This window comes from Hypanus sabinus, unplaced genomic scaffold (genome assembly GCF_030144855.1).
Source record: "Hypanus sabinus isolate sHypSab1 unplaced genomic scaffold, sHypSab1.hap1 scaffold_316, whole genome shotgun sequence".
NCBI lineage: Eukaryota > Metazoa > Chordata > Chondrichthyes > Myliobatiformes > Dasyatidae > Hypanus > Hypanus sabinus.
The window spans coordinates 358,225-430,313 of record NW_026781227.1 but is presented as its reverse complement, the minus strand read 5'-3'; the positions used below and the strand labels follow the sequence as shown (position 1 = coordinate 430,313).

The 72,089-nt window shown below is 45.1% G+C and overlaps 1 protein-coding gene across 3 annotated transcripts; it reads right to left on the bottom strand.

Moving 5' to 3' along the window:
* Positions 1-11,482: 11,482 nt before the first annotated feature.
* On the bottom strand, positions 11,483-48,223 carry LOC132388393 (NACHT, LRR and PYD domains-containing protein 3-like). 3 transcript variants are annotated; one of them, XM_059960743.1, is made up of 14 exons: positions 48,199-48,223; positions 44,776-44,942; positions 39,677-39,736; positions 37,916-37,979; positions 35,630-35,715; positions 33,391-33,678; positions 32,655-32,821; positions 21,983-22,154; positions 21,809-21,874; positions 15,375-17,112; positions 13,032-13,118; positions 12,700-12,870; positions 12,377-12,544; positions 11,483-12,215 (listed from the first exon to the last, which is right to left on the bottom strand). In XM_059960743.1, the coding sequence occupies exons 5-14, from the start codon at positions 35,637-35,639 to the stop codon at positions 12,056-12,058; spliced, it is 3,027 nt and encodes a 1,008-aa protein (XP_059816726.1). In that variant the 5' UTR covers positions 35,640-35,715; positions 37,916-37,979; positions 39,677-39,736; positions 44,776-44,942; positions 48,199-48,223; the 3' UTR covers positions 11,483-12,055. The 3 variants fall into 3 exon arrangements, with proteins under 3 accessions (XP_059816726.1, XP_059816728.1, XP_059816727.1); XM_059960745.1 differs by having other exon boundaries at positions 35,630-35,712; XM_059960744.1 differs by lacking the exon at positions 39,677-39,736.
* Between the last annotated feature and the right edge of the window lie 23,866 nt (positions 48,224-72,089).

Sequence of the window (72,089 nt, the reverse complement as noted above, 5' to 3'; positions counted from 1 at the left end):
TCATCCATTCATAATTAGCAATGATAAACTGAGCAGCCCAGAAGACATTCTTCGGAATTTCTATCACTCTCCACTCTGCTGTTCCCGGACTCTGATCCATTCCGGAACCAGCAAACCTTCCTTCTGCAGCGTGCTCTCTCTGTCCCGCTGTGTGGATCGGCGAATCACTGTGAGTGCCGGAGCGGCTGTTCAGAGAGAGCTCAGTGATTCAGATGCTTATTAATAGGAGAGGGAAACTCCCTTGTGACGCTGAAACCCTCCGTGGAAATGACGATATCGGCATTTAATGAAATGACACAAGCAGTTAACCCTTTTTGCATAGTACCTGAGTAGCAGGTGTGGGGAGGTGTTGTCAAATAATATCGATGTATGAAGTTTTAAATGTTCACAATTTATTTATAAAATATTCAGTAGATTTCTTAAAAAAACTGAGAGTAAAATTCGAAGATAAGGTTAGAACAAAACGTGCAGATTCTATCATTAAGCTCATTTAAAGAAAAGCGCTATATGTTTCAAAAGCTGACTTTTGAATATTGTGATCGAAAAGCAGGCTGGCATGAGTACATAGAACATAGAACGTACACAGTATTTGGCTTAAAGAGAGAGAAAGTGAGAGCGAGAGAGGGACAGAAGCGGAAGAGCCGGGGGAGGAGAGAGAGAGAGAGAGACTGAGAGAGACAGTCAGAGAGAGACAGTAAGAGACTGACAGAGGGAGGGAGAGAAGGAGAGAGGTGAAAGTGAGAGAGAGAGACAGAGAGCGAGAGATAAAGAGAGAGAGAGAGAGAGAGAGAGAGAGAGAGAGAGAGAGAGAGAGAGAGAGAGAGAGAGCGAGCGAGCGAGCGAAGAGCATTATTATTCCTTGCCGTCCGTCTTTCTGCTCCTTTTCAAGTGTTTCATGGCCAATTTTCATATCATCATAATACAGTAGAATGTCCATGAAACATATGGGGGAGAGTTTCTGAATTGCAAAACCTTTTGCATTGGGACAGTTCCACTTTTTTGACCTCAGGAGTCCGTGTCCCGTGGCACAAACTGACCACTTTCTTGGTTCCAGTGAAGAACCATGAATTAATCTGTGTCTTGACATGTCCTTCGCTCTCCGCGGAGCGTTGCAGTACCGGACGCAAATAGATATTCTCATGATCAAAATCACGTTTATTAACACCGGCATGTGCCGTGAAATTTGTTAACTTAGCAGCAGCAGGTCAAAGCAAACCATAACATAGCAAAAGTAGATAAATAAGTAAACTAATTACATTGGGTGTAGAGTGAATTTAAAAAACTTGCAAAACAGAAATAATACATGATAAAAATGTGAGATAGTAAGCACCTGCTCAATGTCCATTTAGGAATCGGATGACAGAAGGGAAGAAGCTGTTCCTGAATCGCTGAGTGTGTGCTTCAGGCTCCGGTACCTCCTCCCTGATGGTAGCAATGGGAAGAAGGTATGCCCTGGGTTATAGGGGTCCTAAATAATGGACGGTGACACTTTCCAAGATGATGTCCGGGGAAGTTTAGAGGCTATTACCCAAGATGGAGCTGCCTAAACTTCCGACACTCTGCAGCTTCTTTCGGTCCTGTGCAGTAGCACCGCATTCCACCCCACCCCCCAACAACCCTCCATACCAAATCTCTTCAAACTAAAAATGATGTATAGTCTCTGTCTTGTCGTCTTAATTGCTGCATCGATATGTTGGCACCAGGTTAGGTCCTCAGATAAACAGACACCCAGGAACTTGAAACTAGTCCTCTCTCCACTTCTGATCCCTCTGTGAGGATCGGTATCTGATCCTATGTGTCGCCGTTCCTGAAGTCCACAATCAGCTCTTTCGTCTTACTGACGTTGAGTGCCAGGTTGTTGCTGAGACGTCACTCCACTAGTTGGTATATCCGTTCCTGTGCGCCCTCTCGTCTCCATCTCGTATTCGACCAACAATGGTTGTATCATCAGTAAAGTTATAGATGGTATATGAGCCATGTCTAACCACACAGTCATGGGTGTACAGAGAGTAGAGCAGTGGGCTGATCACACAGCCCAGAGGTGCACCAAAGTTGATCTTCAGCGTGGAGGAGACATTTTCACCATTCCGCGCAGGTTTTCGTCTTCCAGTTAGGAAGTCGAGGATCCAATTGCAGACGGAGGCACAGAGGCCCGGGTTCTGTAACTTCTTAATCAGGATTGCGGAATGATGGTGTGAATGCTGAGCTATTGTCACCAAACAGCATCCTGCACAGGTGTTTGTATTGTCCAGGTGGTCTAAAGCCGTATGAAGAGACATTAGGATTGCATCTGACGTTGACCTGTTGTGGCGATAGGCAAATTGCAGTGGGTCCAGGTCCTTGCTGAGGCAGGAGTTTTCCCTAGTCATAAGCAACCTCTCAAAGCATTTCATCGCTGTCGATGTGAGTGCTACCGGGCGATAGTCATTAAGGAAGCTCACATTATTCTTCTTAGGCCCTGGTATATTTGTTGTTGTTGGTTTTTTGAAGCAGTGGGAAATTCCACCCGTAGCAGTGAGAGTTTGAAAATTTCTTTGACAACGCCCACCAGTTGGTTGACACAGATTTTCACAACTTACCAGGAATTCCATCAAACCTATCACCTTGCGAGGTTTCACTGTCTTTAAAGTCAGCCTAATATCCGCCTCTGAGACGAAGATCACAGAGTCACCGCGTCCAGCAGGGATCTTCACAACTGTAGTTATATTCTCCCTTTCAATGCGATCATAGAAGGCGTTGGGTATATTTGGCAGTGAAATGTCGCAGCCATTCATACTTCTGGGTTTCGCTTTGTAGGAAGTCATGTCTTGCAGACCGTGACGGAGTTGTCGTAATCCGATGTCGCCTCCAACCCCGTTCGAAGTTGTCGCTTCGCCCTCCGCAAATCATACCTGGTTTTCTGGTACAGACCCTGGTCGCCAGATTTTAATGCCACAGATCTAGACTTCAGTAGACGACGTACTCTCTGGTTCATACACGGCCTTTGGTTTGGTAATGTACAGTAAATCTTAGTAGGCACACAGTCATCCACACAGGTTTTAATGAAGTCGCCAACAAATGTACCATACTCATCCAGTTAGGAAGATGAATTGCTGGATACAGTCCAGCCCACCGATTCAAAGCAGTCCTCTAGGCGCTCCTGCGCTTCCCTGGACCAAACGTTCTTGGTCCTCACTACTGGTGCTGCTGTCCTCAGTCTCGGTCTAGACTCAGGGAGCAGAAGTACAGCCAGGTGATGAGACTTCCCGAAGTGAGGGAGTGGAACCGCACGGTAGATGGTGGTGTAAGAGTGGCCCAGTGTGTGGTTTCCTCTGGTACTGCAAGCGATCTGTTGATGGTAATTGCTTGGTGATTTTTTTCAGGCTGGCCTGGTTAACATCCCCCAAATCGCTGGTGAAGGCGTTAGGGGGCGCTGTTTCGTGCATGTTGATCCCATTTCTTCTTCCTTATGCCACCGAAAGTCGGGTTCCCACCCATGAAGTTTCTGACTGAAATGTCTGTTCTCTCTCCTCTCTCTGACAACCTGAAAAGTAGTGGAGTTACGGTCATTGGTCGCGAACTAATTCCCAACTGACACAGGAGCGACGTGAAACGTCTCGTCCCCTCACAAGTGATCGACTGTAACGGTCTGACTTTCAGTATCATCTTCATTTCACTTCTCAAACCGGTTCCGGAGGCACATAACACATTTGACCCGATCTACATTGGTGGCACTTCGGCAGTCTCGGGCAATATTTGGGAGGAATTCTTCAAGTATTACTACTACTTCTATTATTATGCTATTATAGCGATTATTACTCGTATACCTATCTCCGAATTCCACACGTATTCTCACCTCTACTTCCTCCTCACGACTGGGTGTCCCGGTGTGCTGTCCCAGGTATTATGGATTGACATTCCCGCGATAATGGATCGCTCGTCACGTTATTGTAGTCCTCTGAATCTAAAACAGGACGCAGATGGTATTTATAGTAATCTATGGCACCTTTTATGAGTTTGCCGTTTAGAGCAACGTTTTGGTGAATGATGTTTACCACGTGATTGTGTCCGTGTCAGTAACCAGATGATAAGCTCGGGCACGGGAGGTTGGTCTGGAAGGTTCAGTCGCTCGGCATTCACGATGAGGTAGTAAATGGGATCAGACATCGGCTTTGTAGTGGAAGCCGGAGAGTGGAGGGAGATTGTCGCATTTCTGACTGGAGGCCTGTGACTCCTACAGTGCCGCAGGGAACAGTGCTGGGTACGTTTATGTTTCTCGTCTATATCACCCATCTGAATGATAATGTGGTTTACTGGAACTCTGCGGATTACAGCCTGATTGGAGGTGTAGTGGACAGCGAGGAAGGCTGTAATGACTTACAGCGGGATCCGCACCAGCTGGAAAAATGAGCTGAAAATGGCTGAAGGAATTTAACGCAGACAAATGCGAGGTGTTGCTCTTCGGTAGAACTGACCAGGGGAGGTTGAACGGTCGGGCGCCGAGGAGTGCGGTAGAACAAAGGGAGCTGGGAATACAGGTCCAGAATCTGTTGAAAGTGGCATCACAGGTAGATAGGGTCGTAACGAAAGCTTTGGGCACAACTAGTCATCATGTTTCAAAGAGTTAAGTACAGGAGATGGGATGTCACGCTGAAGTAGTATGATACAGTTTTGAGGAAATTTACAAGGATGTTGCCGGGTCTGCAGTTCATTCTATTCCATTGATTAACAGTTTCTTCTGTCGTGATACATTCTTCATTTTACATATTTACACTACACGCTGCATCCGCAAAGGAAACAGCATTATGAAGGTCCCCATGCACCGCTCATACGATCTCTTGTCCCTTCTGCCGTCTGGGAAAAGGCTCCGAAGCATTCGGGCTCACACGACCAGACTATGTAACAGTTTATTCCCCCAAGCTATCAGACTCAGTACCCGAAGCTTAGACTGACACCTTGCCCTACTATCCAGTTTATAATTTATTGTAATGGCGGTACTGTTTTTGTGCACTTAATGCAGTCCAGTGTAGGTCTGTAGTCTAGTATAGCTTTCTCTGTGTTTTTCTCTTTATTACGTAGTTCAGTCTAGTTTTTTGTACTGTGTCATGTAAACCATGGTCCTGAAAAACGTTGTACCAGCAGTTATGGTCGAAATGGCTAAAAATTTGACTAGACTTGGCTTGATTTTCATCATTCTGCTTTCATTTCATTTCAATTTCGTGTACTTCATATCAGAATAGTTTGATTCCCGTATTTGTCTGCCTGTCTGACTGTCCCTCTCTTTCTATTTTCTCACTGCCTCTAAATCTTTCTGCATAACAACCCTTCTCTCTCCTCGCACTTCCTTCTGTGCGAAATTCTGGGGTTTGGGATGGAGAGAAAGGGACTGCGGCAAAAGAGTAGAAAGAGAAAGAGGGCGAGGGAGAGATGAGAGATTGAGAGAGAGAGAGAGAGAGAGAGAGAGAGAGAGAGAGAGAGAGAGAGAGAGAGAGAGAGAGAGAGAGAGAGAGAGAGAGAGAGAGAGAGAGAGAGAGAGACGGGAGAGAGAGAGCTCTGGGTTAGCGAGTCTGGAGCGGGTCTAAGAGTCTGAGGCAGACAGACGGGGTGAGGAGAGATCGCAGAAGGACCCTGGAGAAAGAAAACCCAGCCTAATTACCATCAGCAGATATATTTCATTGATTCTATGATGGTTATGATTTTATGTTGTTTTTTGTATGCCTGCAATAAAATGGCATGTTCGGCTCAGCTTTGTGGGCCGAAGGGCCTGTATTGAGCTGTAGGTTTTCTACATTTCTGTGTTCTATGTTTCCAAACTGAATCTCAGAGCTGTTTCTGGTGACATAGATGTGCTTGCATAATAAATTTGCTTTTAACTTTGACAGAGAGAGTTGGAGAGAGGGAGGCTGGGAGAGAGAATCTGGGAGGGCGGATAGTGAAACGGTGAGAAAGGCCATTGAGGGAGAGGGAGAGACCAGGTTGGGAGAGACCTGGAGGAGAGGGAGATAAGTCATAGATGCGAGAGCAGCCGGGGCGTGATGCGTGGGGGAGGGTAGAGAGACAGGGGGCCTAGACAGTGTAGGAAGAGACCGGTGGGAGCAAGAGAGCGGGAGGGGATGAAGAGAGTGATGGGGACGGGCTAAGTAGGAAATAAAGGGCAGTGAGGGGTGGAAGGAGGAGGATAGGGTGGGGAGAGAGTTGGGGGAATAGATGTAGAGAGAATAGGGAACAGAGAAAGGAATGTGGGAGAGGGAGGCTGAGGGGGTGGGGAATGGAAGATGGTAGGGTGATAATCATTTTATTCATCTCGTCTTGTCTCCACACCTTTTCTTTCTCCCCTCTCCTACTCAATCTGATTCCTTCCTCTCATACCCCATCCACAGAGAATAGTGGTGATCCACGCTAACCAGCCCGCATCACCGGTCCTCGCCTCCATCTCCAGCGAGCCAACGCCCACTCCTGCCTTAGACGGGACTCAGTGACGTCACGTTCTCCAGTCTACGTGACAGTCTGAGGGATTCGGGCCGAACCACCTGAGGACGTGTTGAAAAATTATCGAAGCGGGAATCTGGAGACGCTGGTGGTGAGGTCAGGTGATATCTGTTCCATCCTCTTCCTCCCCATGGTGCCTCATAGTTACAGCACCCTTGTTATGAGTCGGCTTCTCCCATCTTCGCCATCCCGCCACTCCTGAAACACTCCGCTCTCTATTCCGTCGCTCTACCCTCTGTTACAGTCCATCTCACCCTGGCTGACGGTCATTTTGTGATGGTTACCATTTGCAACCGTTCTCCCAGCATCGTAGAATGGGTCACACACATTTCCACACCTTCCCTGTTTATTCAAGCTCAACTGCCCATCCTTCCTCGCCTTTCCCTCGGTGCCCGCTGTCACATCTCTCCATTTAACTTTCTACAGACATGTCACCACCCATCCTTCCTCCACTATTGAAAAAGTCACTCACCCACCCTTCCCAACCTGTTCCTCACCTCCCTGTCCAATCAGATCACTCCCTCCCGTCCCATTACATCCTCTCCCTCCCCATCCCATTACATCCCGTCCCCCCATGACCCATCACTTCCCGTCTCTCCCCGTCCGCCACCGCATCCCCCCCCCCACCTTTCCGGCAGCTTCATCCCGTCCTTATCTTCTCCATGTCGGCCTCCAGTTTGTGACAGGAATTTCCGCCCCTCCCTTTTCCGTCCCCTATTGAGTCAGTGACTTCGCCACGCTCACCGTCTCATCAGTCCACTCCTCGCCCCATCACTCCTCTTCCTCCCAAACCCCTCACCTTCCTCACGAAAACCCTCACGTATATGTGTATGTGTGAATATCTGAGAAATATAGTTCATTCAATGACAAAATTATTAGAATTAAAAATATACACAATACCCAGGACTGTTCGAAACATAAATTAAAATACTGTTATTACAATCAATAACACACTTGATCCCGGGATTGTATCCATGGACACCGCATGATCCTTCGCCATAGATTCTGAGTGTGACAGTGGCCATTGTAAGTCAGTGTCTCACTCCATCCCTGGCGGCCACATTAACCAAGGATTCGCCCATTTTAAATCAGCGCGTCCCTCCCTCTCTTGTGCTCACTTCTACCAAAGCCGTCACTCCCTCCCCAGCGGCCATTTCAAGTGAAGCGTCGGCAATTTGAAGTCAACGTGTACCTCACTCCTTCTCTGCCGCGCTCTTTATCCAAGGCGTCGCACCCTGCTTGGTCCCGTTTCAACCCGGCCGAACGGGGTCTCCTACAGTCAATACATCTCACCCATTTGCTCAACAAAACTAACGATGGTGGCGGTCATTTTCAATCGGCCATTCACGCCCTCCCTACACGGCGCTCACTTTAAATAAGGTATCACTAACACTAAACTGCTTCGTCAGACAGCTGAAGCGAAGCAGTGGCCATTTCATATCAATGCGTCACTTTCTCACATTTTATCATTTTACATCGACCCATTATTCCCTCTCTCTTCTCAATGTGCAACTGTCTCCATTTCGGTTATTTTACCCGGTGCGTTCTTCCCTCCCTGTGGGCCATTTGAAGTCTGTCCATCACTCTCTCCCTGTTGGCCATTGTTACAAAGAAATCAGGGGCTTTTTCAGGTCGGGCCGCCACTCCTTCCGACTTGTCACTTTCTGGGGTCCATTTTCTCACGGTGCATCCCTCCCTCCCTCCCTGGAGACCATTTTCAATTCGCACGTCACTCGCCTGGTGGCAATATCATGTTGATGCGTCACTCTGTCCCGGTAGTAATTTTATTTTCTGGATTTAATTCAGAATCCTATTTTTTAGTCAGCAGGTAACTCCCTCCCTGGAGATAATTTTCACCCAGTGCTTCATCCCCACCCTGTTGGTCATTTTAACTCCGCCTGTCACTCCCACTTTCTTGTCAGTGTATCACTCCCTCCCTGCCGGCCCTGAGAAACGTGGTGACCCCGGCCATCTTAATTCCGCCCATCGCCCCCTCCCTGGCGCCCATTGTCACTCAGCCCATCACTTTCTGCCCGGACACCATTTCAGTCAACCGTTCACACGCTCTCTAATGACCATTCTAAATCCTTCTGTCGCTCCCTCCCTATTCACCATTTTCAGTCAGGAGCCCCTCGCAGGACAGACACTCTCGACCACCCTCCACTCGATTGCGCGGACTGTTTATCACAAATAATAAATATATCCCAAACGATAGAGACCGATCCGACATCCTCATCTCCGGATCCTGTGCGTCATCACTCCGAGTGTCGTGTAGAGAGGAGGATACAGACACCAGGAAACGTGTGCGGTATTATTCCCGGTGTCGATACAGAGAACCGACACCGTGCACGGTAAAATTTTCCGTGTGGAGATAGAGGTCGGGAACCGTGCCTGGCAAAATTTCCAGTTTGGGATATGGAGACCGGGAACCGTGCCCTGTATAAGTTCGTGTGTGCCACCTGGACACCGGGAACCAGGCGTAATGAATGACCCCGTGTTGGGACACTGAAACCATAAACCTCTCTCTCATGCACCCCACCCCATTTGCAGGAAGACCTGCCGAAGGTCCTTCCTTTCGATCGTATCCGCAGTCTCCGCCAGAAGTGAGAACCTCGTCAGTTTTACAAAGTCGTCAACATCCTCACGACCCTCGACTTTCCTTGTAATAAATAAACCATCGGCGTTCTCGTCAAATTCCCTAAACGCAGCTCTGAGTTCTGTCAAACACGGAATTCAGGAGTGCCCGGAATTTCCAGGTTCAAGAGACACGTTGGAAATGAACTGGAAGGGGTGCCATTGGGAGGCAGATGGTGGCAGTGAATAGGAAGGGGTGGAGCCCAGTTGAGATGTTCGGACGATGGAAACGAATGGGTAGGGGTGCGTCCCGTTAGGAATGCGGATGGTTTGAGTGAATGGGAAGGGGTGTGTGCGGAGGGAGATTTACTCTGCGTCTGACCCCGGTTTGTGTGATGGGACGGTATAGAGGGAGATTCACTCTTTGTGTGACAACGGAATTGTGTGATGGGACGGTGTGGAGGGAGATTCACTCTGTGTCTGACACTGGGAGTGTGTGATGGGACGGTGTGGAGGGAGATTCACTCTGTGTCTGACCCCGGTATTTCATCCCCAGTCCCTCTCGTACTACGGAGTTTAGTGGTGTCACGTCTGATGTTACAGTCGATTTTAACTGTCTCCCGGGGGGTTGGGCCGAGAGGGTGTCAGTTAGCCAGGAAGGGGTTTTGGTGGAGATGAGATCCTGGGCATCCGACCCCCCTCAGCCTAGAGCTGAGACGCGACTGTGTCAGTGTGAGGAGTTCCGACCCCCGTTGCAGTGCAGAGAACTGCAGCAGAAAACTCAGATAAAACTGGCACTTTTAAGAAGTTTAAAAGTGGATAACTGTCCTGGTCCTGACAGAATATTCCCCAGGACCTTGGGGGAAGTTTGTGTAGAAATAGCAGGAGCCCTGACGGAGATTTTTCAGATGTCATTAGAAACGGGGATTGTGCCGGAGGATTGGCGTATTGCTCATGTGGTTCCATTGTTTAAAAAGGGTTCTAGAAGTAAGCCTAGCAATTATAGACCTGTCAGTTTGACATCAGTGGTGGGTAAATTAATGGAAAATATTCTTAGAGATAGTATTTATAATTATCTGGATAGACAGGATCTGATTAGGAGTAGCCAGCATGGATTTGTGCGTGGAAGGTCATGTTTGACAAACCTTATTGAATTTTTTGAAGACGTTACGAGGAATGATGACGAGGGTAATGCAGTGGATGTAGTCTGTATGGACTTCAGCAAGGCCTTTGCAAAGTTCCACATGGAAGGTTAGTTAAGAAGGTTCAGTCGTTAGGTATTAATGCTGGAGTAATAAAATGGATTCAACAGTGGCTAGATGGGAGATGCCAGAGAGCAGTGGTGGATAATTGTTTATCAGGATGGAGGCCGGTGACTAGCGGGGTTCCTCAGGGATCTGTTTTGGGCCCAGTGTTGTTTGTAATATACATAAATGATCTGGATGATGGGGTGGTAAATTGGATTAGTAAGTAGGCCGATGATACCAAGGTAGGAGGTGTTGTGGAAAATGAGATGGGTTTTCAAAGCTTGCAGGGAGATTTATGCCGGTTAGAAGTATGGGCTGAACGTTGGCAGATGGAGTTTAATGCTGAGAAGTGTGAGGTTCTACATTTTGGCATGAATAATCCAAATAGAACATACAGGGTAAATGGTAGGGCATTGAGGAATGCAGTGGAACAGCGATATCTTGGAATAACAGTGCATAGTTCCCTGAAGGTGGAGTCAAATGCAGATAGGGTGGTGAAGAAGGTTTTTGGAACGCTGGCCTTTATAAATCAAAGCATTGAGTACAGAAGTTGGGATGTAATGTTAAAATTGTACAAGACATTGGTAAAGCCAAATTTGGAATATTGTGTACAGTTCTGTTCACCGAATTATAGGAAAGATATCAATAAATTAGAGAGAGTGCAGAAACGATTTACTACGATGTTACCTGGGTTTCAGCACTTAAGTTACAGAGAAAGGTTGAACAAGTTAGGTCTCTATTCATTGGAGCGTAGAAGGCTGAGGGGGGATTTGATCGAGGTATTTAAAATTTTGAGAGGGATAGATAGATTTGACGTGAATAGGCTGTTTCCATTGAGAGTAGGGGAGATTCAAACGAGAAGACATGATTTGACAGTTAGGGGGCAAAAGTTTAAGGGAAACACGAGGGGGTATTTCTTTACTCAGAGAGTGATAGCTGTGTGGAATGAGCTTCCTGTAGAAGTAGTAGAGGCCAGTTCAGTTGTGTCATTTAAGGTAAAATTGGATAGATATATGGACAGGAAAGGAGTGGAGGGTTATGGGCTGAGAGCGGGTAGGTGGGACTAGGTGAGTTAAAGAGTTTGGCACGGACTAGGAGGGCCGAGATGGCCCGTTTCCGTGCTGTGATTGTTTCATGGTTATATGGTTATAAAACTCAATCCGACACCAAGACAGGAAGTTACAGCAGTTTATTGATTTCATGATGACAAATGCAAATTAAACAGTGTATGAGCTTCTGACGTGCGGGAATAAATAAGCTGTTCCCGATTCATTCACGGTCACACACAATTAACTGTTCGGAGACAAGGAGTGACAGGTTAAATATTCAGATACGTCTTTCACCGTCACTCTGTATCGGGGAACCGATGATAATAAAATCACACTTTCGGGCCGTATTCGAGATCGCTGCAGATCCAGGGTCACTGCCGAGGTATTTGTCAATTTAACATCATTATATCTGCCAGACTGTGAATACACCGTCCTCAGCAAAGGGAGTAAAGGGATTCTCTCCCGGGATAATCCCACCCCGGGACACCGGTGTCCCGGACTGAGCCCCGGATCACGGGCTCTTCCTGTCTGTGTAATTCCGCCGGGTCTCACGTGGGGGAGTCTCGAACCCGCACATCCGGCGGAAGCTGCGCCGCCGAACAGCAGGCGGAAATACGGGATGGCTTCCGATGTCACTGAGCTGGAGACTGGAATCGGTTCCATTAAAACCGTTGGGAATTAACCCCGGCGCCCGGCCATTACAGGTAAAGGCGGGAGTTAAAGGGGAGGGGGAATTAAAGGGGAGTGCGGGGAATCGGCCAAAATGTCCCCATCCCGCGGGCGCGGATGTTCACAGTCCACTCTCAGTCCCGGTCTGGGTTCCTGCAGAGATCTCAGTTCCGTCTCCCCGGTCCGACTGAACCGATTCTCCCCCAGCCTGAAACAGATGGAAGAATAAAGATGAAATAAACAGATTACACGACAAAGTCAGTAACAGGGGACTGGGGTTAATGTTTCAACACTCACAGACAAATATCACCAAAAAACCCGCGGATCCGCTGATATTTTATCCCATTGAACATTAACACAAACACTCACCAGATCCGCTCCAGTCTCGGGAGGGTCAGTATGAGGCGGCGCAGAGCGGGGACAGATCGGTCTGTCAGCGAGTTGAATACCAGGTCCAGCTCCGTCAGGGATGGGTATGTTCTGAGAGCGGAGACGAGATCCTCGGCACCAGAATCTGTGAGACCGACACACCACAGCCTGGAGATGAGAGAGAGAGAGGGTGAAGGACACAGAGAGACAGGAGACGGTGCAAATCCTCAGTATTTATCAGTAACACAATTACTGATCACATTAATGTTCAGTGTCAAACACCCAGTGACTGTAAACACAATCTCCCACAGTCTGGTACTTACCGCAGTGTCTGTATTTTACACACCGGGTTCCTCAGAGCCGCAGACACCAGTTTAACTCCTGAATCTCCCAGTTCATTATGACTCAGGTCCAGCTCTGTCAGTGATGGGTTTGTACTGAGAGCGGAGGCGAGAGGCTCGGCACCAGAATCTGTGAGACCGACTTCCCACAGCCTGGAGATGAGAGAGAGAGAGAGTGAGGGTGACGGACACAGAGAGACAGGAGACGGTACAAATCCCCAGTGTTTATCAGTAACACAATTACTGATCACATTAATGTTCAGTGTCAGAAACCCAGTGACTGTAAACACAATCTCCCATAGTCTGGTACTTACCACAGTTTCTGTATTTTACACTCCGGGTTCCTCAGAGACTCAGACACCAGTTTCACTCCTGAATCTCCCAATTTATTATAACAGAGTCTAAACACAAACAAACAAATTGATGAACTAAGTGAATCAGACCGTAGGTTTGCGGGAATTTCGCTCACTCGGATATTTCAGGAAACATTAAACCCTTCAGCAAATCACTGACCGGAGTTCCCATCAGCTTCAGGGTATTCGTCAAATGTCGGTAATTTAGTCTGTCGATGTGACCCTGTAAACTCCACATATTCTGTCCCATTCCCGATGGAGAGAAAAGTGTTCCTGACCGAAATGCAGAAATGTCAATGCAACACAGTGAAATAGACCCACCCGAGCTAAAGGGATGGGGAAGAGAGATCCCTCAGCAGGAATGTATGGGGAAGAGAGATCCCACAGGATGAAGGAGGATGGGGAACAGAAATCCCACAGGATGTGGGGACATGGAACACAGGACCCAAAGGAGGAAGAGGGGTGGGGAGGAGAGATCCCACAGGATGAAAGGCGGTGGGGAAAACAAATCCCACAGGTGGAAAGAGAATGTGGAAAAGAGATCCGACAGGAAGAGGAGAGTCGGGAAGGAGTTCATACAGGAGGAAGGGAGATAGGGAAGAGAGATCCCACAAGAGGAAAGTGTATGGGGAAGGGAATCCCACAGGATGAAGGGGGATGAGGAAGAGTGATCCAAAAGCTGTAATTTGATGGGGAATAGAGAGCCCACAGCAAGAAGGGGGATGGGGAAGAGACATCCCACAGTAGGATCGAGAATGGTGAAGAGAGATCAGACAGGAGGTTGTGGGATCAGTAGGAGAGGACCCACAGGAGGAAGGGGGATGGGGAGGAGAGATACCACAGGAGGAAGGGGGATGGGGAGGAGAGATCCCACAGGAGGAAGGGGGACGGGGTAGAGACATCCCACAGGAGGATCGAGAATGGTGAAGAGAGATCAGACAGGAGGTTGTGGGATCAGTAGGAGAGGACCCACAGGAAGAAGGGGGATGGGGAAGAGTGAGGGCAGATGAAGAAGGGAGAGGTGGAAGAGAGATCACACAGGAGGAAGGGGTTGGGGAAAAGGAACCCACAGTAGGTTGATGGGGAACAGAGATCCCACAGGAGAAAGGGAGATGGGGAGAGGGATCCCACCGGAGGAAGGGGGATGGGGAAGAGGACACCCACAGGAATAAGGGGATGGGGAGGAGAGGTCCCACAGGCGGAAGGAGGATGAGTTAGAGAGATCCCACAGGAAGAAGGGGGATGGGGAGGAGAGATCCCACAGGAAGACGGGTGATGGGGTAGAGTGAGGGCAGATGAAGAAGGGAGATGTGGACGAGAGATCACACAGGAGGAAGGGGTTGGGGAAGGGAGAACCTACAGCAGGAAATTGATGGGGAAGAGAGATCCCTCAGGAGGAAGCTGGATGGGAACAGAGGCCCCACAGGAGGAAGTGGGTTGGGAGCATAGGCCCCACAGGAGGAAGGGGAATGGGGAATAGTGATCCCACAGGAGGATGTGGTGTGGTGTAGAGAGTTCTCACAGGAGGATGGGGGATGGGTTGAGAGATCCAACAGGAAGAAGGAAGATGGGGATGAGACATCCAACAGGATGAAGAGCGTGGGGTAAAGCCATCCCACAGGAGGATTAGGGAAGTGTAATAGCGAACCCACAGGAGAAATGGAGATGGGGACTTGATCCCAAAGAATGGAAGAGGGATTTGGATGAGAGGTCCCACAGGAGGATTCCAAGAGTAAACGATAATCCTACAAGACGAGAGGATGCAGAAAATATTTGGACGTGTGTGTTGGGTCTGAACAGAGGCGCAGAGGAGATGCGCCCTCTCCCTCTGCGTATCTGGAGCTGAGCAAAGTCACACACGGGGATTGGCAGTGGGAGGACAATCTCACAATGGTATTCATTTCCTTCTCACTGGGACAGTCTGCTGACGGTCTTTTGTCCCTCACCGGGAAGGGGGTGTGAATCTCTGACCCACCTGCTGCTGTCAGTGTCGGTCTGGGTGTCAGTAACAGTGAGAAGGAACATTGTCAATGGACGTGTCACAGGCAGCGAGAAACACGGGTATTCCTGTGATTTATACCAGTAAACTAATGATTGTTGTTCACTGATCTGATGAAGTCTCCAACATCTCCTTAGAAGGAACCACAGAACACTACCTTCCTTGGAGAATTACTGACCAATCCCCTGGGCATTTGTCACAAGTCTTCTTAATCTGATTTAGTACAAATTTACCGAAATTGCTTTACATTGAAACAACACAATGAGGCAGTTTCACAGTTCAGAGTGAGAGATAAATCAAGTTACCTCAGCTTCTGGCACTTGTGCAGCCCGGGTCCCAGCTGCTGGATTCCTTCACACTGAATGTGGCAGCCCGTCAGATCGAGGTGTTTTATTGTATCACAGAATCCGATGGCATGAGACAGGACCGCACAGTCAATCGGGGTCAGTGTCATTCCACTGAATGAAAGTGTTTCCACAGATCCCAGTGTTTCTTGAGCCAGCCCATGATTCTGAGACTCAAACAGGTAGTGCAATGTGTTCAGGAGGCTCCTTTTACGAGCTTCAGTCCCAGTGTTTGCAGTCCGGTGCTTAACCTCCTCCTTCACCCAGTCAATCACCCGGCAGGTTGTTTCATGAAGAAATGGACCCAGAAACTCCTCCAGGCCCCGAGTTGACATTGGGTCGCAGAGACCAGCAAGAAAACGGAGAAATACCTCAAATTGCCCATCTGTAATGCTGTAGGCTTCAGTGAGGAATATCAGGATATTCCCGGGATGTGGATTCAGGAATTGTGCGACTGCAGCTACAAACTCTTGGATGGTGAGGTGTGGGAATGTGTACACCACGCTCCAAGCGGAATCCTCTCTCTCTAAAAGTTCCATCAGGAACCCGGACAGGAACTGAGAAGGCTGCAGATCGTACTTGATCAAATCTCCATCTGTAAACACAATCTTCTTCTCGGACACTCCTCTGAAGGCCATCTGACCAACCCTGAGTAACACATCACGGGGGTTCTCAATCTCACGGCCGTGGTTTTTCAGGATGTTGTAAATATAGTAGGAGTACAGTTGGGTGATGGTCTTGGGAACTCGCTGCGGGTCCCTGACTCTTTGTGTGAAGAAGGGGCCCAGTGCCAGGACGAGGATCCAGCAGTAGGAGGGGTTGTAGCTCATGGTGTACAGGATCTTGTTCTCCTTCACATGTTTGAAAACAGCTGCTGCCACTGTCTGATCTTCAAAATGTCTGATGAAATATTCCTTCCGTTCCTCCCCAACAAATCCCAGGATTTCAGCCCAGATACTGATCTTCGCCTTCTTCAATAAATGTAACGCAGTGGGACGGGTGGTCACCAGCACTGAACACCCTGGGAGCAGCTTGCCCTGGATTAAACTGTACACAATGTCAGACACCTTGCACTTGAATTCAGAATCTGTGCATGTGGAGCGAGGTTCCGTGTCTCCCCGACTGTCAGCAAATTCAATTTTATCATTGAATTCATCCAAACCATCGAATATAAACAGCAAACCCTCTGGGTTCTTCCAGACCTCTGTCAGGATATTCCCAAAGTAAGGATACTGACCCAGAATCAGTTCCCTCAGGTTTATTCTGCAGTTAATGGTGTTTAAATCCCGGAATTTGAAACTGAATACAAACTGGAACTGTTGGTATATTTTCCCCATGGCCCAGTCATAAACAATCTTTTGTATCATTGTGGTTTTCCCGATCCCCGCGACTCCGGTCATTGCTGCTGAATCCCCAGGTTTGGATTTACTCCAAGAAAAGCGGTTTTGGAACAACTGATCAGTCTGGATTTTTTCCAGCTCTCCGCAGAGATGTTTCTCTCTACACTCCTCGTGGTCTCTGCCTCTTGCCAGCAGCTCATGTTCCACCAGTCTCCGATCTCGAAGAGTAGAAATGACTGTGAGCTCAGCGTATCGATCAACCAGCTGGAAAATCTTCACCTTCTCCCTCATCAGGATCATGTTCACTCTCAGTGTTTCAGTTTGTGCCCGCAGAGTCTCCTTGTGTTTCTGTTGAACAGCTTCCATGGGAACAGAGAACATTGTCAAAAAGTAAAATGGCTCAACTGACAGAGAACATTATAACTGCATTTCAACATTCAGTGTTTGAGATTACATGAATTAATTCAATGCTTCCATGGATATTAGGACAGAAAGTAAAGTTCTGTTCAGAGACAGTGGAATTGACAGCGATGGATGTCCCAGAAAATGTCCAAACCTCATATTCTGATATTAATTAATCTTCAATTGAAAGTTCCCCTGATATCTGATCGTAATCCTGACTGTACTTCCGTTACAATAACATTTGACTATATTTAAAACATCATTAGCAGTTAATGAACACAGAGGAACTGCAGAGACTGATACGGCTTGGCACCAGAAGTGTCACAGGAGTTGCCTGACCGCGTTGAATGCAAACTAAGACTGTCCTAAGGGCTCCAGCACCAGATTTTTCCCCACTGGGTTTACTCATAAGTTTCCCCCTTGAGGGGTGGAGCGTGAGATCACTGTTTTCCTTCATCTGGATGAGCTGCCAATCACGGCCGACGAGCCCCAATTGCCCGAAATGACTGGCTATCAGGTATCAGTAACGCGTATTTGTCCTTTCTACTATCGGAAAAAATGCCTCTACCAAGCTTAGTAGCTAAGGCCAGGAGCTGGACCTGATTGTCAGAGGCTATTTGAGTCGCGCGCCACTGGGAGCATTTAATAGGTCGTGGGAGCGTATCCCCGCTACCACCCCTGGGTGTAACAATCTTAAACAACCAAGCAGCTCTGTGTTATTGACAACAACAACTTGGCACATTGTTTTTTTTTTATAATCACATGTACCAAGATACAATGAAAACGTTTATGCATGCGATCCAAATAAATAATATCATCACGTCGGTGCAATAAGGTTCTACAAGGAAAAACAGAACAGAATAGTTCAGTGAAACAGTGTTTCAGTTGCCAACAACATGCAGTGCAGGCAGACAATAAGGTACAAGGCCAAAGGATCGTTGGCAGGTCAGATTTTTTTTTTTTTGCTTGTTTTTGAACTATTCTCCTAAACTGTAGAATTCAAAACTTAAAACAACAGTACTGTATAAAATTCTGAGGAATATATATATTACTAGGGAGACCAAGATTTCTGCAAGTACTGTGTAAGGGATGTAGACTCAGTTAGTCACTTTTAAGCACCAGTGTAAAACTTCTTTTTTAAAATTTGAACCTTGCTTGTAATTGATATTATTTTGTCTTTTATTTTCTAGTTTTCACTTTATCCAATTGTAACGCAATTTGAACGACGTTCCCCCGATGAAAGGTTCTTTATAAATATCCTAGAATTAATTTTTATTATTTCTTAACTCAAAATGGCAAATCCTGAGGTACGGGCATATCCAAGCACATTCATTTCTCAATTAATAGATAATTTCAGATTACTCTCGTGGTGTATACTACTGTGGCTTTCGTAACATTTACATGAACATTGCTGCGTGGAGCTAATTCTTTAATACTATTGTGTAGCGCTGTTTGGATGATACCAGCTGTCGATATTGTTATCGGGACAATGTATACTGTGTTCCACAGTCTTTCAATTTCCTCTTTTAATTCAGCATATTTCTAAAGATTTTCATTAATTGATTTCTGTAAGTTATGTGAATTTGAAATGGCTTTATCTATTTAAGAAGTTGTTTTTGCTAGTTTATCCTGTAAAATTATAGCCGGACAGTTATTACGAATTGTCCTATCTGTAATAATGGATCGGTCACGGTGGATTTGTCGGACACTAACTCTAAAAGTGGAGCAGACTTGTATTTATAGTGAGGGATGGTGTTTTTCGTCAGTTGTAGTTTATGCAAGATCTTGGTGAAAGTTGTCTAGCACTTGATTGTCAGTGCTCAGATTGAGTAAAACTACTGCAGGATCCTGTAATCTGTTCAATTGTTTCTGGCAGCTCATGTAATTTTCAGCATTTATCACCTTGAACCTGCTGGCCATTATTCTTTATTATTGATAACTGGATGTGTTAACCACCTGGACTTGTATTGCTACAATGATCTCTTCCGTTTCTGGGAAGAGGTCTCCAACTCTGAGCCAGGCACTCAACGCCTCCTTGTCAACATCGCTCAGATCGTGGGGATGTCTTCCGTGGGGAGTCAGGATCTTCCACTCTTCCAAGTTTAACGTTCTTCTATTATGATTGCTTCTTCATTTTTATGGGTTATGCTTTCATTTACGTTCAGTGATGTGTACCCCTTATCAGAATTGTACATGCTTGTACGGAGTGCTGAAGGCTCCTTGCGTTGATGAAAATATATCGTTAGAGCTAATTGTAGGTTTCAGAAAGGGTAGGATGAGGAAACACGACACACCAATCCTCACAGGTGGATCTGAAGTGACGAGTGTGGGCAATTTCAAAATCCTGCCTGTAAATATCTCCGAGTACCTGACCTGGACCCAATATATCGATGCAGTTACAGAGAAGGCACAACAGTGGCTATATTTCATCAGGAGTTTCCAACATCACTCGAATATTTTTACAGGTGTAACTTGCAAAGCAACGGCTGCATCACCGTCTGGTTCATGGGGACTACTGCACACGATCGGACACTCAAGCACACTCAACGATTGAGAAACAACTTCTTATTCTCTACCATCCAGTTTCTGAATGGACATAGAACCTATCGATACTGACTAAATAATCTCTTTTTTATTTCTATCTCTGCACAACTTATTTAATTTATTATTTTATACAATCACATAGTCACGCCTAGCTATATATGCTATATATGGCTTCTTTGGAAATTGGTTCCATTATTGGAAATAATTGCTTTAGCTCCACTGATGCAAGAGTAACTAATTCCAATCATCCCTGTATAGCTGTGTAAGGTATAATTCGTTGCTTTTTTCCCCGGATTCGATGCAGATTTTTGTCTGATTCAGGAAATTCAAGTGTGGATTTGACGCCAGACAAAACCATAGTGGGCTTAATGTGTCACTGGAAAAAGTCTGCATTTATTTTGGTAACAGTGGTTGTTCCGTTGTGGATGTTATTAGGGCGTTTATTGTAATTCATTAAATGTTGTAGAAATTTAACAAGTATTGGATGCATCTTTTATAATATTGGAAACTCTTAAGCATGTGAGAGACAGAATCAAATGGCTTTTGATAGACAATATAACATTGAAAGATTTCTACTCTCCACAGTGCTCGATAGATACATAATCTATTATTAGTTGCTCCTTAAATTCATTCATACACTAAATGTATTCTTTCTGCTCTTCTGTAAGTATATTGTGATTATCTAAGTGAGTGGTTATTAGTTACGAGATGCAGGATGTTGCAATTTTATAAATAAAGTTGTCTTATTATTATTAAGAGCCAATAATAACATAGTTGCTGACAATCAATAGCCTTATAAATGCAGAATTAAAACTATCCTTGAGGCTGGTGGTACGGACCTTCAGCCTTTTATATCTTCTGTCCCACGGGTGTATGACAGAATGTTTGAGGTGGTTTGATGTTCAGCAGCGAGGCTTTGGGCGGGGTTTGCTTCTTGCTGACATAGTGGAGTTCTTCCAGGAGGAGACAAAGGTGACGGATGATGTTACACATGGAGATTTTTTACTTGGATATCAGTCGGGTGTTTGACAAGGTCCCACAAGGAATGCTTATACAGGAATTTAACATGATTGAGAACTGTGTGAACTGTCCTGGCTGGGGATGATCCACATTGGGAGAATTTCCTTTCACTAGCAGGTGGTGAATCTGTGAAATTATTATTATAGACAGCTGAGGAAGACAATTAATTTGGTATATTTAAAATACAGGTCGATAGGTTCCTAATTAGGAACAGCATCAACGTTTACTGGGAGAAGGCAGAATAATGGTGTTGAGAGGATTTGCAGAGCAAATTCAGGTAGCCGATTGGCTTAATTCTGCTCCTGGACCTTATGGTTTTGGGTGCATCTGGAGTATTGTGTTCACTTATGATTGTCCAGCTCTTGGAAGGATTAGAGAGGCTGCAGATCAGGTTCATCAGGATGTTGCCTGGATTCGGTGACATGTGCTACAAGTAGAGGTCTGATAATCTTTGTTTGTTTACTCTGGTGGTAGAATAGAGATCTGACTGAGGTGTACATGTTTGAGAGATAAGAGTTTGGGTCAACAGCCCTTATTTAGTTTGTTTATTTTTACATAAGTCCAGTGTCTAATACCAGAGGGCCTTTGGTTAAGGTGAGATGGGGTAAATTTACAGCAATTGTGAGTAGTTTTCTACACAGACTTGTAGGTGCCTGTAATTTACTGTGTGGGTCGTGTTGGAGGCAACTATGTTATAAATGCTCCTAGATATACATGAATGTGCAGGAAATGCAAGCAAGTGGTCAATAATATAAGAAAAAGTACCAATGTATTTTTTCTTTACCAGATGTATAAAGAATAAAAAAGAAGATATCGGACCGCTGAAAAATGATCATGTAGATGCAGTAACAGGTGAAAAAGAAATGCCAGACGATCTCTGTGGAGGTAAATAGCGAATTGTACATCTCCCTATAGATGCTGCCTGGCCTGCTACGTTCCACCAGCATTGTGTGTGTGTTCCTTCAAGTTCCAGCAGCTGCAGATTTCCTCGTATCAGCGAATGATTAATGGTGAATTCTGAATCCCAGATTTTGCGATGTCCCAGACTAACATTTGAGGCGTGATTTGAACTCTGCATTCATCACTCACCTATCAGTTGAGTAGGTAACTCAAATAACCCTTGGGCAATGTTCATGTATTCCTGTGGATCAGGACCTGTTTAAATATATTAAAAAAAACATCCATGGAAACAGAGCAAAAATAATTAAATAACTAAAATTTATTTCAACGTACCTTTGTGTTCAGTGCATTTTTAAAACATACCTTTCTCCTGTATTTGCCTCAGTATTCTGTCCAACTTCGGTAACTCAGTCCTCAAAGTCACAAAGCATTTCCACATCGCCCTCCGGGCCCGGGAGCCTTTGCCCATCACCAAACTGAGGAGGAGTCTGGAACTCTCTGCCCGGTTTCGCTTCTCTGCCAGTTCAGTGACTTTCTACAAAAGGAAAACAATGAACTTGTTATGGAGCAGATGGACAGACATGGAGAATGTTGAGGAAAATATATGTACATGGCCCCACTAGCTTCAGAACAGATGCAGGCACTGACCTGCTGTCTCATCCTTACCGTGTTCAGTCATTTATAGAGAAACAGGAACTGAAGGAAATTCTAAATCAATATTGTGTAAGATTAAGGATTCACTGACGCCCTGCAGTAGATGCAATGTGATTAATTTACTCGATTTGTCAATGTGCAGCAGTACCTCAACAAGATGTGATAAGAAGAACAGAAGAGAGGGGAGAGCGAGAGAGCAAAAAATAATGCATGTTGGGAATCACTGAATCATGGTTGAAAGCAGTTCATAGTTGAGTGCTCACATCCAAGGATAAATATTGAATCGAATGGATAGGCAGGTAGCTGAAGCGGTAGGGTTTACTATGTTGTCATTAAAAATGAAAATCCTGAGAAAGAGGTGATATCGGTCTGGACGATGTAGATGTTAAGAGACTGCATAGGTAAAATTACCCTGATGGACATTATATACAGGCCTGTTAGTAGTCGCCGGGATGTGAGCTACAAATTACAATGGGGGAGAGCAGACGCCTGTAAAAATATGAATGATAAAGTTGTCTTTGGTAGCTTGGAAAATCAGTTCCGTGCTGAATCCTGTGTCAGGGAAATTGTAGAATGCCTGTGAAATGGCTTTTGAAGGAAGCTTATGATTGAGCCCACTATAGGAAAGTCGGATCTGTATTTTGTGTTGTGTATCGCACAAGATTTGATTAGGGAGCTTAAGGTAACTAAACCCTTAAGAGGCAGTGATCATGAAATAAAGGAACTCGCACTGCAGTTTGAGAGGGAGAAGGTAAAGTTAGATGTATCAGTATTTCAGTGGAATAAAGGAATTGCAGAAGCATGAGAGGAGCTGGGCAAAAATAAATTCGAAAATGACACTAACAGGGACAATGGCAGAGCGGGAATGGCTGAAGTTTCTCGGAGCAATTCAGAAGGTGCAGGACAAAGGATCACAAAGATGAAGAATTATTCTAACGGGAACATTTTCAACCGTGGCTGACGAGGTAGTCAAAGCAGCACAAAAGCAAAAGAGAGGGCACAGAATATTACAAAATATATAAGAAAGCTCGAGGACTGGGATGTTTTTACAAATCAACAGAAGGCAATTAAAAAGCCGTAAGTAGAGAAAATATGAAATATGAAGGTATACTAGCGAATAATGTAAAATAGTTTAGCAAAAGGTCCGTCTGATATATGAAGAGTGAAAGAGAGGGAAGTGCATATTGGGCCTCTGGAAAACGACAGTGGAGAGGTTCTGTCAGGGGAGAAGGAAATGCCAGAAAGTATTAGTAAGTATATTGCGTCAGTCTTCACTGTAACAAACACTAGAACGTGCCAGATATTTGAGAATGTCAGGTGGCAGAAGTGAGTGTATTTGCAATTATTAAGGAGAAGGTACTCGGGAAGCAGAAAGTTCTGAAGATAGATGAGTCCAGACCAACTGCACTCGATTGCTTCTGAAAGAGGAGGCTGAAGAGATTGTGGAGACATTAATAATGATCCCTCCAGAATCATTAGATTTTGGAATGGTTTCGGAGGACCGACCATTTAAAATTATAGGCCAGTTAGTCTGATCAGTATTTGGGAAGATGTCAACAGTCGATTATTGAGGATAAGTTTTCGGGGTATTTGGACGCACATGATAAAAAAAAGGCCAAAATCCATGGAAGGGATCTTGCCTGACAGACCTGTTGGAAGTTTTTGAGAGAACAGCTTACCGGGGCGACAACGGAGAGTCCGAGCAAGCTGTTTACTTGGACTCCCCGAGGTCCTTTGACTAGGTGCCGCACATAACACCATTTAACAAGACAGTAGGACAAGAAAGACAAGTGTATGGATAGAGGGTCCATGTTATCCTCCAGACAGAATTTGTCTGACTGTCAGAAAGCACAAAATGGGAACAAATAGGGCGTTTTCTTGGTGGATGTTGGTGACTAGAGGTGTTCTACACTGGCTGGTTTTGGGATAGTTTCTTTTTTCCATTATGCTGATGTTTTGATGCTTTACGACCCAGACTGCGCGCGTTACGAAGATATCGGGAGGGAAGCAGGGAGGACATACACAGATGGGAAAAAATGGACAAATCAGTGGCAATTGGAATTTAGTATAGGGAAGTACATGGCCATACACTTTCGCAGAAATAATGACGACGTAGACTATTTTTGAGAGTTGTAAACTGTCTCAGGAGACCTAGTGCGGTGTTTCTTGCAGTTTGAGTCGATGTTAGGAAAGGCAAAAACAAAATGTTAGCATTCATTGACACTGACAGCTGCGGAGACCAGGTCATTGGGTATATTTAAAACAGAGGGTGGTACCTTCTTGATTAGTCAGGTCAGCAAAGTTCACTGGGAGAAGTCAGGGCAATGGGGTTGAGAGGGATAGTAAATCACCCATGATGTAATGGCGGAGCAGAATCGATGGTCCTAATGACCCATTGGTGCTCAGATGCCTTATGGTCTTATGATGTGTAAAGACAACAGAACATTTTAAGTCAAGGAATGTTGTGAACAAAGTGGATGAGGTTAAAGCGTGGATTAGTACTTGGGGATATGATGTTACAGGGACTTGGATGTTTCAAGGACAGGAATGGTTACTTCAAGTGCCGGGTTTTAGATGTTTCAGAAAGGACAGGCAGGGAAGCAAAAGAGGTGGGGACATGACACTGTTGATCGGAGATAGCGTCACGGCTGCAAAAAAGGTGGACGTCATGGAGGGATTGTCTGTGTCTGAGTGAGTCTCTGTGGGTGGAGGTTAGGAACAGGAAGGTGTCAATAACTTTACTGGGTGCATTTTATAGGCCGCCCAATAGAACCAAGGATATCGAGGAGCAGATAGGGAAACAGATCCTGGAGAAATGTAATAATAACAAAGTTGCCGTGATAGGAGATTTTAATTTCCAATATATCAATTCGCATCTCCCTCGAGCAAGGGGTTGACATGGGGTGAAGTTTGTTATGTGTGTTCAGGAAGGCTCCTTGATTCAATATGTAGATGCACCTACAAGAGGAGAGGCTGTACTTGATCTGGTATTGGAAAATGAACCTGGTCAGGGGTCAGATCTCTCAGTGGGACAGTATTTTGGAGATAGTGATCATAATTCTATCACCTTTGCAATAGCATTGGAGAGAGATAAGAACAGACAAGACAGAAAAGCGTTCAATTGGAATAAGAGGAATTATGAGGCTATCAGGCAGGAAATTGGAGGCTTAAATTGGAAACAGGTGTTCTCAGGGAAATGTCCGGAAGAAATGTGGCAAATATTCAGGGGATATTTGTATGGATTTGTGTGGATATTTCCGCATAGGTACGTTTCAATGAGACAGGGAAGTTATGGTAGGGTACAAGAACCGTGGTTTTCAAAGGCTGTAGTAAATCTGGTCAAGAAGAAAAGAAAAGCTTACAAAAGGTTCAGAGAGTTAGGTAATGTTAGAGATCTAGAATATTATAAGGCTAATAGGAAGGAACTTATGCAGGAAATTGGTAGAGCCAGAATGCGCCACGCGAAGGCCTTGGTGGGCAGGATTAAGGAAATCCCAAAGGCATTCTATAAGTATATGAAGAGGAAGAGGATAAGACGTGAAGAATAAGACCTATCAAGTGGGACAGTGGGAAAGTATGAATGGAATCGGAGGAAATAGCAGAGGTACTTGATGAATACCTTACTTCAGTTTTCACTATGGAAAAGGATCTTGGTGATTTTAGTGATGACTTGCAGCAGACTGAAAAGCTTGAGCATGTAGACATTAAGAAAGGGGATGTGCTGGAGGTTTTGGAAAACATCAATTTGGATAAGTCTGGACCGGATGGGATGTACCACAGACTACTGTGGGAAGCGAGGGAGGAGATTGCTGAGCTTCTGACTATGATCTTTGCATCATCAATGGAGGCGGGAGAGTTTCCGGAGAATTAGGGGGTTGCGGATATATCCATATAACAATTACAGCACGGAAACAGGCCATCTCGGCCCTTCTAGTCCCAGCTGATCGTTTACTCTCACCAAGTCCCACTGGCCCGTACTCAGCCCATAACCCTCGATTCCTTACCTGTCCATAACCCTATCCAATTTTACTTTAACTGACAATACCGAAACTGCCTCTACCACTTCTACTGGAAGCTCGTTCCACGCAGCTACCACTCTCTTATTAACTAACTTATTCAACGTTTCCCTGTAACTTAGGTGCTGAAACCCAGGTAACATTTCAGTAAATCTTCTTTGTACTCTCTCGATTTTGTTGACATCTTTCCTATAATTCGGTGACCAGAACTGTACACAATACTCCAAATTCAGCCTTACCAATGCCTTCTACAATTTTAACATTACATCCCAACTCCTATGCTCAATGCTCTGATTTATAAAGGCCAACATACCAAAAGCTTTCTTCACAACCCTATCCACATGAGATTCCAACTTCAGGGAACAATGCACCATTATTCCTAGATGACACTGTTCTTGCATTCTTCAATGCCCTACCATTTACAATGTATGTCCTATTTGAATTATTCCTACCAAAATGTAGCACCTCACACTTATCAGCATTAAACTCCATCTGCCATCGTTCAGCCCACTCTTCTAACTGGCCAAAATCTCTCTGCAAGCTTTGAAAACCTTCTTCATTATCCACAACGCCACCTACCTTAGTATCATCTGCATACTTACTAATCCAATTTACCACCCCATCTTCCCGATCGTTAATGTATATGACGAACAAGATTGGACCCAATACAGATCCATGAGACACACCATTAGTCAACAGCCTCCAATCTGACAAACAGTTATCCACCACTACTCACTGGCATCTCCCATCTAGCCACTGTTGAATACATTTTACTACTTCAATATTAATACCCAACGATTGAACCTCCCTATCTAACCTTCCGTGCGGAACCTTGTCAAAGGCCTTACTGAAGTCCATATAGACAACATCCGCTGCTTTAACCTCAACTTCCCTCGTAACGTCTGTAAAAAATTCAATAAGATTTGTCAAACATGACCTTCCACGCGCAAATCCATGCTGACAATTCCTAATCAAAGCCTGTCTATCCAGAAAATTCTATGTACCATCTCTAAGAATACTTTTCATTAATTTACCCACCACTGTCTTCAAACTGACAGGCATATAATTGCTAGGTTTACTCTTAGAACACTTCTTAAACAATGGAACAACATGAGCAATACACCAATCCTCCGGCACCATTCCCGTTCCTAATGACATTTGAAATATTTCTGTCAGAGCCCCTGCTATTTCTACACTAACTTCCATAAAGGTCCCAGGGAATATCCTGTCAGGACTTCGAGATTTATCCACTTGTACATTCTTTAAAAACGCCCGTACTTCCTCCTCTTTAATTGTCATAGTTTCCATAACGTCCCTACTTGTTTCCCTTACCTTACACAATTCAATATCCTTCTCCTTAGTGAACACTGAAGAAAAAAAAAATGTTCAAAATATCCCCCATCTCTTTCAGCTCCAGACATAGCTGTCCACTCTGATTCTCTAAGCGACTAAATTTATCCCTCAATATCCTTTTGCTATTAATATAACTGTAGAAACCCTTCGGATATATTTTCACCTTCCTTGCCAAAGCAACTTCGTATCTTATTTTCGCTTTTCTAATTTCTTTCTTAAGATTCTTTTTACATTCTTTATATTCCTCAAGCACCTCACTTACTCCATGCTGCCTATATTTATTGTAGATCTCCCTCTTTATGCGAACCAAGTTTCCAATATTCCTTAAAACCATGACGCTCTCAAACTTTTAACCTTTCCTTTCAGCCTAATAGGAACATAACGATTCAATAGCGTCAAAATTTCAACTTTAAATGACCTCCATTTCTCTATTACATCCTTCCCAAAAAACAAATTGTCCCAATCCACACCTTCTAAGTCCTTCCGCATCTCCTCAAAGTTAGCCTTCCTCCAATCAAAAATCTCAACCTTGGGTCCAGTCCAATCCTTCTTCATAATTATACTGAAACTAATGGTATTGTGATCACTGGGCTCCACAACACATACGTCCGTCAACTGACATATCTCAGTCCCTAAAAGGAGATCCAACACTGCCCGTTCTTTAGTCGGTACCTCTATGTATTGCTTTAAAAAACTATCCTGCACACATTTTACAAACTTCAATGCACCCAGCACTTTTACAAGGTGGGCTTCCCAGACTATGTGTGGAAAATTAAAATCTCCCACAATTACCTTGTGCTCACTACATATATCCTTACAAGGTTGCTCCTCCAATTCTCGCTCCCCATTAGGTGGTCTATAATACACCCCTAAAAGTGTTACTACACCGAACCATTCCTTACTTCCACCCAAAGTGGCTCCCTAGACGAGCCCTCTAATCTATCCTGCCAAAGCACCGCTTTAATATTTTCTCAGAGAAGCAATGCAACACTTCCTCCTCTTGCCCCTCCGACTCTATTACACCTGAAACAAAGAAGTCCAGGAATATTTAGTTGCCAATCACACCCCTCCTGAAACCATGTTTCACTAATAGCTACAACATATTTCCATGTATCAGTCCATGCTCTAAGCTCATCCACCTTTCTTACAATGCTCCTTGCATTAAAATAGACGCATTTCAGAAACTCTCCACCTCTTCCTCTCTGTTTATCCCTAACAATGCAATCAACTTTATTATCTTTTTCTTCCTTCTCCTCTACAACTTCTGTCTGAGAGCTCCCCTTCTCTTTCACCCGCCTAGCCTCTCTAACACACTGTCTACTAGCTTTCTCTATTTGTGAACCAGCGTCCTCTCCCCTAGTCTCTTCAAAATGATTCCCAGCCCCCAACCATTCTAGTTTAAAGTCTCCCCAATAGCCTTAGCAAATCTCCCCGCCAGCATATTGGTCCTCTTCGGATTCAAGTGTAACCCGTCCTTTTTGTAGGGTCACATCTGCCCCAAAAGAGGTCCCAATGATCAAGAATCTTGAATTCCTGCCCCTGTTCCAATCCCTCAAACACGCATTTATCCTACACCTCATTCCATTTCTACTCTCACTGTCGCATGGCACAGGCAGTAATCCCGAGAATACTACCCTTGCTGTCCTTCTTCTCAACTGCCTTCCTTATATTCTCCTTTCAGGACCTCTTCCCTTTTGCTACCTATGTCATTGGTACCTATATGTACCACGACCTCTGGCTCCTCGCTCTCCCACTTCAGGATGGAAGGGATCAGAAACATCCCGGACCCTGGAACCAGGAAGGCAAATTACCATCCAGGACTCCTGACTCCATCCACAGAATCGCCTATCTGACCCCTTAACTATCCCTATTACTACTGCCTTCTTCTTCCTTTCCCTACCCTTCTGAGCCACAGGGCTGGACTTTGTGCCGGGGGCACGGCCATTGTCGATTCCCCCATGTAGGCTGTTCCCGCCCACCACAAACAGTACTCAAACAGGAGTACTTATTGTCAAGGGGTAGAGCCACTGCGTTACTCTCTAGTACCTGACTCTTCCCCTTCCTCCTCCTAACCATGACCCACCTGTCTGCCTCCCGTGGCCCCGGTGTGACCAACTGCCTGTAACTCCATTCTATCAACACCTCACTCTCCCTGTCCAGACGAAGGTCATTGAGCTGCAGCTCCAGTTCCCTAACTCGGTCCATTAGGAGCTGCAGCTCGGCGCACCCGGCGCAGATCTGGACGTCTGGGAGGCTCGGAGACTACAGGGCCTCCCACATCCAACACCGAGAACAACAATCTGCCCTCACACTCATTCTTCCCCTTCCTCAAACAACAGGAAAAACTGAAGCCTAAACCTACCTTGCCTTGCCCTCTTCCGCCTAAGCCCGATGAGATGATATTCCTTTATTCAAGAAAGTGAATAGAATTAGCCCAGGAAATTATAGACCAATGAGTCTTACCTCAGTGGTTGGTAACTTGTTGGAGTAGATCCTTAGAGGCAAGATTTAGGAACATTTGGAGAGGTATAATATGATTAGGAGTAGTCAGCATGGCTTTGTCAAGGGCGGCCCATGCCTTACGAGCCTGATTGAGTTTTTTGAAGGATGTGACTAAACACATTGATGAAGGAAGAGCAGTGGATGTAGTGTTTATGAATTTCATCAAGCATTTGTTAAGGTACCCCATGCAAGGCTTATTGAGAAATTAAGGAGGCATGGGATCCAATGGCACATTGCTTTGTGGATCCAGAGCTGGCTTGCCCACAGAAGGCAAAGTGGAATTGCAGACGGATCATATTCTCCGTTGAGTTCGGTCACCAGTGGAGTGCCTCGGTGATCTGTTCTGACACCGTTACTCTTCGTGATTTTTATTAATGGACTGGATGAGGAAGTGGAGGGATTGTTTTGTAAGTTTGCTGATGACACAAAGGTTGGGGGTTTTGTGGATAGTGTGGAGGGCTGTCAGAGCGGGACATCGATAGGATGCAAAACTGTGCTGAGAAGTGGCAGACGGAGTTCAATCCAGATAGGTGTGAAGTGGTTCCTTTTGGTAGGTTAAATATGATGGCAGAATATAATATTAAAGGTAAGACTCTTGACAGTGTGGAGGATCGGAGAGATATTGGGGTTCGACTCCATAGGACACTCAAAGCAGCTGCGCAGGTTGACTCTGTGGTTAAGAAGGCAAACGGTACATTGGCCTTCATCAATCGTGGAATTGAATTTAGGAGCTGAGAGGTAATGTTGCAGCTATATAGGACGCTGGTCAGACCCCACTTAAAGTACTGTGCTCAGGTCTGGTCGCCTCGCTACAGGAAGGGTGTGGAAGCTATAGAAAGGGTGCAGAGGAGATTTACAAGGATGTTGCCTGGATTGGGGAGCTTGCCTTACGAGAAGAAGTTGACTGAACTCGGCCTTTTCTCCTTGGAGCAACGGAGGATGAGAGGTGACCTGATAGAGGTGTACAAGATAATGAGAGGCATTGATTGTGTGGATAGTCAGAGACTTTTTCCCAGGTCTGAAATGTTTGCTACAAGAGGACACAGGTATAAGGTACTGGGGTGTAGGTACAGAGGATATTTCACGGGTAAGTTTTTTTACGCAGAGAGTGTTGAGTGCGTGGAATGGGCTGCCGGCAACGCTGGTGGACGTGATTATGATATGGTCTTTGAAGATACTTTTAGATATGTACGTGGAGCTCAGTAAAATAGAGGGCTGTACGTAAGCCTAGTAATCACTAAGTTTGGGACATGCTCGGCACAAATCTGTGAGCCGATGGGCCTGTACTCGGCTGAAGGTTTTCTGTGGTTCTATATTTCTATGTAAGATTAAGGAATGTCAGTGCGGCTGTCTCATGATGAAGATGGTTACTGCCTGGCACTCATGCTGTAAAATGGTTATCACTTCCTGAATGCGGGCTTGGGCTCCCTCATTAACTGAAGTATTATGAATTACACATCGAATAATCTTCAAGCAACATACAGCGATAATGGAATTAAGGTAATTGATGATGCAACTGAATATGGATGGGCTTAGGTCATTGCTCTGAGAAATAAGAGGAATGATGTTCATTATTCTGAGACATTGATGCCTATCTGATTAATAACATAGAGCGCCAATGAATCCCAACGAGAACAGATTCACTCACGGGTATAACGCACTTGATTTTCTAATACCACTCATGGCTGAATAGGTCAGATCTAGGACAAGACAATCACTGTTTGTGTGCTCCAGGGAGAGTGACCTGAAATGGTGTATCCTTGTCTCCATTAGTTAGATATTAAACAAGATATCAGATTTCTTTTTTCGGTTGTGAAGACCGGATGTGGTTAGCAGGTTTCCCTCCGTCAAGTGCCACAGTGAAACCGGTTGGCCCAATTTACAATCTGACTGTTTCATATTCATCCTGTATCAATGAAATGAGGTGAATCTGCTCGGCGGCTCAACCAAGATTTCAAATCACTTTCAGACTGAATGCCTGTTCAAAGTCCAGATATGCAGCCACTGCTCTTATTTCACACTGATAAATGCAGCAGGTGAGAGAAGAAAAGGTGATGCTGAACCTGTAGTTCACAGAGCTCCCCACATTAACAGTTGAAACCAGATCTGCTGGAGACAATCAGAGATCAAAGTCTCCCTTCCCATGTAGAACTGCCAGAACGTGCAGGAGATTAATACTGATTACTATTCCCTCTGATACCAGCAGTTCGGTGACAAAACATTAAATACAATTTCAAATCAGTTTCAGACTGAATGCCTGTTCAAAGTCCAGATATGCAGCCACTGCTCTTATTTCACACTGATAAATGCAGCAGAGATGAAAAGGTGATGCTGAACCTGTAGTTCCCAGAGCTCCCCACATTAACAGCTGAAACCAGATCTGTGAGAGACAAGTCAGAGATCAAAGTCTCCATTCCCATGTGGAACTCGTAGAACATGCAGGAGATTAATACTGATTACTATTCCCTCTGACACCAGCAGTTCGATGACAATACATTGAATACACTCACCTCATTTTCTTCTCTACTGAGATGTCCCTCCTCTGTCAACATTATACCGAGTCTCTCAACCTTTTCTTCAATCGCTTGTTGGAGTCTGTCTCTGTAGAACTTTGTCAGTTGGTACAGTCGGTATTCCTCCCCCTCTGCCAGGAGGTCGGAGATTGTAAACTCTGGCTCTGTGAACATAAAAAGGAAAATGTAGACTTGAACTCAGATATCACTCGTCTCCACCGCTCTCACCCAACTGAACAAAAACAAAAAACATGACTTGAACCTGCTCAGAGACACAAAAGCGGTTTAATTCCCCGTCTCCAACACTGGCCTTAAAACCGAACCCGCAATATCCTGGGCATTAGGTTAATAGCAGGACCACATTTAATGCAAACCAGTGCATCCCCCATCCCAGCCACTGACCTATTTCAGTTCTGGATGGGCAATCAATTTTGGGCCTGTCGGTAATATTCACTTCCCAGCGATACTCCTTCCATCCTGGCGAATACATTTCCCCGGATTCACAACCCGGAAATACCCTTCTCATCTGGTCAGCTGCATTTCCTCTAATACACATCCTAGAAATCCTCACAGCAGGTAGTAGATATACTGCAGTGGGTACCGGCTGCCCACTACACCACATGTACCACACCTACACATTCCCCCTCTCGTCTGACAACCCTCCAACAAGGCCTCACCTTTACCCTCCGCCCTGCCATATTCTGTGAACACCTCACCCTCATATTTCACTCACCTGCTCCTTGTTGGGGACTTGACAATTCCATGTTCAATGAGCTTCCGAGCTGACAGGCGGTCGCCTCACTTGTGCTGGTTCCAGGGTCCTGATCGGTGTCGCTGACGTCACTGTCTCCGGGCTGAATTTGCTCCTGCTCCTCTGCGGCGGGACCACTTTCCATTGGGACGTTGCTCTTAATCTGACCCTGATTTGGTACCTTGCTTCCCGTGTCCCGATCATCTTCCCTCGATGATCCGCCTGATAAAATCCTCTTCAGTCCTATCGCTGCTCGTTTCAATTTCCCAACTGAAATAAGTGATGAATTGCAGGTTACACCAGTATGATTTATGAGCAAAGCTGATTCAGATTGCAATAGAGCTGAGACTCTGGCTGACCGGATTTGGAGCGGAACTGTGCTGGGTAATGTGAACCGTACATCCTGCCAGGTGACCATCCCAAAAGTCGGTGACTGGACACATTCACTCCCAGTAAAATAACAGGATAGACATAGTAATACTGATAACTGAATTCACAGCAGTTGACAAGAAGGATGACCACCGGATCTTAATGCGACGGTGTCCGGTGATACCGGGAAATATCACTGTATTTATCATCCACAAGCTAAATTCTCCTGGTCACTTAGTGTCCAGTAGTTTGTGTCACACACAGACCAGCAACGGGATTTCACATGGTTCACTCTGTTGGATCACACATTCTCTAATCTCTTTGTCACACAATGTCCAGTCCCCTTGGTCACAGACTGACCATTCCCTTGAGAGGCACATCATCCGGTCCCCTGGGTCACAGGCTGATCATTACCTAGAGAACTATCCTGACCGCTCCCCCGGTTCCCTCCTTATCCCCCACCTGATGATCCTCATGTAACGACCATGCAAGCCATTGGCAAAGTCTCGCTTAGAGAGCTTTGTGTGCAGTTGTAGTTGATAATCTATAGGATGGAGGGGATTAAGCTGGAAAGAGTGTAGTGGAGAATGACCACCACGGTACTGGAGTAGGATGTTGTTTTTTATGTTATATGGTTCGGCTGGGACAGTTTTCCTTGGAGCTCAGGAGCTTGAAGGGTGACCTTACACATGTATGTGAACATAAAATAATCCAGGACATAGATAGTGGAGAGGGTCATGTTCTTTTTCCCAGGGTAGTGGAGTCTGAGACTTGAGTCTTTTAAAAGAAATTTAAAAGGGACCAAAGGGGCATTTTTCACGTGGTGTCTGATGGGTATAAATTACGCGCAGACAGAGGAGGCCGCAAACTAATAAAATTACAAAGTTGGCAGCGTGTGGGCAGGAAAAAGGATAGAAGAAGTTTACAAGGGAAATTTGGGGAAGGCTGCAGGAAAATGGGCAAGCTCAGACATTTAGATCAGCAAGAATTAGATGGGCCGGATGACAGGTTTCCAGGCTGTCACATCTTTTTATTACAGCTGGAATCACAGATTTAAGCACAATCACAATGTCTACAGGTGACAGGGACATTTGGTGATTGGTTATGCCGGCTTTCCCAGCAGGGATCCTGGGAATTTAAATTCAGGTAGAAGAGTATATCAAGAGGGAAATATGTAGAACTCAGGCTCACCATTTCTGCACAGCCCAGACATTCACTGGGGTATTAAAACCCCGAAGCAGACCACAAATGTATCTACAATGAGCTGCCTCCTGATCCTCAGCCATTCCCAACATCGGCAATGATCTCCGCTCCGCTGCAGAAAACAGATTTCCGAAACACCCCTCTTCTCCTTTGTGCAGCAGCCAATAAAAACCCGGGGGGAGTTGGTAGCTTTCCTTCCAAAACCTGAAATGCTGTGTTAACACACAATCTCAGAAAACCGGGAAATATTCCTATCATCTGGCGTTCAGTTTTATAAGTGAAAGTAGGCGATGACTTACACATTAGGGCCTGTCTAGAGGTGAAATGGACCCTGACCCTGAACATTTACAAGACCGCTGTCGCACTCCCGTCTGTGCTTCACTCAAAACCACCTGATTCAGGAGCCCCTGCTCCTTTCACTCAGCTGAAGCTTTGCCTGGTGAGCGGAGTGATTCGACCATTACTGATGTCAGGTCCCTGCACTGGAACTGTTGGATTGATCGATTACACAAAGCCGCTTTACCAGTGGGATCAATGACACTGCTTGATGAAACATTTCTCTGCCCTGTTAGCGCCTGTGTCAGTTTCATCTGAACTGTTGTGTACAAACGCGACAAAAGTTTAATTCAGAAATCCCAACGTATCATACCTTTGTCCATTCTGATTCTGACTGACGATTGTTGATCGTCGTCGTCTTGTTTACATCCTGGTCCCGGTTCGGGAAAGCTCCACCTACTGGTGATGTTGTGAATTAAACAACAAGCAGACAGTGTGTCAGAGAGAGTACGATTACTTTGCAAATATGACAGTATCTTCATCCCCTGTATCAGAGAAGCAGTTGGCTTGGGTACCAAGCATTCCCCATTAACAACACCTTCCACACGATGCCTATGTCTCTCCGCTGATACCTGGTGCATCTACTGACAAACTCACAGAGCAATAGAGTCCAAATTCAGAGCGTTCGGCCCAACGAGACAATGCCAACCACAGTGCCCACTGAGATGGTCATAATTTCCTGTGATGGGCCCATTTCCCTTCTGGCCTTTTCACTCCATCTACACATCCCAGCTGCTTTTTGAATTATGCGACTGCGCCTGCCTCATCCACTTCCTCTGGCTGTTTCCTCGATATAATCCCCAACATCTGCATGAATCCGTTGCAGCTCGGGTTGGTTTTGCAAATTGTTTACCACCCCTTGTCCATTTATATCCCATATATGCTACGATAATCTTCTCTGTGAACAGTAACTACTAATGTTGTGCTTTCTGCGAACTTCCCGAAAAGCACAATAGAATCATTTGCTTGAATCAGCTTTTGTGTCATATACTGAATGCGTTGTGGATCAGGATGTGGAATTACGTACTGACTGATGTGAAGCCCAGGTTTATATGGGTGTTATCAACTGAATCTTCCTCCCGGTGTGTTCACTTACTGTTTGCACCCACTAAGTTCAGATACTCGGATTCGCCGGAACAGAAACAGAAGATCAGTACCAAGTACACACAGAGACCGTCCTGGGTGGGGAACGTTGTGGTGTGACAATACGTCCCTCGTCAGGAGAGGATTTCAGTGTTTCTACCCGTTCAGTATCATCTTTAAAACTGTGATGCTTTACGGACATGAATGCTCTTTTTCTGTGCGCATGTATTTAAGGGAAACAGACATGCACCTGGCAGTGGTATTTACAATGCAGAGATTACAGAATTAATTGTAACAATCTGCTTCTGCTGAATGTTGAGGAGGCCATTCCAGGGAGGGGTGAGGGGGAGGGGGAGAGAAAGGGGGGAGAGAAAGGGAGAGAATGAGAGGAGGCAATGGGGGAGACTGTCTTCAACTGCTTCCAGTTCCTCCCAGAAGAGGAACTATTTTGTCGACGTCCCTGTCAAGACGCCGCAGGATAAATTATTTCTCATTAAATATCCCACTGATTTTACCAAACTACTACGGATGCAATCAAATACACCACCTTGTAAACTTAGGTCATGTCGAATTCTTCTCAATCACTGAAAAAGGCCAAGATCACAGACCTTTCCTCACAGGACAACTCACAAGGTGCAGATGTCTCTGTGTTAAACCTTCTTTTCCTAGATCTATTCCTAGATTTCCTTGTGTTGCCCTGGATTGCCAACAACTTCAGATTTTCTCATGTTCGTAGATGAGCAACGTGCTCATTTTACCGTTTCCATCCTGATCTCGGTCCCTCTATTGTACTTTTGTTCGAATCTATGCTTGTGCATTTCCAATTGTATTAACTTCATTACTTACATCCCTCATATACATGAGAAGCAAAATTGTTTACGTTACGTCTCTGTTTAAATGTGCAATCTCCCACCTGCCCACACACTTCTGACAGAAGGGAATCAACACTGCAGGCGGTGATCCACAACAGGTCTCATCAACCGACTATATAATGGAACCATCAACTCCTTACACCATCCGCCCCCCTCCCCAGCTATAAACCAGTGAGAGTAGTTCTCATAATTTCGACCCCTCCCAGCAGCTACCTACCGAAATGTAGTAACGGGCAGACAGATAGTGTCAATCCCGCCTGCGATGGAATAAGCAAAGCGAATCCTCAATTCCCCCAGTCAGGGATCAGTAAATACGCGAGTGTGGATGGACTGGCTTCCTGCTGTTGCAAGCAGTAGCCCGGGGACAGTTCCGAGATGCGGGAAGCTCGCACCTCCCGACCCTTTGCTGATGATTCGGAACTGGGTTGAAAGTGCGGCGTTTCCGATAACATCTCCAACTGCACCGGTTTCCCCCGGGACATGCACAGGAAGTCGATGCATTCAATTAGCTGAAGGGAATTATTAATTCTTTCACAAGCGATTCGCTACAGTTCAATTGTTGAACATGCGAATACGTTCTCAGTCTCATTTAAGTGTCTGTCTGCCTTTCTGATGTTTATATTTCAGTAAAAAGAGCTTCTTACCGTGTACAGCCAGCGGCTCCAGCTTCTGTTACCACCCTGTCCCAGTAAGGCAGTGTTACGGGTTCTGTAAGTAATGAACACATCCTGGTTAATGTTCAGTCAGCTCCTGGTGATAATCATTAACTAAACCTACAGCGTTACCAGCGGGTCTCTCCGCCTCCTGTTCCTTAGCACAGGGTACGTTCTGTCTCCAAACAAACATCACCATGGAGATGAAATGTGATCTCAGTGATTTTGAGAGCGGAATGTTTGTCGGTGCCAGAGGGTGCAGTTTGAATATCGCAGGAACTGCTGAACTCCGGGGATTGTCCCGTTCAACAGTCTCAGTTTTGCGGAGAATGGAGCGGAAGAAGATCAGTGAGCGGCAGTACCGAGAGGGAAAACGCCTTGTTAGTGAGAGAGATCGAATGGGAAAAGCGAGATTGGTTCAATCTGCCGGGAAGACGACAGTAACTCAAATAACCACGCTGCAAATGCATTGTGCAGAGAGGCGTCATTGGACGTGTAACATGTCGAACTTTGAAACGGACGGGCTACAGATGTAGAAAACCACGGACATACAATCAGTGGCCGCAGTATTGGGTACGGGACGTGCACAGTACAGTGCCCATTGATATGTGTGTTTGTCAGCCAGAATTTGCTGATGGGAGATCGGCATCCCGCATTCACTGTGACCAACGCAGATCTGACTGTGATCTCGGCGCATCAATCCTGCCTCTCACCTGTAACATCTCACTCATTTGTGTATCAAGGGCCACCACACTGCAGGATTACAATATTAACTGAAAGACTCTCCTTCTCCTGAATATTGAGGGCGGCCATTCCCATGACACACTGGACCCAGCGAGAGAGAGAAAACATATCAACTGTCTTCAACTGGCGGTGCCTGGTTTCAGACCCTCACACAACAGGAACCGTTTTGTCCACGTCCCTGTCAAACTCCGCGGGATATTTTATGTCTCATCGAAGTTCCCACACATTTTACCAAATTTCCGCGAATGAAATCAAGTACATTGTCTCTTTTTAAAAAAAAACTGTAATGCATAAAAGCAGGTCTCTCCTGTTTTAAGTCACATCACAAGTCAAGATCACAACAGATTCCTCATAGAAAAACTCACGGGGGCAGATATCTGTCTGCTGAACCTTCTTTTGGTTTCCCACCTACCCTTCTGTCCCTCTCACATCTGACAGAAGGGAAACAACAGGTCTCACCAACCGACTATGTAATGGAACCATCAACTCCTTACACCGCCTTCCCCCACGACCACCCCCCGCCCCGGCTGTAATCTCCAATGTGGGTGGTTCCATACTTTTGACCACCAACCGAAATGCCGTCTAGGATGGACAGTTAGTGTAGATACCGCCAGTGAGGGAATAGGCAAAACGAATCCTCAGTTCCTCGGTCCGGGATCGGTAAAGCCCCGAGTGTGGACGGATCGGCTTCCTGTTACTGCAAGCAGTAGCCCGGGGACAGTTCCGAGATGCGGGAAGCGCGCACCTCCCTAACCTTTGCTGATGATTCGGAGCTGGGTTGAAAGTGCGGCGTTTTCGATAACACCTCCAACTGCCCCGGTTTCCCCCGGGACATGCACAGGAAGTCGATGCATTCAACTAGATGCAGGGAATTATTAATTCTTTCAAAAGCGATTCTTTACAGTTCTAATATCGATCAACACTATACGTTATCAATCTCATTCAAGTGTTCATACAAGTGGCTAACTGCCTTTGTGATTTTATATTTCAGTATATAGAGCTTCTTACCTTGTACTGCGGCTCCAGGTTATGTTACCACTCTGTCCCAGTGAGGCTGTGTTCCGGGTTCTGACGGTAATGAACACGCCCTGATTAATATTCAGTCTGCTCCTGGTGATAATCATTAACTAAACCTATAGATTTATTAGCGGTTCTCTCCCTATCCTGTTCCTTAGTGAAGAGTACGTTCTGTCTCCAACAAACATCACCATGGAGATGAAATGTGATCTCAGTGATTTTGCGAGTGCAATGTTTGTTGGTGCCAGAGGGAGCAGTTTTATAGACAATAGACAATAGGTTCAGGAGTAGGCCGTTCGGCCCTTCAAGCCAGCACTGCCATTCAATGTGATCATGGCTGATCATCCACAATCATTACCCTGTTCCTGCTTTCTCCCCATATCCCTTGACTCCGCTATCTTTAAGAGCTCTATCTAACTATTTCTTGAAAGCATCGAGATAATTGGCCCCCACTGCCTTCTGAGGCAGAGTATTCCACAGATGCACAACTCTCTGGGTGAAAAAGTTTTCCGTGAACTCTGTTCTAAACGGCCTACCCCTTATTCTTAAACTGTGGCCTCTGTTTCTGGGCTCCCCCAACATCGGTAACATGATTCTTGCCTCTAGCGTGTCCAAACTCTTAATAATCTTATATGTTTCCATCAGATCCCCTCTCGTCTTTCTAAATTCCAGTGTATACAAACCTAGTCGTTGCAATCTTTCAACATATCGCAGTCCCTCCCACCCCGGGAATCAACCTATTGAACATATGCTGCACTCCCTCAATAGCAAGAATGCCCTTCCTCAAATTTGGAGACCAAAGCTGAACACAACTCTCTAGGTGTGTCTCACGAGGGCCCTGTACAACTGCAGAAGGAACTCTTTACTCCTATACTCAGCTCCGTCTGTTAAGAAGGCCAACATGCCATTAGCTTTCTTCACTGCCTGCTGTACCTGCATGTTTACTTTCAGTGACTTCTGAACAAGGACACCTAGATCCCGTTGTACTTCCCCTTTTCCTAACTTGACAGCATTCAGACAGTTATCTGCCTTCCTGTTCTTGTCACCAAAGTGGATAAGCTCACATGTATCCACATTAAACTGCATCTTCCCACACACCCAACCTGCCGAAATCACCTGCATTCTCCTAAGATCCACCTCATATTTCACACTGCCACCCAGCTTTGTGTCATCTGCAAATTTGCTAATGTTACTTTTAATCCCTTCATTTAAATCATTAATGTATATTGTAAATAGCCGGTCCAAGCACCGAGCCTTTCGGTACCCCACTAATCACTGTCCGCCATTCTGAAAAGGAGCCGTTAATCCCTACTCTTGGTTCCCTGTCTGCCAACCAATTTTCTATTTATGTCAGTACCCTACCCCCAATACCATGTGCTCTAATTTTACCCAGTAATCTCCTATGTTGGACCTTATCAAAGGCTTTCTGAAAGTCCAGCTACACTACATCACTGGCTCTCTCTTGTCCATTTTCATAGTTACATTCTCAAAAAATTCCAGAAGATTTGTCAAGCATGAATTCCCCTTCGTAAATCTGACTCGGACCGATTCTGTTACTTCTATACAAATGTTCCGTTATTTCATCTTTTATAATTGACTCCAGCATCTTCGCCACCACTGATGTAAGGCTAACTGGTTATAATTCCCTGTTTTCTCTCTCCCTCCTTTCTTAAAAAGTGGGATAATATTAGCTATCCTCCAATCCTCAGGAACTGATCCTGAATCTATAAAACATTGGAAAATGATTACCATTGCGCCCACGATTTCGAGTGCCACCTCCGTAACTACCCCGGGTTGCAGACCATCAGGCCCTGGAAATTTATCAGCCTTCAATCCCATCAGTCTACCAACACAGTTTTCTGCCTCATGTGAATTATCTTCAGTTCTTCCGTTACCCCAGGTCCTCTGGCCGCTATTACATTTGAGAGATTGTCTATGTCCTCCCTAGTGAAGACAGATTCAAAGCACCTGTTCAACTCGTCTGGCATTTCCTTGTTCCCCATAATAAATTCACCCGTTTCTGCCTTGAAGGGCCCAAGTTTGTTCTTAAATATCCCCCCCCCCTTCACACACCTAATGAAGCTTTTATTACCCTCATTTATATTCTTGGTTAGCTTACCTTCGTACCTCATCTTTTCTCCCCGTATTGCCGTTTTAGTAATCTTCGGTTGTTCTTTAAAAGTTTCCCAATCGTCTGGCTTCCCACTCATCGTTGCTATGTTATACTTCTTCTCCTTTATTTTTATACTGTCCTTGACTTCCCTTGTCAGCCATGGTCGCCCCTACTCCCCTGAGAATCTTTCTTGCTCTTTGGAATGAACTGATCCTGCACCTTCTTTATTATTCGCAGAAATACCTGCCATTGTTGTACAACTTTCATATCCGCGAGCATATCCTTCCAGTCAACTTTGGCTAGCGCCTCCCTCATAGTTCCATGGTCCCCTTTGTTCAATTGTAATACTGACACTTCCGATTTTCAGTTCTCCCTCTCAAATTGTAGATTAAAACTTACAATATTATGGTCACTACCTCCTAATGGTTCCTTTACCTCGAGTTCCCTTATCAACTCCAGTTCATTACACAATACTAGATCCAGAATTGCCTTCTCCCTGGTAGGCTCCAGTACAAGATGCTCGAAGAATCCATCTCGGAGGCACTCCACAAACTCCCTTTCTTGGGCTCCAGTACCAACCTGATTTTCCCAGTCTACCTGCATGTTGAAATCCCCCATTACAACCGTAGTATTACCTTTACAACATGCTAATTTTAACTCTTGATTCAACTTGCACCCTATATCTAGGGTTCTATTTGGGGGACCTGTAGATAACTCCCATTAGAGTCTTTTTGTCCTTACAATTCCTCAGTTCTATCCAAACTGACGCTACATCTCTTGATTGTATGTCACCCCTCGCAAGGGTCTGAATTTCATTCCTCACCAGCAAAGCCACCCCACCCCCCTCTACCCAACTGTCTGCCCTTTCGATAGGACATATAATCTTGAATATTCATTTCCCAGCGCTGGTCATTTTGCAGCTATGTATGTTATTCCTACAACATCATACTAACCAACTTCCAACTGAGCTTCAAGTTCATCCACTTTATTACTTATACTTCGTGCATTCATATATAGTACTTTCAAACCATTACCCCCCTCGCTTCTCACATCAGTCCCTATTGCACCTGACCATACTGAGCTTTCTTCATACGATCCCTTCTTGAGCTTTCTGCCCCTTTAAATCTGTTGTCTTTCTTAACTTTTCTTATTCTGTCTTTCCCTTTTACTCCATCCTTATATTTCCAGTTCGTCTCCTTCACGGCCCCCATTTATTAGTTCAAACACAACCGTGTAGCAGTGGCAAACCTGCCTGAGAAAATGCTGGTCCCCCGCCTGCTAAAGTGCAACCCGTCTCTTTTGTATAATTCATCTTTACCCCAAAACAAATCCCAGTGGTCTAAGAATCTAAAACCCTGCTTGCCGCAGCAGCTCTCAGCCACACATTGAGATCCCATATCTCCCCGTTCCTGCCCTCACCAGCAAGAGGAACTGGAAACAAACCGGAGATAACCACCCAGGTGGTCCTGCTTTTCAGTCTTCTTCCGAGTTCTCTGAAGTCACGCTGCAGAATTTCTTCCTCTTCTTTCCGATGTCATTTGTGCCGATATGCACTACCACATCTGGCTGTTCACGTTCACCCTGGAGGATTCCCTGCAATCGGTCCGAGACGTCCTGGATCCTGGCTCCAGGGAGTCAACATACCATCCTTCAATCCTGCCTGTTGCAGCAGAAACCCCTTTCTGTACCTCTTACTATGGAGTCCCCTACTACCACGGCTCTGCTTGTCGTCTGTCTTATCTGCTTTGCTTCAGTGCCAATTTTCGACTCGCAGACCGGTCCGCATCTCAGAATGGCAGTATCTTCTGTGCCGACAGCTTCCAAGAGGGTGAACCTGCATTCAAGAGACACATCCCCCGGGGTCTCCAGTACTTCAAGCATCCATCCCTTTCTCATCGTCGCCCCCGTTCTCTCCTCCAGTATCTTCGGTGTAACAACCTCACTGTAGGTCCTGTCCAGCAAACTCGCGTTTTCCCGGGCGATCCTGAGGTCATCCAGTTGCCTCTCCAGTGTCCCAACACTGTCCTTCAGGAGCTGAACCTGTACAAACTTATCACAGTTGTAGCAGCCTGTTGCACCATTATTGTCCCTGACCTCCAACATCAGGCAAACATCACATTGAATCAGTTTACCTGTCATCTCTTCACCACCTTTTACCCTCTCCAACTGTGGTGTAGTCTCCTCCCTCAGCCTCCTCGCCGAAGACTCTCGAGCCAAAGTCTCGAACTTCCCTCGGCAGGGCCGCTTCGCTCGACAGGGCCACTCCCCTCGACAGGGTCGCTCCCTTCGAAAAGGCCGCTTCCCTCGACAGGTTCACTTCCCTCGACAGGGCCACTTCCCTCGATAGGGCCATTCCCTCGACAGGGCCGCTTCCCTCGAAAAAGTCAGCATCCTTTCATGTCTTGACTAATAGAGAATCTATCAACCTCTTCTTTAAATACACCCAAATACTTGATCTTCACAGCCACCTGCGGCAAAGAGTTGTCCACATTCGCCACTCTGGTTAATTAAATTGCTCCTTATTTATGCTCCCAATGGACGTCATTCTAGGACTGAAGGAAATGAAGTGTTGCGACAAATGCTTCAAAGGGGTTTGTTCTCTGCAACGGGCTGCACGTCAATATACTCGAGGGTAAGTTCACCATTGCAGCTTGCAATAGAAAGAGAAGTCAATGACCTGTTACTGCAGTTCATGGTAGTTCCACATTTCCGCAATCACTACGGCACGAAGATCAGAACAAAAGTTACTTCAGAAGATACGAGACCATGAAATGAGTAATCAATGACGGAATGTGAGTGGCTTTGAAGAGCTGAGCTGCTGAAATCAAATTACCAGACCTGGATCGATTGCGACTGGGTCTGATACAGGTTTACCTGGTAATATGGGCCCATTCACTTTCGCTCCAAATATTTCCTACATTCCTTGGTGAAGATATATAATGTCTAACTGACCAGAGTTTGAGTAAATGAGACTCACCAAACTGTCTCCTGACTGAATCACCGGAATCTCCGAGTCAGATGGGTTCTCTCCAGTCGGTGCTCTCAGTCCTCGGGCTGGTTCACTTGTTGCTGCTCCCTCGTCTTCAGTCGCGCTCTGCTTCTGTATGTGCTTTTCTTCCAATAAATGTCTCACTGCAGGTCTAACTTGAACATGAAAGATAACGAAGTACGTTAACAATACCAAATAAAACAAAACATTTCTGTTCAATGTTCCTAAAGACATAAACTCATAGAAATTTAAATGTTGAATACAAATATCTCAATCTCAGTGAACAAATCAGTAATTGTCCCTCACACATCAGAAAACCTGATGTGGGTAAGAATAAGTCATAATTCAGTCATTGTAAGACAAAAGATACAGAAGCAGAATTAGTCCATTCGCTCCATCTTGTCTGCAACACCATTCATCAAGGTTGAAGATTACCCCCCCTCCCCCACCCCCGCAATGCTCCATTTCTTTCTGCTTTCCTACTGTAACAGCAAACCTAGTTATCAATCAAGAATATATCAAACCCGGCAATGAATATACCCAATAATAGCCCCCACCCACATGTGGCATCAAATTGAACTGATCAACCAAGCCTTGGCCGGGAAATAAAATAATCTTTCATCTCAGTTTTAAAGGAAAGTTTATTTATTCTCATCGTGTGCTCAGATCCATCAAAGGAAACTCATCACACACGTCTAATCTGTCAAGACCAATCTTCTGAATGACAGTGAGTGCAGGCTCAGATCCACCAAAGGAAACTCACCACACACGTCTAAACTGTCAAGACCAATCTTCTGAATTACAGTGAGTTCAGGCTCAGATCCACCGAAGGAAACTCATCACACACGTCTAAACTGTCAAGACCAATCTTCTGAATGACAGTGAGTGCAGGCTCAGACCCACCAAAGGAAACTCACCACACACGTCTAATCTGTCAAGACCAATCCTGTGAATGACAGTGAGTGCTGGCCCAGACGCACCAAAGGAAACTCACCACACACGTCTAATCTGTCAAGACCAATTTTCTGAATGACAGTGAGTGCAGGCCCAGACGCACCAAAGGAAACTCACCACACACGTCTAATCTGTCAAGACCAATCTTGTCAGCTCTCTCGACATCCAAGTTTCCCCTACCTTGCCATCCTTGCCCTTTCGTCTTCCTGGAAAGTACATGCCCTGTATTCCGTGTAGTTGGTCCTTAAATACCCTCCACATCTGGACTTGCCAACATTCAAAACAGCCGTTTCCTATTAACTTTCCCTAATTCCTGTCTAATAATTTCGTAATTTGCACAGCTCCAACTCATTACTCCTCGGCAAAGTCCAGAACTTTTCTCCAAAGCAATGGTAAAACTTAAATTGTGTGGTGATTGAACATCAGTTGAATGTAAATCGGCCAATCGTGAGGCAGCAGCTCTGTTAGTTTAATAAACGAATGAAGACATGGCCAAGAGGGTCAGATATTGTTCAGATCAGACGCAGAACTGGGAAAAAATGTGACTTTAGTGGCATTAAGCAAGGAATGATTGCTGGTGTCAGACCGTGTCGTCTGAAACTGCTGAACTGCAGAGATTTCCACACACAGCAGTCTCAGTTTAAAGAGAAACGGAGCGAAAAAATGAAACATCCAGCGATGGCAGTTCTGTAGGAGACAATGCCTTGATAATGAGAGAGACCAGAGGAGGATGGGCAGACTGATTCAATGTGAAAAAATGAAACATCCAGCGATGGCAGTTCTGTAGGGGACAATGCCTCGATAACGAGAGAGACCAGAGGAGGATGGGCAGACTGACTCCATGTGAAAAAATGAAACATCCAGCGATGGCAGTTCTGTGGGAGACAATGCCTTGATAATGAGAGAGACCAGAGGAGGATGGGCAGACTGATTCAATGTGAAAAAATGAAACATCCAGCGATGGCAGTTCTGTAGGAGACAGTGCCTCGATAATGAGAGAGACCAGAGGAGGATGGGCAGACTGATTCAATGTGAAAAAATGAAACACCCAGCGATGGCAGTTCTGTAGGAGACAGTGCCTCGATAATGAGAGAGACCAGAGGAGGATGGGCAGACTGATTCAATGTGAAAAAATGAAACATCCAGCGATGGCAGTTCTGTAGGAGACAATGCCTCGATAATGGGAGAGACCAGAGGAGGATGGGCAGACTGATTCAATGTGAAAAAATGAAACATCCAGCGATGGCAGTTCTGTAGGAGACAGTGCCTCGATAATGAGAGAGACCAGAGGAGGATGGGCAGACTGATTCAATGTGAAAAAATGAAACATCCCGCGATGGCAGTTCTGTAGGAGACAATGCCTCGATAATGAGAGAGGAGGATGGGCAGACTGATTCAATGTGAAAAGAAGGCGACAGTAACTCAAATAACCACAGGATACAATGTGCAGAAGAGCACCACTGAACGGGTAACCTGTCGAACATTGACCATTGACGTCGATGGGATACAACAGCAGAACATAAAGTCTGTGGCCACGTTAGTCGGTACAGGCGATACACAGTAAAGTGCCCACTGTGTCGACTTCGGTCACTTAAACAGCCAGTGAGATTCAGGAAGTGTTATTTTAAATATCCCTGCCAGCTGTACCCAGTCTTTGATTAAAAAAAACACATATAGAAAAACAAAACACACACACACACACACACACACACACACACACACACACACACACACACACACACACACACACACACACACACACACACACACACACACACACACACACAGCACACACCACACACACATATCCGTAACACAGCACAATTTCAAAAGCCGGTAATGAACTGGTAGCAGTGTGCGTATTAAAACACCATCTCATTGCCCATTCAGCACAGTCTCTGTCCTTACCTTGTGCTGAGCTTGATTCCCTTTCCAGCGAGTCTGAACACCTGAGGTTTATGGTTCCGAACAGTAAGCAAACACAATGTTCGGATAATCCTGGGCTTCACATTAATCAGAAAGTCACGCCACTCCCTGTTCTCACAGCGCTTCTATTGTCCAACACAAAGCACATTGAAGCAACTATTTCCAGAATTTCCAAATGTTTGAGCCAGATTTACCGCTTCAGTGCCCGGGGCCGATGATTACATTTCTCTCCAAATGTTTAATCTGCGCCAGAGAGGAATCACAACTCACAACTTGGTTCCGACCGGTTGGTGTTGTCACTTTGATTTATTATTCATCTTGGGACCGGTAAATTTTTGGATTATAAACTCCAGCGACAACTCAAAACAAAGTTGTTTGTGGTTATATTGAACAGAGACAGCAGAAATAAAGGCGCGTATCTCCACACCCTACTCCCCAGCGCTTGCATTGAACCACAGAAATACTAATTCAAACAGCTAGTGCCGATCATGCCTTTTTGGTGATTTTTGATCAGTATATCCTGGTTCCTACCTTTCAGAGCGGCCGCAGATCCTCTTCTTACACTGGCCATTGCGAGACTGAGCTAATGGCTCTGCAGGTAAATGAACACACTCCGGTTAAAAATTAATCTGCTCCGAGTGAAAATCATTAGGTAGACCCGGGATTTTATCAGTGGATCTCTCCATGACCTGTTCCTTGGTACAGGGCTTTTTCTGTGTCACACGCCCTTTTTGTTTTACAAACAGGACAGCTCGGACAATTTACCGATGTTACGTTGCTGCCAGTAATAAACGAGACTGCCGCCATTAACCCTCCCATTAGCGCAACAGAACAAACGCCGTGACCTGCAGCTCAGTGAGTTATCAGGTCGCAGGTTCAGTTGCATGCGCCATTATGCATGTCAGAATAGACAATGTCTGTCTCATGTTTCGGAAGGAAGTTCAGTCAAGTCAGGGGGGAATTCTAAGGGATAGATTTCATTCGCTTCTGGAAAAGACAGGGGAAGACACAAAAACAAAGGAGAAAAGAGACAGAGACAGAGAGCGACAGAGAGAAACAGCCGGGCAGAAATACACACACACACACACACACACAAACACACACACACACACACACACACACACACACACACACACACACACACACACACACACACACACACATACACACACGCACACACACATACACACACGCACACACACACACACACACATACACACACGCGCACACACACACACACACACACGCGCGCACTCACACACGCACGCACACACACACACGCGCGCGCGCGCACACACACACACACATACACACACACACACACACACACACACGCACACACACACACACACATACACACACACACACACATACACACACGCGCACACGCACACACACACACACACACACACATACACACACACACACACACACACACACGCACACACACACACATACACACACACACACATACACACACGCGCACACGCACACACACACACACACACACACATACACACACGCGCACACGCACACACACACACACGCACACACACACACACACGCACACACACACGCACGCACACACACACACATACACACACGCGCACACGCACACACACACACACACACATACACACACGCGCACTCACACGCACGCACACACACACACGCGCGCGCGCGCACACACACACACACACGCGCGCGCGCGCACACACACACAGAAACAGACAGAGACAGACGGAGAAGGGGAAATATACAAATAGAAAGGGATAGTAGGAGAATGGCAGACAGGCAGACACTGACGGGAACTTGTGACCCTCAGATAGAGACCGTAAGTAACTCCGGAGCCTCTCATTCATCCAAGGACGGGCGGTCGAGTTGAACTGGGTGCTTTGTACGGGGCTGAGTGGGGGAGGGGCAGGACGGGGGTAGATGCTTCCGAAGAGTAGGAAAGCATTTGGCGGGAAGCGGTGGCGGGGCCAAGAGAGATGAGGAGGGGACTGGGCAACTGGGATCCCTAACCTGAGATGTCAGGAAGTTCATGGGACTAGTTGCCTCCTTCAGCTTCTCACCATTAATTCTGTCATCTTATCTGCTGCAACCGACTGAAGCTGATTCACCTGTCAGTGGGGAACCCCATTCTCAAACGCACCCAACTTCCCCAGAGGTGGAATACGAATCTGTTTATCCGATTCGGCCTCTTAACTTTAATCGGAATCGTTTATACACTCTGAAAATTGTTTTCCAGGGGCCATACTTGGATTTATTGTATAGTTCCGGATTACTGGTCTTGAAGGCCACAGGTCTAGCCCTCAGCAGATGGCCAATGTCCTGGTCCATCCACGGCATTTGATTTGGTCAGTGTCCGGCAAGATCTCCAAGGCAGACACTAATCTACACAGGACTTCGTGTAGTCGGTAACAACTGTGGCCTTCTTGGTCCTCACCACTGGTGCTGTGGTCTTTAGTCTCTGCCCATATGCCGGGAATAGAAGTCCAGCCAAGTGACAGACTTTCAAAAGTGTGGGTCTAGATGGTACTGCAAGCGTTCTTGAATAAGGGACAATGGTCACGTGCGTTGCCTCCTCTGGGTTCACGAGCGAAACTTTGTTGGTAACTGTTCAGAGACTTCGTCAAGCTGACCTGACAGCACACACCACCCCTACCCCAACCCCTACCATCCCCCCCCACACACACACACACACATTGAGAGGCAAAGCATTAGGTTGTGGTGTTTCGAACCTGCAGATAATAGAGCTTAGCTCCTTCAGTGCCTGGTTAATGTTCGCTTGAGTTCGAATGTACACCACTGCTAGAAAAAAAACTGATAAAATGGATTGCATTTGACTGATAGGTGTTCTAGTTCAAGTGGATAGGAAAGACACAGAACTGATACGTCTGTGCATCAAGACAGGTTAATCACAAAGCATTTGACAAGGTTCCACACGAAAGTTAGTTAAGAAGGTTCATTCGTTAGGTATTAATATTGAATTAGTTAAATGGATTCAGCAGTGGATGGATGAGAGATGCCAGAGAGTAGTGGTGGATAACTGCTTGTCAGGTTGGAGGCCGTTGACCAGTGGTGTGCCTCAGGGATCTGTACTGGGTCCAATGTTTTTTGTCATATACATTAATGATCTGGATGATGGGCTGGTAAATTTGATTAGTAAATATGCAGATGATACTAAGATAGGTGGCGTTGTGGATAATGAAGTAGGTTTTCAAAGCTTGCAGAGAGATTTAGGCCAGTTAGAAGAGTGGGCAGAAAGATGGTAGATGGAGTTTAATGCTGATAAGTTTGAGGTGCTTCATTTTGGTAGGAATAATCCAAATAGGACATACATGGTAAATGGTAGGGCAATGAGGAATGCAGTAGAACAGTGTGATCGAGGAATAATGGTGCATAGTGCCCTGAAGGTGGAATCTCAAATGGATAGGGTGGTGAAGAAAGCTTTTGGTATGCTTGTCTTTATAAATCAGAGCATTGAGTATAGGAGTTGGCATGTAATGTTAAAATTGCACAAGGCATTGGTAAGGCCATATTTGGAGTATTGTGTACAGTTCTGGTCACAGAATTTTAGGAAAGATGTCAACAAAATAGAGAGAGTCCCGAGGAGATTTACTATAATGTTACCTTCGTTTCAGCAGCTATGTCACAGAGAAAGGTTGAACAACTTAGGTTTTTTTCTTTGGAGCGTAGAAGTTTGAGGGGAAACTTGCTCCAGGAACGGGACGAGATCGCCTGTTCGGGGAAGTTAACGGGACTGACTGTCCAACATCAGGACTCCCCGCTTGGTACCGGCCTCAAAACTCACCGATGTGAACGTGATGTCTTCACCCTGCAGTCAGCGATCCTTCCCTCGGCTCAGTAAAGCAGAGCGGTCGACAGGGCTTTGGAAACAACCCCCCAACTGCTTCAGCGTCGTCGTCGTCGTCGTCGTCATCATCATCATCATCATCATCATCATCATCATCATCATCATCATCATCATGTGCCAGAGCCTCGGCGACCACTTTCTTCCACTGCAATCTGTGGCAGTCAAACCTCTTGCATCTCTGGCGGTGAGTCTGGTCCACTTCTTGATGTTGTCGATCCAGGTTTTCCTCTGTCTACCTGGGGAGCGGCTTCCTTCTACTCTGTCTTCAAGCACAGTGCGTTCCATTGTGTCATCAGTCCTTGAGATGTGTCCAAAATAACTGAGTTTCCTTTGTATAACGGTTTCCAGAAGGATTGTTTTCGTGCCAGTTTTTTTCTCGATGCAATTTACAGAGAAGAGTTACTAGAATTTTACCTGGGTTTCAGCACCTAAGTTACAGTGAAAGGTTGGACAAGTTAGGTCTTTATTCTTTGGAGCGTAGAAGGTTGAGGGGGGACTTGATAGTGGTATTGAAAATTATGAGGAGGACAGATAGAGTTGACGTGGATAGTTTTTTTTTTCCATTGGGAGTAGGGAAGATGCAAACAAGAGGACATGAGTTGAGAGTTAGGGGGCAAAAGTTTAAGGGTGACACGAGGGGGAACTTTTTACTGAGAGATTGTTAGCTGTGTGGAACGTGCTTCCAGCAGAAGTGGTAGAGGCAGTTTCGATATTGTCATTTAAAGTAAAATTGGATAGATATATGGAAAGGAAAGGAATGGAGGGTTATGGACTGAGTGCAGATCGGTGGAATTAGGTGAGAGTAATCCGTCGGCATGGACTAGATGGACAGAGACGACCTGTTTCCGTGCTGTAATTGTTATATATTTATATGGTTATACGATAAAACGTCGATTCAGAGGTAAATTGGCATTAGGATAAAATGGTGTGCACTTGAATTAGGAATTTGAAATTGGTATTTTTTAAGTTGTAGGTTTCCATTAGCAAACATGTTTTGAAGTCATTGTAGCATTTGCACTGTAATATGTAAATTACAGGTCAGTTTAGACCACGTGGCGGTGCAGTCAATTGCTCAGCGATTTGCTGACGTCGTCAGCCCTAATTCCATAAATTATTCAGCTGCCGCTGCGTGGTCAGATTGAATCGATTATTTCACTCTATAACTACAGAGTCCCAATAAAATTATAAATTGTAACAAAATTTCGGCCCTCCTTGCGGTCCGCTGTCTTCCAGCCAGAATTCACTCTGTCTACTACATCATCCAATTCCACATCACCGCATCTGGGTTTCTCTAGATCCCATGCCTCCTGACTTCCTGAATGATTCTACTATTGGGAACGGATCAAACGCCTTATCAAAATTAATACATCCACGTCGACTGTTCTCATTCATCTGTTTGTTTCTCACTGTTACAAATAATTCAATCTGGTTCATAAAGGGCAATATGCCCCTCAAGAAGCCATGTTGACTCTCCGTATCTGGACTACGTTTCTCCAAATGTCCATAAATTCCCTCCACAATAGTCTTCTCCAATAGTTTACCACTACTGACATAATATTCACTGGTCTCTAATTCGAAAAAGTGTACCTATTGTCTTTCGTCAACAGAGGGATTACATTTGTCGTCCCCGAAGCTTCTAGTTCTGCTTCCACGGCCAGCGAAGAGACAAATATCTTGTCCAAAAGTGCAGCAATATCTTCGCTCACCTTTCAGAATTACCTGGACGGTATCGGGGAATCATCTATCATTATGTTTTCCAAAATTCCAGCGCATCTTTTTTCTGAGCCTCGGCATGGTCGACCATATCTGCCTTTTTACGCTTTGTTCACATTCATGAATGTATTCAGTGAGGAGGTTCACCGCCTCCTTGACCCCAGACACAAGTTTTCCTCTGATCTGCCCACACTCTCTCCAGTCTCCTCCGGTTCATCACAGGGCAACTCGCTAAGGGTTCTCAAGTCCCCTTCAACCTCCTCTAAGCCCATTGCTAAATTCTTTCCTGTCTGCATTGTGACTCGCCATAACCCCACCCATCTTTTCTTCCTAAACCTTAGTTATCTTCCTGTCTTCCTCTTGGCGAGCTCTTCCAACTTTGTTGTCAGCCAGAGTTACTTTGCGCTATCATCCATTCCCTGCATCAATGAGACAATCTCCTACTGAACCCCATGTCAGTGCTCCCTAAACAATCTCCACAAATCTGTGGCGCATGTCCCTGACTACATCATATCCCAATGTACGTTCCCAAGTTCCTGCCAGGTAGCACCATACATCGCACACCCCCAAATTCCATGCTTCCTGGTCCTACCCCTGTGCAAGGTAAATGCCGGGGAGTTCTGCCCTGTCGTTCTGAAATGCTGACCCGTGGAGTGATCTGTCACCTGACCCATTTCCTTTTCTAATATTAGATCCGGTCTGGACTGTTCGCTAGTCCGTCTTTCTTTTTATAGTGACATGAATCCTTCCTGCACACAACTGAGGAATTATGCCACATCTAAACATATTAATCGGGGAAGGTGCCAAAGAAGAACATGGCACATGTCAAAGATCCGCTTCCCGATCGGTTCCTCACTGTTCCCGTTACTTTATTTTGTTAATCTGGTGGGCGGTTGTATAGAATACTCCGGATTGGGTGTTCACTGCCTTCATGTCTCTGTGTTCGTCTCACAGTCTATTAACAAACGAACACTCCACGTTGTCCTCCCTTTGTGCAGCTGCGGTGCCATCCCTGGTTTCCCATCGCACTCCCTTTACACTCTGTTACCTGACCCTGTCCATTTTGAAACATCTAAAACACGGAAAGTCCTGCAGCCATCCCTGACCTTGTGACAGTCGAGTGTCTGTGATAGTTCGGAACGTACTTAAACCAATGTAACAATCACGCCAGCAGCATTGACCGTTTGTATTGCTACCTACCTGAACAGTATGAAGTAAGCAATCTTCCGACAAGTCTACAATTTCCGGATGATCAGGCATATGATTGTTTGAGTTAATGACTTATTTGCCAAACCTATTCATTGTAAAGCGGCTTTATTTGATAACTCCGCGGAACTGTCATTAGACATGGGCGTTATCTACACAGATGGCAATTTAATGTAAACACACACATCATTCCATTCCTTAGCTCTTCTCTGAATTTACTCTGTGTCAGTGTATAGATACAAGTATTGGTGCACATGCTGAGTACTTGCAACATGAACCCAAATTGCTGGAAGATGTATACCGGGGAACTCAAATATCTGTCCTCGTAAAAATAGTTTTGCACTTGCCATTTCAGCGAATAGACTACATTGGTCACCCAAAATAATATGAAATTATCTGATATAGAAAACAACAATATCATCGACTTTCTGCGTTTTTCCACCTCGGCATCTTTCTGATTGTCGCTGCTGTGCCGAAGCCTTCTGCGGACTCCATTTGCCACAGGTATATGTCTTACGGTTAACTCGTTAAACACCAGGATTAATCCGATTGGTAGCAATGGTGTTAAAATGCTGTGCAGTAATTGGTATCCTCTCCACACGGGTGAAGTAGCGTATTCATGTGTGAGGGCGCAACGCCACGGCATGTTGTCAATGAAGACGTAAGGTTCAATGGCAAAGTATAACGGGGCACATCTCCCGCAGCTCACTATAACCACGGTCACGATAACCACCGTTGCTGTTCTCTCGGTGCAGTATCGCTCCCGCAGCTTTCGGCAACATATTGCGATGAAGCGATCGAAGGTAAAACTGACCGTGAACCAAACAGAACAGTCCGTCGTCACAGTCCGAAATACAACTGTCAGAGCGCATACAGGAGTGATGAGCAGGGATCTGTAATAAATGTAGATGTTGTTGGTCTGTTCTACTAAAGCAAAAACGATAACAACCATCAGATCCGCTGCCGCCATTCCAACCAGGTAACGGGTGTTGCATTTGGAGAGTCCGCATTTTCCCCGAGATAGCATCACAATCGCCGTTAAGTTAACTACAAGAAATTTGGAGACAAAATAGAAATATGGTCATCAGCAATTCTCCGAATGCCCCCAGGTATGGTCTGTTTGGAAGTGGAAAGCGGGAATCCAGTGTGTGCGATCTCGGTCGCTGCACTCCGACTGGAGGACAATGACGGATGTGAGTGCCAGTGGATTGGCGACATTTCCACTGTTTAGAGCGAGGCATACGAGTTCCACGACTCACGGACCGGTGAGCAGTCGATCGTTCCTGTAAACAACACCATTTCCATTATTAGAGGTGAAAGAACAGACGAGATTATTTGTAGCGGAGACAAAGTGGAATCATGGAGATGCAAAGTACGAGTTCTCATTTACTGACTTACAGAACAACAGACCTACGTGTCGTAAATAGACTGAACCGTCATTTAAATAAGCTGCCACGTTGTTATAATGTCGGAGTGTCTGCACTGATATAGACTCGGACATAGAAAAGCATAGACCAACATCACTTCAGAAAGCCTAGCGAGGTGAAATTATGAAACAATGTCAATATCAGCACGAACATAATTGTCAAAAAGAAGAAGAAAACACTGCAATCGAAATACGGAAAATGGAAATAAAACAATTAGATGCCTGAATCCTCCATTGCTGAACCGGTTACCGCAGCAGAGTAACGACGGCACCATACATAAAGTAACCAGCTCCGGCATCTTACCGGGGACACCAACCGCTACAAGTGTGGGATAGAAAATTCCCGCGATGTAATAAATCGCCGCATATCCCATAATCCGTCAGAAACAGCGTTCAGTTGGACGGAGAGTTTCAGCTGCTCAGATGGACTGGTGATCGGTTTAGCAAACTTTTATTGAGTTGAGAGCAATTCCACTGGGGCAATTAGCGTGGCGACATTAGCGACAAACAACTGCACAAACACTTAAACTATTTTTACTCACTGTTCCTGTGTAATGAATTTCACTCCTCAAGGGACATTGCCATATATGTATCTTAAAACAAAATACGATGTGTTTTTTTTTCCACGCTATTTTCCATGATACCTGGCTTCAGCTATATCTGTGTTGCTTTTAAAGTAGGCATTCAACTTGAACGTGCCCTCGGGAAATTAGCGAGCCCTGTGGACAGCTTGAAGAACAATGTTTTCCTTCACACACATGGGCCATTTGGCAGGAACCTGACCTCTGCCAGTGAATGACCTGACCACCCCATACCCGTGACCTGCGATGCAGTCTGTTTAACTTAAAGATATTCTCAAACCTGCGACAATTCCATCACTATTTCTCCATCCATTCTCTGTCTGAACAAACGTAGCAAGTGAAATCTGTGAAATATCCTCAGGTTCCCAGGCTGTTCTATTATTTGCCACGAAGTTGTATGTTTTCCCCTGATTTACTGTCAGGTATATTGCCTTTGGAGCGTCACTATGAGTGTGTGCAGAACAGCGGATCTGTTCAAGCTCACCTGTCAATCACACTTCATTCTGCTCCTGCAGTGCACCGCTCCATTCCCATTGTGGTACTCGTACCGATGAGCGGCTCTGGACTTATTGGAGAGAGTCTCAGCACTCTGTTTCCATTGTAGAACTCGTACTAACGTCCGGCCATCGGTTAGCTCGAGAAAATGTCACCTCTGCCTTCAAATTCATCCTTCCAAAGTGAATCACAAGGTAAGTTTCCAGGTTGAACTTCATCTCGAGGATATAGTTCAGCTCTCCATGGCATGGAGTGAAAATCCAAAAAAAAAAATCCTACAAGTTAACATATGGTCCTTCTACGAAGCATGTCTCAAAACTGCTTCTATTGCCGATTTATCTGGGTTATCATTGTTCACAAATCAAACATTTTTTAAAATAATGTACATTTCCTCGCAGATTTGGCCACCAACACAGATTCTTCAACTGTTCCATACTTCTATCTGTTCGTTGATTCCCACAAATGTCACTGTGCAAGTACATCATCTGGTTTCTTTCACAATTCTGCACTTTAAATTTACCACTATCAAGTATAATCCAAATCCGTGCCTGTATCCATCGATATTTCCCATAATCTTCAGAATCCTCTCCTGTTACTGTGTCTATATGTGTACAGTCTGCTGGTTTTTCTGTCATCCCTACCTCTACAGGTGGATTCCATTTCACCACCCAACTTGATTCTAGTTTGGCCAACTCACTAGCCCTTCTGCTCCCTTCCGGGGATGACTTTACCTGTGCTTCCATCTTTTTAGTCCATCAGTGTTTTCTCTTGCCTTCTCAAATATTTACTTCAACAAGGGGGCTGATGACAAAGGTTTGCCTTTTCTTGGGATATAACCCCTAGATTCCCATAACGGTAAATATTCAGTCAAACCGCATGAGCATCCAGTGAATGAAGGGAGATGGGTCATGTACTGACATCAGAGTTTAGTCTCATTCGCTATCGTGTTCAGCGCAGATGTAGTGAGTCAAAGAGCGTGTTCCTGTTCTGTACGGTTCCATGATGTGTTCCAATTTTAAATTCAATCTATTCATCAGCTGCTGTCCATTCATTTACTTTCATCTCCGTCTTCTGCTCTGACGAGTGTAATATAGGACACGGTGTCTTGCAACAGCGGAACAATCTCTCCCGCCAGCCATGCCCCTGACGAGCGGAAGATTCCCGGATGTGCAGTGACGTAAACCGTGTTGGCAATTTCTCAGAGTTCATCAGTCAACCGTCTGCTGCAATGTGGATCTTTGGATGACTCCAGATGCCAAACGTGAGCTTCCCTCGCAATCCTACACGCAAAATCTCTCGGTGCCGCACAGAACAACGTAGTTAGAATTTTCCCAATCAAAAATGCATGATATATTGCAGACGAGTCCGAAACTGTCATTGGAAAATCGGAAAGATTCTTATATTATTTATGAGTGGGACATAACTCACGCTCCGGTTCACATTGAGGAATATGTGACAGAATCAGCAAACGCAAGTGTGCAGAGATACGCGGTGAAGGCAGCAATTTAGAATTGCTGAGGAAAATGTATTCATATAAATAATGTAGGAGCATGGAACAAGCTGCCTTGATGGGTTTTATTTCGATCAACTTATGAAATTAATTAAGCACTTATTTATTCAACTTAATTAATATATTTATTTTGTTTATTTTCATTCAATATTTCAGAAGCTGTGTTGCCATGCCATAGAGGTTTACGGATCAAATGTTGCTCAGTTGGCGCTGTGTGGTTTAGCAACGGATAGCATGCAGAATTATGCCGGGCCGAATGGTCTGTTTGCCATATGACCCTAAGACGCTGTTTCTGCTGCTCCATGTAAACATCATTACTCATCAGTGCAGTGTCTCACTCACAATTTTAACATAACCCAACTGCAGGAAAATCTTGTTCTAAGAATAGCTCACTGAATACAGATTCTATTTTAAGAGTATTCACTAGATTGGTGCAACAGTGGGAAAGAAGGAGAAAAAAAAACATCGGCTCAAACTGAGTCAGATATTCACAGGTCCGGGACTGAGACAACACACGTAACGCTGGAGCAGACAAATACAGAATGAAACCCTCACTCTCACGGTGCAGCAGAGACTGACAGATACAGAATGAAACCTACAGCCTCACACTGTAGCAGAGACCGACAGATACAGAATGAAACCCAGACTCTCAAACTGTAGCAGAGACAGACAGATACTGAATGAAACCCACACTCTCACACTGTAACAGACACTGACAGATACAGAATGAAACCCACACTCTCACACTGTAGAAGAGACAGAGACTGAATGAAACCCACACTCTCACACTGAAGCAGAGACGGACAGATTCAGAATGAAACCCACACTCTCACACTGTAGCAGAGACTGACAGATGCAGAATGAAACCCACACTCTCACACTGTAGCAGAGACTAACAGATACAGAATGAAATCCACACTCTCACACTGTAGCAGAGACTGACAGATACAGAATGAAATCTACAATCTCACACTGTAACAGAGACTGACAGATACTGAATGAAACCCACACTCTCACACTGTAGCAGAGACTGACAGATACAGAATGAAATCCACTCCCTCACACTGCAGCAGAGACAGTGTAGATGTTAAGGAAGAGGATGTGCTTGTTACAAGAAATGACACGAACCCAAGTGCAGGACACGGGCACGGAGATATGGTCAGGATGCAGACGTGAACGGCAAACAAGAGGGAGAGCAGGTAGGCAGGAGACTTCGGACAGAATAGATCTTGACTCGGAGCGCCGAGAGATAAACGTCGGACAAAACTATTCTTCGTACGGAGAGACAGAGTAAAACTGAAGTAAAACTTTAGAAGACATCTTGGCGCGGAGGTGCTTGGTTTTTGTTTTGTTATGCTGAGTGGAATGTAGAGGGAGGCTGATTCACGTCGAATCCCACAGGTTCCACGCTGGTCAAACGAGATAACAGTCACCAAAGTTCATGCGCATCGAGTCGCTCCGAATCCATACATGAATTATCACCAAAAGTGACCAGTCACAGGAAGTCACAGTCTTCCAGGGGCTACCACACAACATACCCAGGCAAGGGACAACACACAAGTGGTCCCACGGGATATTCGAATAAATCCACTCCTATGGATTATACGAAGCGACGGTCATTTATACTTTATGCGTCCCATTCCCACGAATAATGCTAAATCTATTGGGTGAATCACGAAGAGCGATTGCCAGGCGCTCCAGGGTAATATAAAATAGTAAAGGGCTTAAAGGGCAACCCTGTCTAGTACCTCGAAAAAGCCTAAAAATGGGGACTTCTAGTTATTGGTAAATACAGCAGCCAAAGCTGTATGGTGTATCAATTTTATCTAAGATATAAATACTGGGCTAAAATTAAATTTCTCAAATATATTAAATAAATATTCCCATTCAAGCCTGTCAAACGCCTTCTCGGCATCAAGCGAAATAGCACATTCTGGAGTATTAGATGAAGTAGTGTATACAATGTCCATTAACCTCCTAACATTAAAATGTGAATAACAATTTTTAATAAATCCTGTCTGATCCTTGGAGGCAACGTGGCAATACCTTCACTAATCTAATTGCTAATAATTTGTAAAATATTTTAGAATCCATATTCAACAAAGATATAGGTGTGATGACGCACAATCAGTGGGATCTCTGTCTTTTTTAGGAATTAAAGAATTAGGTACTTCATAAAAGGATTGTGATATTTTACCTACAAATAAGAAACATCTTTAAACATTCTAAGTAACTAGTGAGAAATTAAATCTTTAAAAGATTTTTAAAAAACCTCAGCTTTATACCTATCCGGGCCAGGTGTTTTACCAGAGAACTTTGAAAAATTGCTTTCTTTATTTCCTCTTCAGTAATGGGTGCATCTAATGCTAAAGATTCATCAGCTGGTAATTTCGGAATATTCAGTTTCCTTAGAAATTCATGCATTATGATAGGATCATCAAGAAGTTCTGATTGGTATAAATTGGTATAAAATTCTTGAAAAGATTTATTAATTTCATCACGATCAATCGACAAAATACCTTCTCGTCTACGAACTTTGTTAATCTGACGTTTCGCCAAAGCAACTATCAATTCCTTAGCCAATAATTTACCCGATTTATCACCATGTATCTAAAGTCATTCGTTTTAAGTAATTGATTTTTAATCGGGGATATTAATAACAAACTATTTTGCATCTGAAGTTCAATTCTCTCTTTATAAATCTCCAGATTGGGAGAAATAGAATTTTTTTTCAATGTCTTTAATCTCAACAACCAAGGCATTCCATAATATCCCACTGGAAATTTCTTTTTGAGTTAGTTGAAAAGAAAAATGCAATTTGTACTTTAATGAAATTAATAAAATTTAAATCCTGAAGCAAAATAGAGTTGAACCCTCGGTTGTCGATTGGAATTCTCGCGCGTACTTGGAGCTCTCTTCGCGCAGGCTTTCGAGTATCCATGTGTTTCGTCTCTGGTTCGGTTCGGTTCGTAACTCCCACGCTGTAAATTGCCCAGAGTGTTCCGTTACTAACATGACTCAGTATAAGAGTTTCATCACACCACTCTGCGCTTTCGTTCCAGCAGCAGGGATTTGTGGTCACAGAGACGGGAAGGGAGGGTGAATATCGCGAAGACTGGTTGAGGAAAGTGATATCGCGGATATGGTGTGGGAAGGAGTCGGGTCAAGCGGGCGGGGTGGAAGAGGTCAGCGAGATGGCACGGGTTGCTTGTTTCAGTGGGTCTATAGAATGGAAGATCTGTAATCCCAGAATGCCCTGCAAGTGGGAAAGTCCTCTGATCGCTCAGTGCATTTTTGGACAGTATCTCTGACTCACATTTCCCTGCCTTATCCCAGTCTCTGTCTCTCAACCCCCAGTGTCTATTTCCCTCCCCAGCTCTTATGATCTCCCGTCTGCTTGTATTCACCCGTCTCTTCAACCCCACCGGCTATCAGTACCTAAACCCGCCTCTATCTCTCTCCATTGTCTCCCCAATCCTGGTTTCTCCCTCCCACGAGTTTCTCTCTCTGCGTGCCGTCACTCCTGTGTTACCCATCACACAGCCGCGTCTCGGATTCTCCCCTTCCGAGTTCTCTTCCAATCTCCCTCCTCAGTCCGATTCCCAAATATCTCTCTTCACCCGTGATCTCTGAACTTTCCCGGCCCCCTCCAACTCGTCTTTCTCTAACCCGTCGATCTCCCTCTACTTCACCGGTCTCGCTCCCAGACTCTCCCCTCAGTCCCTCCGTCCCAAGTCTCTGTCTCATCTGTCTACCCTAGCTCTGTCATAGAATTATCCGTCTACCCCGCGCCCACTGTCTCACTCAGTTTCCGTCTCTCTCTGCTGTTTCTCCTCTCCTAGAATCTCGGCCGTCTCTCCCTCTCTGTCTCTCCCCTTCCCTCCCCCCCCCCCCGTCCTTCTATACTCAAGACTCTCGCCAACGTCTCTCTACATTCCCCAGTTTCTTTCTTCTCCCACCCGTCTCTCACATTCTCTCTATCCGGTCTGTCCGTAACCGCGGCTTCTCTTTACCAACCACTCTCTCCCTCTACCTACCCCAACACTCGCCCTCCCTCCGGACTTTTCCTCTTCCATCTGTTTCTCATCCAGTCACTCTCTCGGCACCCGGTCTCTGCAAAGTCCTACGCGTTTCCCTCTCCCGACTATCTCCCTCTCGTTCTCTACTGACACCAAACTCCCAACTCCGATCTCCCTCCCCATCTAACATCTTTCCCCAACCCCTAATCTCTTTCCACGCCAGATCCCTAGACTTCCCGGACTCCTCTACCCTCACCTTTCTCTCGGTACCTCACCAGTTTCTGACCCCGTCTCTTTCTCCCCAGTCCCCCTCTCCCGTCTCTGGCCGGGTAATATCTTTTCTCTTCATTGACTGTTCATGCAGAGTAATGGAGTGAAGATGGTGTATGAGCCAACCTGCATTATAGTTGAAACAATAAAATTTACTTGCTGGTAAATGCAGATTCTCGGTACCTCACTATTCATTATTATAAAGGATGGTTTTTGTAACAGTAGCGTCCATCATTAAAGTTGCCCACCAACAGGACACGGCCTCTAAACAGAGTTACCATCGAGATGGAGATTAATTGTACTGCTACCGTAAAGTTAACACATTTGACGACGTATGCCTGTGATATTAAATCTGGTTCTAATTCTGATTCAGTTGCAGAGGTGATGTGTTATTCTGAATTAGTTGAAAGGCTGTCAGAACCTCGTGAGACGAAGTGTTGTACTGTGCTGTAATATTCTGCGTTCTGTGCTCTAGCTAGTGTACCGCATCTCAATATGTAAGTCCAGTCGATTAATTATTCTTTAGTAGTTAATTGTTAATTAACTACCCTCAATACTCCTGATAATATTGCAGGATAATTTAACAACAATAGGACATAAATGTCAAAGCCGGCCACAGGATGATAATGATAGTTTTGCTCAGACTGGACTGGTCAACTATTAGGCAATCAGGAATTGTCCTCGGTGTTCAGACTACGCTGGTCATGGGGTATGAAGGGAAGTATCCGGACAAACAGGAACATTAGCGATGGTCAGGAATGGCCAGCTCCTAGTGGGTCATGTCTAACCAAACTTACAAAGCTTTATGAGGTAGTTACCAGGAGTGGTGTTGACGGCAAGGCAGAGGATGCCGTCTGCAGGGACTTCAGCAAGGAATTTCTCAAGGTTCCTTATGAGAGGATGCTCGGGATGGTTCAGTCGTTCGGCTTTCACGTTGAGGTTGGATTCGCCATTAGCTATGTTGGGGAAGCGAGAGTGTGGGAATGGACGGTGTCTCTCTGATTGGTCAATGAAAAGAGGAGTGCCGCAGGAATTGTTCCTGTGTCCGTTGTTATTTGTAATTTAAATCAACGATCTCGATAATAATGTCGTTAACTGGATCCGCAATTTTGCCGATGACACCAACACTATGGGAGTAGTCCACAGCGAGGAATACTACCGGAGCAGGAGGCGGGATGTGGAACAACTGGAGAGATGAGCTGAAAAATGGCCGATCGGTTTCAGCCTAGACAAGTGTGAGAATTGGCACTTTGGGAGGACCAGCCAGGGTTGGTCTGACACAATGAGAAATAGGGCACTGCGGAGTACGATAGAACAAACGAATCTGGGAATGCAGGTCCATAATTCAATGGAAGTTGTGCCGCAGTTACAAAGGGTCGGAAAAAAGGAAGCTTTTCCCACATTGGCCTTCACAGACCACATACTGAGTACAGGAGTGAGGATGTTATGTTGATGTTGATCATTGGGGCCTAATTTGGAATATTGTGCGCTGCTGGGTTCAACTACCTGCAGGAAAGAAGTAAATAAATTTGAAAGAATACAGTAAAATATTACACGGCTATTGCCGGGACTAAATGTTTTGAATTAAAAGGAAAGATTACATATGTCAGCACTTTATTCCCTAGCAGGTATAAAACTGAGGGGAAATTTGATAGAGGTAGACAACATTATGAGGCGTATAGAGAGTGTAAATGCAAGCGGGCTTTCTCCACTGACATTGGGCGAGAATACAACTGGAGATCATGGGTGAAGAGTGAAATGTGGAATGTTTAAGGGAAACTTGAGGGGAAACTTCTTCACCCAGAGGGTCGTCGGAGTGTAGACAGTGCTGCCAATGTAAATGGTAATTCAGTTTCCGATGTCAACGTTTAAGAGATGATTGGATGATTACATGGTTGAATGGGTAATGGATGGCCATGCTCCGGGTTCGGTTCGATGGGAGTATGCAGTTTAAATAATTTCTCCCGGACCTGACGGGCTGAAGACCCAGTTTCTGTGCAGTGGTTTCCTATGGCTGTCTGACTGTGTACCTGGGTTAGAACTACAGTGTCTCACAGCACCGAACAATCTAGAAAGTCTTTGATCCTATTCGATCCCTCTGTCTTTGCACACACTGAAGCATGGAGACTGAGTAAAATGGATGGTTATAGCAGGGGAAGAGAGAAGTGCAGATGTGAGATGATGAAGGGATTATCACACTACAGGTAAGGCGGCAGAGACAGTAGTTCCGTGTTGGAGGTGAGTGTGACAGTGGTCCCAGTACAGTAAACAAATCTGTAGCTTCAGAGGTGGTAATAGGGATCATTCGCCCCGATACTATACAACAAACGGTCATTTAATCCGAATCCTATCCTTGATCAGAAATTGGTGGTGAGAAGCCCTGGAAATCGTTGGATGCCTGGAGTTGAGGAGATGTCATATTTTAATTGTGTTGAATAGTAACTCGTGGACGATATATTACTTTGTGCGTCTCTTTGACCTGGAATTGAACGGCTATATTAAATGTTGTCTGCTTGCCATTACAGATGTTTTTTACCTGTTGAACAAATGAGACCATGCTATTTTCTGTAATATTTTGAAAATATGAATGCATTGCAGATTTGAAATAAAGCATGCGGTTTGGACATAAGTGATGTCAATTGAAAGAGAGAGGGAAAGAATACGGTCATAAATGGCTTTATGTGAGTCGTATGTTTCTTTCGGTTGTGTTGGGGGGGATAATTGAATTAATCTTCTTTTTCACCATACACGTGACAAAAAAAATGTCTCCTTGCCAGAAGTGATTTCCAGGAACTGATGTGAAATTCGGAGGCTGCGTATATTTCCGAAATTCTATGAAGTGCTGATGAATGCTCGCCTCAGGTCTCCACATCTCACTCTCCCATCTCCTCTACAGAACACGTGCTCAGGCCTTCTGCTTTGGAAGTTGTTTATTCTATATTCTCCAATTTCCTACCATGGAGCTGAAGGAAGACAACTGTGAGACCGGATGTTTGCTTTGCTCGCTGTTTTTATTTTGTGTCGTTTTGTATATTTCATTTGTTATTAAGTTCAGAGCGAGACACGGATTTCACACCGGCCATGTGGATTCAGGGTTAAATGGATCGAGGTTTGTGCGTATCTACACCCGATACGATGAAACCATGATTCAGGGGTATTGGGATAAATTGGTGCGTATTTGAATTGTCATTCTGGAAGGTCGGTTCTTTTAATGAGAAGCTGCTCTGCAACCTTTTAAATGCTGGTTTTAAGATGTAGGTCTGCATTGGAAAAGATTGTTTTGAGGTCATTGTAGCATCTGCCCGGTAATATGTAAGTGACAGGACAGTTTCGATAACGTGGCAGTGTAGTAAATAGCTCAGCGATTTGCTTACGTCGTCAGCCCTAATTCCATAAGTTATCCAGCTGTCGTTCTGTGGTCAGATTAAATCGATTATTTCCCTCAGCCCTATTTCTCGGAACACTGTAACTGCAGAGTTGGAACTTTGTAAAATGTCCCGAAATTTCCACACTCCTAGCGGGACGTGGCTGCCCGCTGTCCTCTAGCCAGTATTCACTCTGTCTACTACATCATCTGCCTTCTGTCAGGAAGCCAATTTTGAATCAACGCAGGGTTACCTGGATCCCATGCCCCCGACTCTCGGAATTAATACACATACATCGACTATTCAGATTTTTCTGTTTGCTTTATTTCATTTTAACAAATAATTCAATCTGGCTTATATAGGATAACATACCTCTCAAAGCCACGTTGCCTCTCCGTAACCAGACTACGTTTCTCCAAATACTCATAAATTTCCTATTCCATTATCCTCTACAATAGTTTACTCACTACTGATTAAAGACTCATTGGTCCAACCAGTATCCCTATTATCTTGCTTCAACAAATGAATAACATTTGCTAACCTCTAATCTTCCAGTTCTACATCCTTGGCCAGGAAAAACACAAATATCCTGTCCAGAAGCTCAGCAATGTCTTTGCTTCCCTTTCCAAATCACCTGGACTATATCCCTTCCGGCATCGGGGAATCATCTATCATAATGTTTTCCAAGTTTCTAGCGCATCCTCTTTCTCAGCGTCGTCAGGTCCGAGCCTATTTGCCTTTTTACCCCGTCACATTGATCAATGTATTCAGTGAGGAGCTTTACCGCCTTCTTGGACTCCAGACACAAGTTTTCCTCTTTTACATCTGATCTGCCTACACTCTATCAGGTCTCCTCCTGTTCTTCACAGTGCAACTCGCCAAGGACTTATCAAGTCCCCTGCTAACTTTTCTAAGTCCATTATTAAATTCTCCCCTGTCTGCATTGTGAACTTCCATAACCCTACCTGATCATTTCTCCCTAAATCGTAAGTAACTTTCACACTTCCTCTTGACGAGTTGTTCCAAATTTTTGTCACCCAGGGTTATCTTATGCTATTATCCTTGTCCTGCGACAATGAATCAAGTCCTCACTGAACACCATAACAGGTCTCCGTAAACAATCTCCACCTATCTGTTGCGTATATCTATAGCTATATCATTTCCCAATGTACGTTCCCAAGTTCCTGACAGGTAGAACCAGAATTCTCAGACTGACATTTAAACAGATTCCATGCTTCTTGGTCCTGTCCATGTGCAAAGCAAATCGAGGGAAGATCTGCCCTTTTACTCTGAAATGCTGACCCACCCAGAGATCCGTAACCTGATACGTTTCTTCTTAAATATTACATCCGGTATGGCGAGTCGATAGTCCGCCTGTCCGCTAGTCCGCTAGTCGCTGTTCGCTAGTCCGCCTGTCTTCATATAGTGACATGAATCCTTCCTGGACACAACTGAGAAATTATGCTTTACCTGAGCCTTTCACCCTGGGGAGATGCCAAAGAATATTGTGGAAGTTTCAGATACCCGTGCCAATAACATGGCCGATGTCCAATATCCGCTACTTGATCTTTTTTTTACTGTTCTCGTTGTACTTATTTGGTTGATCTGGTGGGCGGCTGTACAGAATGCTCCAAATGGGGAGATCGCGCCCTTCGTGTTTCTGTGTTCGTCTCCCAGTCGACTAACAAACGAACGCTCCACATTGTCCTCCCTTTCTGCAGCTGCAATACTATCCCTGGTTTCCCATCTCACTCCTTTTACACTCTGTAACCCGACACTGTCCATTTTTCAACATCGAAAACCCGGAAATCCCTGAAGTCCTCCAGCCATTCCGGCCCTTGTGACAGTCGAGTGTCTGTGATCGATTAGGTCATACTTCAACCAATGTAACAATCATTCCAGCAGCATTGAACCTTTGTATTGCTACCTACCTGAACTGTATGAAGTCAGCAATCTTCCGCCAATTCTGCAATTTCCGGATGACCAGGCATATGCTTGTTTGAATTAATGACATATTTGCCAATCATGTTCATTGTAAAACGGCTTTATTTGAAAACTCTGCTGAATTGTCATTAGACACGGGCGTTATCTACACAGATGGCCATTTAATGTAAACACATATTTCATTCCATTCCCCAGCTCTTCTCTGAATTTCCTCTGTGTCAGTGTATAGATACAAGTATTGGTGCACACGCTGAGCATTTGCAGCATGGACCCAAATTGCTGTAGGATGTAAACAGGGGAACTCAAATATCTGTCCTCGTAAAAATAGTTTTGCCTTTGCCATTTCAGGGAATGGGCTACAATCGGCATCCATAATAATATGAAATTAGCTGATATAGAAAACAGCAAAATCATAGACTTTCTGCGTTTTGCTACCTCGGCATCTTTCTGATTGTCGCTGCTGTTCCGAAGTCTTCTGCGGACTCTATTTGCCACAACGATATGACATACGGTTAACCCGTTAAACACCAGTATTAAGCCGATTGGAAGCAGTGGGGTTAAAATGCTGATCAGTAATTGATATGCTCTCCACACGGGTGAAGTAGCGTATTCATATGTGAGGGAGCACCGCCACGGCGTGTTGTCAATGATTACAGAAGGTTCAATGATAAAGTAAAACGGGGCACATTTCCCGCAGCTCACTATAACCACGGTCACGATAACCACCGTTGCTGTTCTCTCGGTGCAGTATCGCTCCCGCAGCTTTCGGCAACATATTGCGATGAATCGATCGAAGGTAAAACTGACAGTGAACCAAACAGAACAGTCCGTCGTTACTACCCGAAATACAAGTGTCAGAGCGCATACCGGAGTGATGAGCAGGGATCTGGAATAAATGTGGATATTGTTGGTCTGTTCCACTAAAGCGAAAATGATAACCGCCATCAGATCCGCTGTTGCCATTCCAACCAGGTAACGGGTGATGCATTTGGAGAGTCCGCATTTTCCCCGAGATAGGATCACAATCGCCGTTAAATTAACTACAAGGAAATTGAATAAAAAAGAAATATCGTCAGTGGAAACTCACTGAACATCCATTATAACGATGCGATGCAAAATATGGTTTAGCTGCAACTGATCAATGACCCCTCCCCCCGATTCCTGGAGGGTATGGTCTGTTTGGAAGTGGAAAGTGGGAATCCGGTGTGTGCGGTCTCGGTCGCTGCACTCCGGCTGGAGAACAAAGACGGATGTGAGTGTCAGTGGATTGGCGACCTTCCCACAGTTTAGAGCGAGGCATCCCAGTTCCACGACTCACGGACCGGTGAGCAGTTGATCGCTCCTGTAAACAACACCGTTTCCATTATTAGAGGTGAAATAGCTGAAGGGATTTTTTGTAGCGGTGAAAGAGTGGCAACAAGGAGATGCAAAGACCATCATTTAAATATGCTGCTACCTTGTATAAGGTCGAAGTGATAGAGACTCGGACCTAGAAAAGCAGAGACCAGCATCACTTCAGAAAGCCCAGCGAGGAGAAATAACAATATCGACTCCGACTTAATTGACAAAAGAAGAAAATATTGCGATCGAAATATGGAAAATGGAAATAAAACCATTAGATGCCAGAATCCTCCATTCCTGAAACATTCTTCAGCCGATAGTAGCATCTGTGCTCAGTAACAGTGCGGATACCGCAGCAGAGTAACGACGGCACCATACATAAAGTAACCAGCTCCGGCATCTTACCGGGGACACCAACCGCTACAAGTGTGGGGTAGAAAACGGCCGCGATGTAGTAAATCGCCGCATATCCCATATTCCTTGAGATACAGCGTTCAGTTGTACGGAGCGTTTCAGCTGCTCAGATGGACTGGCGGACTTTTATTGAGGAGAGAGCAATTCCACTGAGGCAATTAGCGTGGCTATCACGTCATGGACATTAGTGACAACCAACTGCACAAACACTTAAGTTAAACTATTTTTACTCACTGTCCCCGTGTCATTAATTTGACTCCTCAAGGGATATCGCAATCTATTTACTTTAAACTAAAATATGATGTGAATTTTCCATGTTATTTTCCATGATACCTGGCTTCAGGTATTTAAATAGGATATATTTTTTTATATATCTGTGTTGCTTTTAAAGTTGGCTTTCATCTTGAAGTCGATTTATTTTGTAACATTTGACGGAGCACATTCGCCTCTGAAATTGAGGGAAGGAATTTGTTCTTGCGGGTGAAATGGAGAACACTTCTTTCTTAAAGGGGAGCATTCGTTCATTCTTTTCTTTCGTTTGTTCCAGTCATTCTGGGCGGTTTGAGTGATGGAAGGACAATGTCAGCTGATATGTATTACAATAACACTGCACTTATATTCCTCCAAGCAATTTAAAAGATTCACGGCGATATTCCAGAGACCTGTGAGCAAAAAGGGAACGTGTCCTGGGAAATTAGCGAGGGCTGTGGACAGTTTGTTTTCCAGCGCACACATGGGCCGTTTTGAAGGAACCTGACCTCTGCCAGTCAATGACTTGACCACCACACACCCGGGCCCTGCGATGCAGTCGATTGAACTTTAAAGATTTTCTCAAACCAACCACAATTCTACCAGAATTTCGCTATCCATTCTATGTTTGAAGAAAAGTAACAAGTGAAATCTGTGACCATTCCGCAGGTTTCAGGCTGTTCTATTATTTGCCACGAAGATGTCTGTCTTTCTCCTGAAATGCTTTCAGGTGTATTGTCTTTCATACAAACAGAGCAACGTAGAAAACCTCCGGCACACCATAGGCGCTTCGGCCCATAAAGCTGCGCCGAACATGTCACTACCTTAGAAATTACTAGGGTTAGTCATAGCCCTCTATTTTTCCATTTACTTATCCAAAACTCTCTTAAAAGACCCTGTTGTATCCGCCTCCACTACCCTTGTTGGCAGCCGATTCCAAGTACTCACCACTGTCTGCGTAGAAAATTTACCGCTGACATCTCATCTGTACCTTCTCCCCAGCAGCTTAATCCTGGATCCTCTTGTGGCAACCATTTCAGCCCTGGGAAAAGCCTCTGACTATCCACACGATTAATGCCTCTGATCATCTTACACACCTCTATCAGGTCACCTCTCATCCTCCGTCGCTCCAAGGAGAAAAGGCCGAGTTATCTCAACCTGTTTTCATAAGACAATCCTCAGTATAAGTCTGTGCAGAACAGCGGGTGTGGTCAAGCTCACCTGTCAATCACAATTCCTTCTGCTCCTGCAGTGCACCGCTCCGTGCCGATTGTGGTTCTCGTACCGATGAGCGGGCCTCGGCTTATTAGAGAAAGTCTCATCAATCTGTTTCCATTGTGGAACTCTTACTAATGTGCAATACTCTGTTGACTCGAGCAAGTAATACCTCTGCCTTCAAATCCATTCTCCCAAAGAGAATCACTTCGTAAAGTTCCGGTTTGAACTCCATCTGTAATTTCTCAGCGCTGCTCTGTGTCCTGTCACTGTCCTGTTGTAATCTGTGACAGCCTCCTGTACTACCCATAATTGCACCAACCTCCACATCATTACAAATACAATAATCCACCCTTCCACTTTCTTATCCAAATCATTCATAAAAACACAAATGCCAGGTTCTCAAACTGATCACTGCAGGACACCACTGGTCACCATCCATTGAGAAAACGCCACCATCCACCAGCCAACCCTCTCTGGATACCAAGCCTTCTGACGCTATGAACGGTCCTACCACGGTTAACCGTATCAAATGCCTTATTGAAATCTATTTATACCAGATCAACTTCTCTCCCTTTACCAATGTGCTTTGTCATATCCTCACAGAACTGAACCAGGCACGTGAGGCATGATCTGCCTCTCCCAAAACCATTCTGACTCTCCCAAATCAGGGTCTCCCAAACCTCGTAAATTCGGTTTCTAAGAATGCTCTCCAATAATTTGCCCATCACTGAAGTAGAATTCACTGGGCTATAATTTAAAAGGGTATCCTTACACCCTTTCCTGAGCAAGGG

Bases quoted from the DNA above. Each gene is read 5' to 3' on its own strand.
- LOC132388393 (XM_059960743.1), bottom strand. The intron at 21,875-21,982 runs GTATGTTTTAAA...ATATTTAAACAG, and splicing joins GAGGCAAATACAGGAGAAAG to GTCCTGATCCACAGGAATAC. The intron at 13,119-15,374 runs GTAACTTGATTT...GTTTGTGTTTAG, and splicing joins CACAAGTGCCAGAAGCTGAG to ACTCTGTTATAATAAATTGG.